The 69,881-nt window shown below is 51.5% G+C and overlaps 2 protein-coding genes across 6 annotated transcripts; one reads left to right on the top strand and one right to left on the bottom strand.

Moving 5' to 3' along the window:
* Nucleotides 1–13,330: 13,330 nt before the first annotated feature.
* On the bottom strand, nt 13,331–32,114 carry TMLHE (trimethyllysine hydroxylase, epsilon). 4 transcript variants are annotated; one of them, XM_074915276.1, is made up of 9 exons: nt 31,981–32,114; nt 31,447–31,700; nt 25,518–25,699; nt 23,917–24,093; nt 22,875–23,154; nt 21,646–21,765; nt 18,289–18,525; nt 17,404–17,542; nt 13,331–16,233 (listed from the first exon to the last, which is right to left on the bottom strand). In XM_074915276.1, the coding sequence occupies exons 3-9, from the start codon at nt 25,696–25,698 to the stop codon at nt 16,102–16,104; spliced, it is 1,266 nt and encodes a 421-aa protein (XP_074771377.1). In that variant the 5' UTR covers nt 25,699; nt 31,447–31,700; nt 31,981–32,114; the 3' UTR covers nt 13,331–16,101. The 4 variants fall into 4 exon arrangements, with proteins under 4 accessions (XP_074771377.1, XP_074771378.1, XP_074771379.1 ...); XM_074915277.1 differs by lacking the exons at nt 31,447–31,700; nt 31,981–32,114 and adding an exon at nt 25,316–25,390 and having other exon boundaries at nt 25,518–25,626; XM_074915278.1 differs by lacking the exons at nt 31,447–31,700; nt 31,981–32,114 and adding an exon at nt 25,331–25,390 and having other exon boundaries at nt 25,518–25,626.
* Nucleotides 32,115–49,752: 17,638 nt separating this feature from the next.
* On the top strand, nt 49,753–61,186 carry SPRY3 (sprouty RTK signaling antagonist 3). Of its 2 annotated transcripts, none has more exons than XM_074915006.1 (2): nt 49,753–49,828; nt 53,946–61,186. In XM_074915006.1, exon 2 carries the CDS (start codon nt 53,993–53,995, stop codon nt 54,911–54,913), a length of 921 nt encoding a protein of 306 aa, XP_074771107.1. In that variant the 5' UTR covers nt 49,753–49,828; nt 53,946–53,992; the 3' UTR covers nt 54,914–61,186. The 2 variants fall into 2 exon arrangements, with proteins under 2 accessions (XP_074771107.1, XP_074771108.1); XM_074915007.1 differs by lacking the exon at nt 49,753–49,828 and adding an exon at nt 49,873–50,225.
* Nucleotides 61,187–69,881: the final 8,695 nt, after the last annotated feature.

Below are 69,881 nucleotides of genomic sequence, written 5' to 3'. Positions count from 1 at the left end.
TTAAGCTGCATTATGAACTTGAAATGCATTCAGCTACTCTTATAACTGGAAGGACGTGGCACATTTGAGAGGTGATCGTACAAAAGGAGTAATTGTCGTGTAAAGAGCAGAACCCAGGCAACTTCTGAGCCCTCCACTACCTTTAACACCCAAGAATATGCCTGGTTGAGCTGGAGGATGCAATCTGGAGGGATAAAAAACAGGAGCAGATCCACTCACCCTGATGCAGAATGCGGCAGAAGAGCAGGAGTAGCAGAAGGAGGAAGACTGAAGAACAAATTCCAATTGCAAAGTGATGGATGTAGTCTTGCTCCGTGGTGTCTGATGTTTGAAAGAAAACAGGTGGTGCAAATGTTTTCTAAACAAGTAATTGCAGTGGTTTCACCACATTTTCTAAAGCATTCCTGCTGATTACAGCACTCTCCTTGGGATTGGAGAACAGCACTACAAACCCACAGGTCAAAGAAAATACTGCATTGCAAAAAGCCTAGACACATTTGCAGCTCAGGTATTACCGAGTTTCTTTCCATGCCCCGACTGCCTGCACATCTGCCTGCGCTGTGTGCACCCCATGGGCTGCACGCACGGTGCCACCGGGGTGGCTATGACCCTGACACCAAAGCCCTTGGGGATGCTGGACCTGGGACCTGAGGGTGCACAGCGGGGAGCCAAGCAGGACTATAACAGGTCCCTGGGGTTTGTGATGGGCATCTTCCCCCAAAGCCATGTGGAAGTGCAGAGGCTGTGCAGGAGGGTTCCCTCTCTGCACTGCTGGGAAGACAGCTGACAGCATCACCCCATGCCAGCCAGAGGCAGGAATTTTATGTCAGCCCAGAAAATATTCTCAGGATATTTCTACCTAGAAGAGAGTATGAGTCATGTGCATGTCTCACGGCACAGCTGAAGGGGATAGAGAACTTGCTCCTAGCACAGAAGGCACAGATGTTCAGGTGCTACACACAACTATTTGTACTGAGCCATGCCAGATACTACCATGGAGATTATTTCATGTACTTTGTACATAGCTGGCAGCAGAGTTGTGGAAGAGTCATTTGTACAAAAACACTGTGCTCTGTTTCATGCCTTGAGTGACGGCAGAGATCCAGCAGAGGAGGCAAAACACAGGGAGGGAATTGGGAATTTACTGAATCCAAAATTAGGTCTTCAAACCCCCTGTGTTGACTGCAGATAGTGATAAACCAGGCTAGGGAACAAGAGACAAACACAGGAAGACCGATGGGCATGAGGCACATCGTCAGGACTGCGTGGCAGGGTGAATAAACATGCCACTCAGGCAGGTTAAAGAAGGATCCTGTCCAGCCAAAGGGACTGAGGCTGCCACCTTAGCTTACTGCCATATGATATATGCAATTTGCACAGACATGAATAGCATTCGTTTGGTTTATTTTTCTTAGCCCATGTGGCCACAGATTTATCCCTGAGCACTCTATTCTCCCCAGTGAATACTGGATTTAGTCCAGTACAGGATCTAAACGCAGTGCTTAGGTTTCTCGGTCCATCTCTCTCATCTGTTGCCATTTACACTGCGTAAACACAAGGCTGGCAAAAGAGCATTTCTCATGTAGAGACAACCAGCTGCACAGGAAGCCCTTATACTGCGATGAAGCTGGCAGTGCAGGACAGGATGGGTTTCCTGTCATAAGGAGAAAAAACCTAGAGCACCATGTAAGACATCCCTGGATAATCCTCTCTTCACTGCAAATGCTCATCCCTTCAAGAGTAGGTACAAACACTCTGCCAGCACCTGCTTCTTCCTGCACGCATGGCCAGGGCAAGGCAGGAGATGTCTGTGCTCAGCACACTCACACTCACCTGGATGCTCAGGGGTGAAACGCTGCTCGTGCACAGTCAGGGTGACACGCCAGGTTTGGTAAGGTGGGCCGAATCTGACCCTGTAAACCCCGCTGTCATTGAGCCGCAGGTGCTGCAGCAGCAGGGACCCATTGTCGGGGAAGACCTCAGCACGTCTCTGGTACGTGGGATGGGGGAAATGCTTTGCAATGCAGCTGCTGGGTGCCCCCCCGGCACCCAGGGAGCAGTTCAGCACCGTGCAGGTGATGAGTACGTCCCTGATGTTGCTGAACATCCAGCCAATTGACACGGGGAAGTGAGGGGTACTGTTAAATCTGTAGGAGATGGGCAGGAGCACGGACTGACCCACGGTGCCGTTGATTGAATCCTGATGGATTTCAACAAGGACAGCCAGGTTTCTCCCTGGAGGAAAAGGGAAGGGACAGATCAGTGGAGAGAGAGCAGGGGCTGGGCCCGTGGCCCCTTTCCTCTCTTCAAGCACAGCCTGTTTGCAGCACGCCTCATCCCACCACCCCGTCTGCTGCAGCTCCACGCACAGGAGTCAGTTCTCAGCAACATGCAGCTGCTGCAATCATATTTTTTTTGGGGGGGGGGTGTGATTTTATGGGGTACCCGAGGTCTGGCAATGAAGGGCTCTGCCTCTCCAGGGCTTGCAGGGAGCTATGTGGGCTGAGTCTGCCTGTAAGCCAAGGCAGCAGCCCTGGAGATGGGCTCCAAACATCCAACACTCTCAGCGTTATTTGTCCCTTGGCACTTCAGCACACCGTACCTTTCCTCGTGTCCCGAGAGGAAAGCGGGACACAAAGGCTCAGCTCTCTCCTGCTCTACATCTACGGGTGGATGGAGCAGCCCCTGACACCATGACCCTGCCGGGGACTAACACCAGCGCAGGTCCCCATGGCACATGTTGTGGGGACGACAGTCCTGGGGCCACAGGCGAGCTGTCACAGCCACCCACCCAAGGACCCAACACCGGCATCACCCGCCATGGCACCCCTCTGCCGGGCTGATCCTGGCAGCACACCCCGTCCCCAACCCCGGGACCCCAGCTGAGCCCAGACTCACCGAGGAGCAGCAGGAGGGAGCCGAGACTCCAGCGGTGCCGGCCAGAGGACATCTCTTCTGGGTGCCAGGGGCCAGCCCCGACCCAGGAGCTGAAGGGGGAGCTCTGGCCGGCCAGTCACCTCGTATCAGGCACAAGGTTGTACCCCCCAGGCCTCGCACCGAGGGTGCCGGCGAGCGTTTCCGAGCTGTCACCACAGCAGGGGAGGAAGTCGGCGACTCTTCCTCAGTCCCCTGCGCACTGCAGGGTTTATTTGCGAGCATGTGAGCCCAGGCTTTCTTCCTGTGCTTGGCAATCGCAGCCTGGGGGCTGCTACAAGTGCTGGTGGTGGGCTGTAGGGAAGAGGGGGAGTCCTGGCCAGAGACCAGCCCAGCTGGGCCCGTGGAGCCCCAGGGAACAGCCGGCTCTGCTCCTGCTCCTGCTGGCCATCACCCAGGCAAAAGGGTTTGCAAAGCTCCCAGCCAGGGGTGAAAATCCACAGGCAGGCAGGTTGAGAGCAGGACCTAGCAGAGGTGCCGAAGCCCTCCCTGGGCAGGCAGGCAGGCAGGGCCCAGCCGGCGGAGGTGAGAGGAAGCTGCAGGCCTGCACAGAGGGAATTGCTGCTTGAGCGGGGCCTGGGGAAGCCCAGACGTGGCTGTGCTTGTGCCAGGGAGCTGCTTCTGCGGACGAGGGGACCTGAGCCTGAGAAGGAGGAGTGTGAGCTTCCAATGTGGGAGCATGGGGACAGCTCTGACCCTGGGAGCCACCAGCCCCCTCTGCTCCTGAGCCAGCTCCTCAGGGCTGCACTTCCCTGCAGGCCCTGCTCCCCAAGTGAATGAACGCCAGCACCCCGTTAGCGAGAGCAGGAGCCATGCAGAGGGTCTGGAGCCTCTCATACTCAGCCACCCCCTCCAAGAGGCAGGCAGAGCAGAAGCAGATCCCTATCTGTCTATTTTATCTTCAATCGTGGTTGCTGCTGTTCAGAGCTGACCGCAGCGTTGTGGCCACAGCAGTGGGAGGTGGGTTGGTGGGGGGTGAGCACGGCTGCAGGGGAACGGGGCTACAAACCTCCCCAGCCCTCTCAGCTGCAGCAAAACTGCAAGACACGCGTGGGGTCACCTCCTCTTCCCTGGACACGCTCTGTGGAAATTCCAGCATGCTTTACAGTGCACCGACAATGCCGAGGGGTCTCTGCTCTTTAATCCTCAGGGGATGATCAGCAAATATTCTGCAACGCAACCGCTGGTTGCTGGCAGCCCCATGCTGAGGGGCCTTGACCACTTTGGGCTCACCAGAAGCTTTGGAAAATTCTCTTCCCTCTTGCTTGGCTGCAGGAATAGCCCAAAGTGATGCTGCAGATGCAGCCTCAGCCTTTGTGGGGAACAGGCTGTTGGAGGAAGGGGTGTTTGTTTAACTAGAGGGTGGGTGCTGACTGGGGAAAAGGGTGGCTGCTGCTGCCTGGGGCTTTCAGCAGGGCAGCCCCTGGGGCTGGGTATGGGGTGAAGCACATGCCCCCTCCCTGGAAGAAAGATGTGCTGGTCGTGCGAGGCCACTGGAAGATCATTTCATACTGGGGAAACCCTGGGTCTCTGCCCCATTAGCAGGCATAACCCGGGCACATTTGCTTGTGCAAAGTGAGGGGGAGGTACCACAGTGCAAAGCACTTCACTTTGCAGCAGGACAGCCGCTGTGTTTACTGGTTCCTGGGACTACTCCACCACCAAGAGAAAAACCAGCGTGGGTGACAGAAGGAAAACAAACCACCAGAAATAGCTCAGTGTATTTAATGTGCACAGGCTTTGCTGTAAGGCTGCTGCCCGGCGCTGCAGCACTTCCTTAGGAGAACACCTCTGATTGCTCTTGCACATTCGCCCGCTCCTCTTGAGTGGCCCCCCAAAAGCTTCAAGAAGCAGCATCACTGTAGCTGCAGAGCTGCTCTGGGCTACAGCTGACTCTGCCCACTCTCGGCCCCTTGGACGGAGCGGGACACTGTGTTTGATGCCTCCCAGGAGTTTGGCTGTGGGCACAAAGCAGAAGTTACCCCAGACTGTCAGGTTGCTGCTGTGAAAGAAGACACCAAGGCTGACCACATCCCGGGTGCTGTGGACCACCTATGTCTCTCTGGCGCTGCTTGCCCATGGGTCATGGCCCTGGTGATGAGTCCACTCCTGGGAGCAGCATCACCAAAGGGAAATCCCCCCCATGGGGTGGAGCTCAGCTGCCCCCAGCCCCTGTGGAGGAGCTGGCTCCATCTCCAGCATTTCTGGCCTTCTCAATGGGACCAGAGAGCCCAAGGCACCTCACCTGGAGAGGTGTGCACTCACCCTGTGCCATCGGAGGTAGAAAATCAGCTGCAGGAACAGCAAGATGAAGAAGTAGCAGCCTCCCAAGATGTAGCAAGGGACACAAGTGGCAGTCCTTCCTCCTCCCCCTAGCCCAGCACCTGAGGTAGAGATGGCAAGCTCTTGGGCATGGTTGGCTGCTAAGCCTTCTTCATGTCCGATGCCTGAGGCTGGCATGGGCAGCCTGACACAGGCAGCTGCCTGCACTGCTGCTGGATGAGGAGATGAATCCTACTCCAAGACCCAAATGCACGCCCCTTGTTCCTGTCTGCTACGTATCTCCTGGGGTTCTCACCTTCCTCGGGTGCCTATGGGACATCTCTGTAGGGGTACAGTGCCATCCCCAAGCTTCCTCCTGTCCTGTGCAGAGTAGCTGAGGGCCCTCCGTGTCTCTCAGACCAAGTGTGCAGTCCCGTGTCCCTTCCCGAGCACAGCACAAAACACACACCCTGTCCCAGGAGGTGTCCTGAGGTAAAGGTCCCTCTGCCTGCCTTTGCAGGGTCCTCCTCCTCCTCCTGTTGCTGGTGAGATCGAGCTCTGCTGCTTGCCCTGCACATCCAATAATGCCGATGCTGTATAATGCTTCCCATCACCTCTGATTTTTCAGGGAAACAGCAAAGAGGACCCTGATCTGGTCCAACCCATAAAACAAAGTTCCTGATTTTACCCTGGTAACTGCACTAATTGTAGCCCTAGGCATCAAAGATTACTTTTTATGAGATGTGGTATGGGAATATGAACCTCTCATTGCCCGAGACACACCACCTCTAACCAGGGCCCTCCCGAAAGGTGTCGATAGTGGTGAGTGTGTGGAGATAGGGTTAGAGGACACAATGGAGGACAGGATGGCAAGTCTGATCCATAACCTTGGACTCCTCTCTCCAAGGCCTCTTTGTGGGATTCATTGGGCTCAGGTACAGGGTTTGACCTCAGATTTACACTCACCTGGATGCTCAGGGGTGAAACACTGCTCGTGCACAGTCAGGGTGACACGCCAGGTTTGGTAAGGTGGGCCGAATCTGACCCTGTAAACCCCGCTGTCATTGAGCCGCAGGTGCTGCAGCAGCAGGGACCCATTGTCGGGGAAGACCTCAGCACGTCTCTGGTACGTGGGATGGGGGAAATGCTTTGCAATGCAGCTGCTGGGTGCCCCCCCGGCACCCAGGGAGCAGTTCAGCACTATGCAGGTGATGAGTACGTCCCTGATGTTGCTGAACATCCAGCCAATTGACACGGGGAAGTGAGGGGTACTGTTAAATCTGTAGGAGATGGGCAGGAGCACGGACTGACCCACGGTGCCGTTGATTGAATCCTGATGGATTTCAACAAGGACAGCCAGGTTTCTCCCTGGAGGAAAGGGGAAGGGGCAGATCAGTGGAGAGAGAGCAGGGGCTGGGCCCGTGGCCCCTTCCTCTCTTCAAGCACAGCCTGTTTGCAGCACACCTCATCCCACCACCCCGTCTGCTGCAGCTCCACGCACAGGAGTCAGTTCTCAGAAACACGCAGCTGCTGCATCCATATCTTTTTGGGGGAGGATTTTATGGGGTACCCAAAGTCTGTCAGCAAAGCGCTCAGCCTCTTCAGGGCTTGCAGGGAGCTGCGTGGGCTGAGAAACACAAGTTAATCAGCCCATGATATAATTTTTCTTTCCTTCCAGGAATGAGTACAGCCAGGGGTTGGGCCAGGTGTTGTGAACGTCTTGTCAGGCTTAAATTTTTGATTTATAACCCACATCTAAAAGCAGAGAAAGCCTCTTTATATATATATTATACCATCACATAGATGAAAGCAGAAGATATTTTCTGAAGGTACAGCCATCCTGCCGTTATCACCCTTCATGGGCTGTCCAGAGATTATCAGTGGTACAGCGATACAGCACTGATACATCAGTGAACAGGAGCACAGTGAATGGCTGCGCTGGGTTCAGCTGGACCACTGCCCTCTCAGCAGGTGGCTTTGGGAGATGCTTGGCAGTGAATATGAGCCATGTTGTGATGCTTCCCCACCCCCCACCCCCCCGATACCTAGCTTTCTGTGGTTCAGAACACCAGCTACTTCCCCCTAGCACATCAGCTCAGCATTATCCTGGGCCCAGCTTTTACATCCCCCAAGTCACTTTCTGCCTGCCCCATCCCAGACTTACCAATAAGCATCAGGATGAAGCAGAGGGTGCAGTATTCCTGCAGAGAGCTCATACCTTGCTTGTCTCAGAGATGCAGCAAAAGCACAATCGTGAGAAGCTGGCCATCTGTGCTGGCCTCAAAATTTACATGAAGTCATGTCCCAGGTAGGAGGTCAGTGGTCAGCAGCTCTGAGCCATTGACTTTTAGCCACTTGAGACAGCCCTGGTGAAGTCTGGCCACACATCAGTGCCTTCACAGTCTCTTTTCAGCTCAAAAGGATGATACCTGCTATCATGACACACAGGTCTGCTATGGGACCATGTACAAGCACAGACTAGAGAACACACTCATATGAAAATAGGTGGGAACTGTCCCTTTTGTCCCCCTTCCTCTTTACTTTGCTGTGCTTATTTTTTCCCTTGAGTCCTCCCAAATAAACAACCCACCCTTAATTGCTTTTCACCCCACTGCTCCCAGTTCTGCTACATCCACACTCAAATTCAGTATTTCCAATACCATAATGTAGGCAATCTGCTAATCCCAATAAGGCATCAAGCCCTGCAGACTCTGCAAGGTTCATTGGCATCCCTCTTCAGTTGTCTGAGAAGTTTCTTACATTACAGTAACATAATATCTGGGAGGGAAATGATTATATAGTTCAGAATTTTAACTCTGATTTTAAAATCAGTCATGATTTTAAAGAGGATTTGTCCTCTAAGGTCTAGCAAAGTGACTGTCACCTTCACAGATTTGCACCCAGTTAGGATCACTACTAAACCAGGGATTTATTAGCTTGAATGTTCGCAGAGAATAAACCCAGGAGTGATGCAGGCATAAACCACCTGGCATTGTATATCCCCATTAGATCAAGGTTTGAGCTAAAACTTGCTTTACATGTAAACACTCAAAAATATATTCTCAGCAGTGAAGTCAGGCTTATTCCAGTGGTCAGTAAGGTATTACACAGACATCTCTGAGTCAGAGTGATTTCTTGTTATTACAGCACATTCATGGTCCTGATCCTCTTTCATAAGCTGTAGTTCTGAAAGTTGTAAGTTTTCAGTTGTTTGTATATTAAAAAATCTATTAGTATTTGATGGTTACAGGAAGTCCTCCAAGCAGATAATCCCCCTCTCTCAGCACCAGAGGAGAGGAGTTAGGCAGCATTTCTGAAGCCTGTGAAAACTTCAGAACTTGCCTTTAATTGAGGTTGATTTTGTCTCAAAGTTTTATTGGAGATCTCCTTAGCTGCAGAAATATGAAATGTTGTGACCATAAGGGCTTCAGTTTGCCAACAAATCTAGTCCAAGGAGCTTCGAAGGATGAAGTGAGGGTCAGGTGAAAGCTTTGCAGGGGTTCCTCCTGCCCTCCCTCCATGAACTGAAGTGTCCCCTCACTTTTCAAAGGCCCCCCAACCTCACGAGGTGCATCACAAAATTTGGGTTTGCTTTGCAAAAGCCTTGTGACATCCCAGTCCTGAGTACATCACTCAGCATCCATTACCTCCAGCCTGCTTTGGACTGATGGATGTAACAGTCATGTCGCAGAAGTCCTCACACACTTCAAAAAGCCCTTCTATGCTCAAGTGGTTCTGCTTTGCCATGGGACGGCACTTCTGTGAGTCAGCTTTGGGGAGAACAGCCAGGATTTAGGGACAGATCTCAGCCTTTTGCAGCTGGCCATAACCACTGACATTCACCTAGAAAGTCTTTCAGAAAATGAGTTTGCAACTGCAGCTGATGAGCTCATCCTCACCATCACCTACAGCAGGCTCCCAAGAGGCAGAAGGTCCCTTCCTTTGTACTTCTCTTAACATTGACATAGAAACATTCTGCCCACCCTTCACAGCCCTATAGTTATTTCTAAAAACAAAGTTATAATGGTATAGGTGTTTTCTTTAGAGGCTTCTGTTCCTTCCTTTTGCTTCCTGTGCACGCTCAGGAATTGATGTAGCCCAATGCCACTCAGCACCCACTACAGAAATACCTGAGCATCCATTTCCACATGACCTGCCTGCACATCCTGGCAGCTGTGGGACCTTTGCTTTGGTCTAGGGGCTCCTATGCCACATGCACACTGTCGTGCAAAGGCCATTTTAGAGCCGTGAGTAACACCAGGGCAGGAGTTAAGAATACCAGGGCTGCAAAATGGGCTCAGCATTGCAAAAACCGCATTACCTGTCTGAAGCATGGGAAGACTCCACCTTACACTAAGATGGGAACCTTGCAGAGCATCAGCAGCAAAAGCAGAACAAGGCTAAATAGCAAGTGAAAAGACTGCCCTTTTATTACCTAATTGCCTTCAAATCCTCTTCACCTGGAGCTACATTAAAGGAAAAGTGTTTGTTTACAATATCCAGAAGGATACACACAATGGCTGCAAATATGTGGAAAGGACATAGAAATAAAATAAAAATCTTATGAAAATCAAGATTAAACCTGGAGGAAGAAGCTCAAGACATCCTTTATCTAGGTGATTTGCTGCAAACTTGCCGATGCAAAGCCTTGTCAGGGGCTGTCCCAGTGCCTGGGGTGGCTTCAGGCTGTGTTTTGAGAGTTCATCCCCGTGGAGCACGTGAGCTTCTCCAGATGAGCTAAATTAAAGTCCTCAAGGGCTTGGATATATATCATCTTGTCATGCAAAACATACTAATTTCTTCTTTCCCTAAACTTATGCAGGGAATAGTTTTGTCCCTTTTTGCATGTCACTGAGCATAAAGCGTCACCATCTATGACTCCCGTATTTTACATTAATACAAACATCAGCAAAATGCAAACCTCTAAATGGAATAAATGGTTGCAGACGGAGAGCAGGAGGTAATCAGCAGTGTGTGTGACATCCCCCCCTCTGTCTGCTTTCTGGAGGTATCAGAACAGATGTGCTGCTTGACAGATGCTTTCCCCTGAAAAATCAGTTTTCTCCATAACCGATGTTTTACCAGAAGGATTTTGAGGCAGGAGAAAAGGTTAATGCTCTTTTTCCTGAGTTCAGCCAGATTACTTGTGCTCTGTGTCTTCTTTTTCCTCTTTTTTGACACTGAAGTCTGACTCAGCAAATGTTGATAGTGAAACTTCTGCTTACATTTCACCAGGCCTTAAGTCTGCATATTTCAAAGTATCTTAACTGGTGCTGCACAGGGATTGTTTCTTTAAACATGCAATACTTTCTCAGAGTGTAATTCTGACTTCTGGGAATCTTTATTCTCTCTTTATTTCACATTTTCTCTTCTGCTTAGTAGCAGCCTTTCACCTCTTGCTGCCTCTTATAGCTTCTGCTTTCCTCCTTTCCAGAGTTTTCAAACTCAAATTAATAAAAAACTTTTTAGTTACAGTTCCCTGCTGGTATTTCCATGGGGATGGTTTGCTCTGCCCCAAGGGGGACCAAACAGGAGTTTCGGAACCACAAAGCCATTTTTGCCTTCAGGTTTTTTCAGCAAAATGATAAAATTCCCTGCCTCTAAAACATTTTCAGGTTTGGCTGTTCTGAGAAATTGCTTTTGAGCAACAGGTTTTATGGTGAACCCTAGCGGCTGTTTTTACATTAAACCCCTCCTTTTTGTCCCTTTTTTGCCTCTTTGGGCTGGAGGGCAGAGGCGCTGGAGCTGTGTGGAGCAGAGTGCTCTGCCAGCCCTGTCTCCCCAAGCCCCTTCAAGCCCCACTGCTGCTGTGACCAGCCCTAAACCCTTTAGAGATGCTGCAAAGGATTAATTAAGCCCAAGTCAATTGTACATATCTGGTAGATGGGCTGGTGTGAAGTAACAGCAGAACAATGAATTATTTGGAAAATCTTGGTCTGGGGCTATAATCACCAGACTCATAGGAGTTTGTTAAGGTTTTCCCTTTATTTCATTAAATCTGTTGAAGTTATTAAAGGGAGGCTAGCTGATGATTTGCTTTCCTCTCTCATCTGATGTATTTATTCCCATTACATTCCTGAGGCTACGACAATACAGCTAATGAACAGTAATGAACTGGAAATGGGTACTTCCTATAAGCAGGGTAGCAACATCTGTCAGTATGTCATTTGTCTGGCTAAGGAGGTCTTTGAAGTTCAAACAGAAAAAGGTGAGAAGAGACACTGTGTAAGATTAGCAGATACCAACTGGTACATGGAAGAGGAAGTACTCACATGTCCCGGCTCAAAACTGTTAACTTAAAACAGAGATGTCTGCGTTGCTGCGGATTATTTAAGAATTTAAGAAGACCAGGAGGTGTAAGGAAGCATTTCCAGGAGAGTTTGTTACTGTGAGGTTTGCTGTGTGATCTGCACATTACATTTAATATGTCACAGCAGTCCACCCTTCCTGTACATCTCTGAGGTTAATCACAAGGAAATTCACTTGCACCACCTTTCCTCAAAATTGTGATACTTGCCATGTATTAATTTGCTTCCACCTTGTTTCTCTGTAAATAAAATATTGTTCCATTTCCAAAGCAAAGCTGTTTGTGTCTTTCTGATCCTGACAGTTCAGGTTTGAACTAAGGTTTTAAATTAATTATTAACTTAAGGTAACATGGTTTTAGTTAACTTAGCCAAGGACCCTATTAAAATAGCTTCTATGTTTTCCTGTAACCAAAAAGTAAAGTGAGGAGTAAAGCTAAAAATGTAAATACTTTCCAGCTTGGCTAAGAATAATTTCAGTATAGCAAGCACAGAATTTAAACATTTTTTTAATATAAGAAAAGGCTTTTAATCACTACGTGTAAATTATAATTGAGGGAAGCATGGATCAGACATATGCAGGAACGATACATATGTTCTGTTTCCTTTTTTGGTAGCCTCTCTTTTTATCAAGCTATTCTTTGCTGTGTTGAAAGCAGCTTATTTCTCTTTTTTTTTATGTAAGCCCTGTGAGGAGTGAAAGGATCCTGGCAGCAGAGGGCTAACAGAGGTGACCAAAAGGTAAAGCGGGGGATGAACCAGAAGATGAAATGGAGCAATCCCAAGACCTAGGGGTGAGCAGTGGGCTCTGAAGCACAGTGGGTAGAAAACAGAAAGATGTGGGACATGCTGGAGGAAAAATGGGGGTTCCTGATGCAACCAGCAGGTAAATGGGGGGGCTCTGGTTTCACTGAAGGACTCTGGGGATCACCAAAAGCCAAATGATGGGCTGTACTGCACACCCATGAGAAAGGGGAGTGGTCCCAAGGGAATGAAAGGAGATGCTGGAGAAAGACACCAAATAGAGGTGGGGGGCACTGGAAGGCAAATGGGCAGTCTGGCGTGGACCAGAAGGCAAGTGGAGGCAACTGAAAGTGCACATGGGGTGGAGGAATTTATTCAGGGTGCACAAGGTTAGGGAGAGATGGCTCCCAGTAGCAAAAGGGCCCCAACTGGGGACCCCAGGACATACACAGATGGGAGCCAAGAGCCCCAGGGCACACATTGCTCCTTTCCTCTCCAGGTGCCATCAGATTAGCTGTTTGCCCTCAGCTTGTGTTTAGCTCCCTTCCTGCCTCACATGCCTCCAGTCACCTCCATTTTTCTCCCTGCACCCTCAGATTACCTTCACTGCACTCCCAGAGTCCCTCCCTGTGTCCCCTCACCCCATCTCCACTCCCCTCTCCACCCTTCTTTGGCATGATGGACACCACATCCTGCAGCTCTTCAAAACCAGCCATAGTCACAGAAGCTTTTCAACAGCAATTCCTGGAGTTTTGAAAAAGAAAGGGATCTAGCACAGCAGAAGAAACAGAACCAGCACCACAGCAAGCCAGAAAGCTAGGTAGGGATGGGACTTGTCATTGACTTTTTAGTATTTATTTCTTGCATCTTCTGCCATCGTGTGGCTAGCAAAAGAAAGTCCATGAAGATACAGGTTTACTGCTCCTCACATTTACTCCACCTTGCATGTGTAACAGACTTATTTTCAAGTTCATGATTGCTTGAAATACGTATTTTGTTAAGCTGCCCACTTTATAAATCATTTATTTGAAGACTTGATTTCTTAAACACATACATTGGATCATCAGTGAAGTGGGAAGGAGAAGGAAGCAGTTCATCATTTATTGGCTGAAAGAATTGAAAAAGCTTGATTACAAAAACTGATCTGGCATCATTACAGCAAATAGAACCTGTTCTGTAACACTGCACAACAAACACCCATATCAGACAGGTGGCAACTGCCAAAAAGTCCTGTTACTTCAAATAAAGGGCTGATGCTCACAAGCTGCTTAGGAAGAATTTAGCCCTCTTGGGAAGTGGGGAGAGGTAAAGCAGAAGATTTAAACAAAGCTCTCTCCACTCCACCATTTTATTCCTCGAGTAGCTACATTAATTTGAATAATACCTATGAGGAAATGTGTTTCTTCTATATTCACTGTGAAAAGTTTCCCTCAATGAGACAACACAATCACCTTGAGGAAAATGTTGGCTTGGAGTTGGCTCATAAGAGGAGGATGGCATCTGAAGACCACAGCCCTTGGCAGCAGCAGCTGCAGTGGGAGGCAGAGCTACAGTCACCATGTTTCTTGTCAGAAAGGCACCTACGTCCCGAGGACCTGTCATCAATGCACTTTGGTCGGTTCTCCCTTGTGCTAGCCATAGTCCTGCACGCTCCAGCTCAGGGTAGTGGTCTATTTTCAGCTTGCAGTTGATAAAGATGGAGGTCCCTGAGCAGGGGAAGGTAAAGCTACCCTTACTGACTAAGGAAAGGTTTCCACATTAGCCAAGCGCTTTCCCTTGTATCGTGGGGGCACAGGGAGGCAAAAATAGCTCAGGAACCCCTGATGCCCTCAAATAATTTGAAAGAGGGCTCCACTGCCCAAGGGTTTCAAATACTGATCAGGGTCCTTTGTTCCCTCCTTTGTCAACTACCAGAGATGGTTTTTTGACACGACCTCTTCCCCCATGCTCCAGGCCGTGGCTTCATACAGAAGCACAAGATGAAACCAGCCCCAGAGCATCTGAGCTGGGCTGTGTGAGGAACAGCTTATGTAACCGCTGTGGTCTGCTACTTCAACACGATTAATGAGGATTTGTAAAACTTCACATCTAAGTTGTGCTGGCACAACTGGCACCTAAGGAGAACCTATAAACAAAATGCCTGATAAGGAAAGTAACAGAATATATGCTGCAGGCTGCTGAAGGAATTCACTGGCTCAGTCTAGAGGAAAATTCAAGTTCCTGCCTGTATCTGAGGCTGCTGCTCACAGGCCCTGGAGGACGTACCTGACAGAAGCCAGCTCACTTCAAGCTTGTATTTACCTGCCACCATTGCTCATGTTTCACTTCCTCACATATCCTCTGATCAACAGCTTCCTGCCAAGCCTCCACTCAGAACCTCTTTCAACTCCTGATGACTGCATTGGTGGCTCACTGCAGACAGGAAATACTGCCAAAGACAGCATCAGGTAGCTCAGTCCACACGAAGAGAAGCTTTCAAGACTGTCTCTTAACACTAGGATCTATATATTCAGTATTTAGATTAAACGAGGGCCGCAAGTTTAGCACGTACACACCTGTGCTGCACTTGTACCTTGGAAACAAGAGCATCTTGCTTGCACAGGGAAGTCAGGAGTTAAAAGGACCAGCTGTTTTAAGGTCTAGTCAGAGCAGAGTGAACATCCCCAGAGATACGGAATCGTGAAAGATAAACAAATCCTAGAATCCCCTTTTGGTTCTGAAATTCCAACGTTTCTAGTAACGATAGGATTTGCTTTTGTTCCTTACACTGTGGCCCTTCAATGTGTCAGACTCCAATTTATCCTCCCAGCTACCAGGAGCTGAAAGGCACCCTCTGTATTTATTACTTCCACAATGCAGGAGAATCTGGTAAAAAAAAAAACAAAAAAAACCCACAACAAAAAACCCCCAAAAAAGGTCAGTTTCATCTAGCAGCCAGTGCAATGATGACCTAACACAAACTCATTCTTCAGAAAAGATGAAAGAGAGGCACAGTGGGAAATTTGTCAGCAAATACTGCAGCTGCTGAGCCTTCGCCCTTGATACAAGCACAGTGCAACAGGCAGAAATAATACAAGCATTACATTACCAGAAGTCAAGGAAATGGGAGAAATACATCCCTCATCTAACAGTCATCTCTTCTTCCCAACACACAGATCTTGCTACTTCCCCCTTTCCTTCTAATCTAAACCTTTTCAGAAACACCCTAACTGTACAAGGTTCTCTTTCCAGGCCATCCCTCAAGCATCACGGCTTGTACCAGTGACTGTTGTAGGGGTACATAGTATATTTAAGAAAGAAGTCACTAAAATATGCCAACAACCCTCAGTTTGAGTAGTGGCATTTTGATCAAATAGGGACCACAGATTTTCATTTTCCTCTAGAAGAGGTAAAATCCAGCCTGAGGCGAGATAAGACCCCAAAGATTTCCATTCTGCTCTGTTAAAAAAAAAATCCCCTAGAACTGCCAGCTGACAAAAAGGCTGAATAACAAGTTAAAATGCAGATTTCAAGTCCCAAAGGCACTTGACTGGAGGAGCACTTCACATCAATAGGCGCTTCGAGCACTTCCCGTGGTGCAATTAACCCTCACTCAGCAGAGCTGAGACAGAGAGACTGTCTAGAAAGACCAGGCTGGGTGCACAGACAGCAAGAGCTGACCATGCTCAAAGGCAGAATATGGTCCCGTAAGGCTCCCATGACCTTTGGCTTCCACCTGCTCCCTCTTCCTGAGGGGGCACCGAGAACTGCCTAGAGAGAGTGGAGGTGTCTGAGGTATGTGCAACATTTTCAGCATGGTGATGCAACAGCACAGTGGTGCTGGAGGTCTGACTGTCTCTCCGGAGGGTGGTCTGGGCTAAGCTTGGAGTCCCAGTAAGCGTGCGGTGTTCAGCACATCATCTCTCGTCAGGTAACAGCCGCAGAGCTGGCGGTACCCTGTGAATGCTTCCCGTCCGTGCAGGACGCGCCAGTTATCTACAAACAGTGCCTGCAGGTGAAGAGAAAAGGTTAGCAGAAGAAGGGCAAGCACCACAGCCTGGGTCAGGACAGGTCCTAGCGCTGGAGATCACTAGAGACTGGAAGAGCAAGTAAAGGTAAGCCACGGTGAGCATGACCCTTCCTGTTCAACACTAGAGACGGCACATCAGACTATAGCCAGATGTTTCATGTGATCTAGCACAGCTGTTCTACCTGAAGCCAGCAGTTCTGCTCTGCCGCTAGCCACAGGTTGAAACACGACAGCTAGCAAAGCACAAAAACACATGTTGGGCTGTTTCTCTGCTTTTCTACTGGAGAAGTCGCGCAGTAGTTCACCAGCAACAGAAACTGGCCATCTTCTGCCTCTACAGTGTCACTTCTCCCCCAGGGCAGCCTTGGGAACAGAGAGGTGTAGGGGCTCTGATATGTTCATCACCCCTGCTGGACCCTTTCATTTTTAGTGCCCTGAGCTCAGACTGAATCTAGACCCTGTAGGAATAAAACCCCTTCAAGCAAGCACAGTTGGAGGAAGCAGCCATACACCAGCAATACCTTCAAATCTACAACTGTGGCTCTAGTTCTTCAAGCTCCTCCAAAGCTGCACCCAGCATCAGCCTTTCAAATGCAGGGCAGAACTTTTTCCTTTCAGTACCAAGCTGTGGGAAGGCACCTTAGCCATTGCTGGGACAGTGAAGATAGTGCCCAGGTGTCCCATGAGTTGTTGGCAACGTAAGGATTCAAAAATAACCTCAGAAGTAAATTCAGCTTCCCAGACCTTTATATTTACATCAAAATAGAATTTTCTTCTAGAAGAACTTAAGAGGCTGAACGTTAAGTGTTCCCAGCCTCTCAGCTTCCGAGGGCCCTCATTTCAGTGACTGAAAAGATTTTTCCTCCTCTCCCCCAGGCAGGGCTGACTTTCCTCTGAGGCAGAGTTTGAATGAAACATTTCTGCCTTATCTGAAAGCTCATATTCTTTTAGGACAGTAGGAACACACACACACCAGATGCCAGTACTGTAGTACCAGACAGGTTAAAACAGCTGTAGAGAGGAAAACTACAGCATACAGAGCTCGCCTGAAGCATTTACCTTAGCGGCAGCAAGCCTGCACATCCAAAGGAGCACCGTGCCACCCTCCCTGTACCAAACACACACGAGCCTCCCAACTCCGAGTCCTACCTTGCCTGGCTTCAGTTTGACCCACAGTTCATTTTCGGGTCTCCTGAGCTCTGCGGTGAGTGTGCGGTGAGCAGTGTACCAGCGATGCACAACATCATAAGGCACGGTGTTGATGACAGCACGATCATAGTTATTGTATCTAGAAGTAGAGAAAAGAGAGTGCCCACATGACTCCACGAGCACAGCCAGGTATTTCTAAAGGGAACCTCAGGTGTTTGTAGGATTAGTCAGTATTTAAGGGAGGCTATAGAGAGGACTAGGGAGGTTAGGCTGCAAGTGCAGGACTTCCAGGAGAATACACAACACTGGGAGCAAGGATGAGTTTACTGTCAAGTGTAAAACTGTTCTTGCTGGTCTTCCATGGAAGGATATGCCACAGCAATGGGCAAGACTGAGGGCTGTTCAGAATAAATGCACAAAGCAGTACTGGACAGCCTCCTGTGCTAAGCCAAGCTGGAGTTTCAGAAAGCAGCCCAAATTTCCTCTGGAAGGGGACCAGTTTGCACTAGCCCCTGTTCTCTGTACACCAGGCTAGTTTCTAGCAGCTTTTTCAGAGAAGGGCTGAATTCTACTGCCTCTCAAATGAAGTGAGATGAGGGCATGGAGCTGAAGAGAGGATGACAGAAGTGGAAAAAATTAAAAAAAAAAAAAGTAAAAAAAAAAAAAAATCAAAGCTCAGCACTGACATCCATCTTTGTATCGGTGGTTCTGACACTTCCTCTAAAGCAGCAATACACAGCCCAAGAGGAAACACAAGGTGTTTCTGTGGTTTCACTCTTGCCCCTCAAACATACACTGGTTTTTAGTTTATGATATCTTCTGGAAAGCCACCACTATCTGCTACAATCCCCTCCTCATAAGAAAGAGGCTTCATGTTGATGTTACCTGATCAGATAAAGCTCGTTGTTCCAGGGATAGACATTGAGAACGGGGCCAACTCCGATCATATGGTTGTGACAGTCTCCCACGTTTTCAACATACTCGTGCTTCAATGGCACCTTGCTGAGCAGCTCGAATTGATCAGGGGCTTGCCGGAGAACCTGCTCTGCTGCATAGAAACCATCCACCAGCAACGTCCGCCCGCCCGTGCCCTCATGCTTCAGGCAGTGAAACACTTGGATGCTGCATGGGTGAGAGAATACAGAGCACAAGAGAAAAGACCTTGGCTGCCTGTCCCATGGACAGAAGGTGCTCCCCACAGACCCAGTCTGATGTAGATGGGTGCACCACCCTTCTAATTTCAAAGACCTGCCAGGAAATGGAGACAGACCAGCAAGAAATGGCAGTACCTGCCATTTCTTCAGGCCCAAATCTCACACATTTTGCTTTCTGAGAAGGCCACTAACTGCCTACACTGCCTCCCAAATCAAGTGACATGAGTCTGGGAGACTTCAGGTGGTGGATTAGGCCTGTGGCACCCAAAGTGTGTCCAGGCAGGAGGACACAGAAGTTCAAAAGCATAAAATGAACTTCCCTAGAACATTTCAGAACAAGAGGACAGTTACAGAAATGCTTATTGTACCATTTAGATCTCCAGAACTACATTGGGAGTTCAGGGTGACTCATTCAAAGGCAGGTACATCATGGTCTCCCACAAGCTGTCAGGAGAAGTCCCTCAAGCTTGGCACCACATTAACAATCCTTTGAAAAGCCTGGAGCAGAGGAGTCCCCAGTGAGCAGCTTACCTACAGGGACATCCCCTCCCTAGTGGGGAGTCATCCAACTCAGCTTTTGTCCTTCTATTACTTCTCTGAAGCTTCTTTTTTTCCTTCATTCAAGCAAGGCAGGCATTGTACTGTTAGGAACAAATACCCAGGAGCTGCCTTGAGCCACCTACTTCCAGTTTTCACAGTGTACCAACTTCACTTGTTAGCAAATTAATTGTGACCTTCTGGGAAAGCCTTTACCTTCTCATCTCCCTTCAGGGCCTCTAAAACCAATCCCATGACAAGTGACGTGGCAAGACCTCCCAGCTCCACCAGCACATTTTCACCCCAGTGCTCTAACCACCCTCCCAGCCTCAACAGTTTCAGGATAACTTTACAAAGTCAGTCCACAAGAGCTGGAGCAAAGGATGTTTTGCCTCAAAGGTAACCACCTCCTCCTGCAGCTCAGGGCACTGAAAAAGCATCTTCTGAGGGCAGGAGGCTCTTTGGTACCTGATGAGAAAGATAATGTTGCAGTCTTTCCCATAGCTTGGGGAGTTTCTATCATCTACCCTTTGCAATAGTTTTAACTTGAGACTCATCAGATTTGGCTGGTTTCAGCCAAAGCAGTGGAGGAAAGAAACATTCAAATGAACACATCTTTCTTGAAAAACACCTCATTTAATTTAGAAGCAGGTCAAAGACTGTTTCAAGTGTTTTGGAAGCAAGTCTGAAACAGCCTGGGAAGAAGGGATTTCTGGCAGAGATGGGGGCTCAGGAAAGCCAGAAATTCACGTTCTTCCTGCGCAACTATGGCTCTGCAGAATTGCAAGCATTAATGGTTAGCCCTACTAATTTAGCCCATGCTGTCATTGCTTAATATACTTCAGTTGGCTGCAGATGAGAATACACCTACCTAAAGGGAATGCTTCTAAGTGGAAAAGAAAGGTAGATATGAAAAGAGCTAATGAGCTCTATAGTTCTGGCACTGAGCAGTTTAAAAATCAAAGCTCTTTTGTAGGGTTAAATTTTTATTACTAATTACTTTATTTCATTTTGGAGAAGATTTTGTGAGCTTCTAAAACAAGTCAGCACGAAAACACATGGGTTCTGCAGTCAGCTCTTCACTGAAAACAGGGAAGCCAACTAGATCTGGCTTGAAGAGTGTAGCAGGACCTGTGCTTTATGCATAAACTTCTAGCTGCACAGAGCACAATAAAATCCACTTACTCTGCTCCCAACACCAAGCTGTTTCAGAATGAATGCTAACACTCAAAAGCTTCCTGCCTGGTTGGGCACAGAGAACAGTGCTCAGGGTGCCACCTAGGTAACTCTACCTTTTCTGGTCTGTAGGGCTGCTCAGAAATCCAAATGCAGCCAACAGATCTCTCCCCTTTGTCCTCCTCTGCTTTTTACAGATCTGCACCACAGACCTTTCCCATTAAGATGTTTAGCAAGTTAACAGCCTGACTTGGGAAGAGCTAATCCTGCCCTAGGGCAGAAGGTGTGGACTGGATGACTTCTCTGTGCAGCCCTAGTTCCATAACAGATCACAGTACTTCCATCTGTTCTCTGCTTGATTGAGATAAAAGCAGACCCCAAAAAATTAAGCAAGAAAATAAGACCAAGACTCCTGCACTTCACTGTGAACCATGATCAGGGCTGCAGCCTGCCTTTCCCCAGCTGTGTACAGAACTCACAGGCCAGAGGCTCTACCAGAGAAGCAGTCTGTGAAGTAGCATTTGGGCAACAATGCTGTAGCTACAAACTGCTTTTAAAAGCAGAGAGGTGTGAACTTCAGAGGGCTGGGGATGCCCAGTTTCTGACTACATAAGGGCTGCACCACTGCAAAAATGCAAACCCCAACCTGTTTGGACTGAAGCAGAGCAACTGCCCAGAGCATACGTGAGCACAGCACATCACAGCTTGGGAGGGCAGAGACAGTTGCTGCAGGCTGGGCCAAGGAGACCCGTTCTCCCTCCTTTGCCAGAAGCTACTGCTAACAGAGCTCAGCCAGCAAGAGAGACAGTGCTGATGTGGGTGAGGAGGGCTCACCCAGGTCAGCAGGATTAAGTCAAAGCAAACTTTTGCAGCAACTTTGTACAACAGCTGATAAGAGGCACTTGCTGCAGGAAGGAGCCTTGCCTCGCCAGATGTACCTGAAAGACAAATCAAATCAACTGCTCATTTCTGCAAGGTTGAATGTTGGGTGTCACTTCGGAGACCCAGGAGGGTGATTTCAGAAGAGATTGCTGGATAAGCCTCAGGGTAGCACAGAAATGACTACAGCACTGAGCTTTCTTTGTGGCTACAAAGACTACTTGAACCAGAGCCATACCAAGCAGCAGCCAACTATCTAATAGCCAAGTCCTTCACTGCGGGCATTCTGGAAGACCTAGAAGTTTCAAGCAAAAAGTGATCTACAGACTACCCCAACTCCACAGGGATCAGACAGGACCCAGAATTGCTGCGTGACTGGAAGTACATCCCATCATCAGCACTGGAGACAATGAAGCCTGTGTTGCTAGAAATGGCACCACTGTGAATTGCCCCTGCCTTATGCACTGTGGGTCTGTGAACCAGCAAAAGCACTTACCCACAGGGCTCCTGGAAGTAGGTTGTGTCAGTGTGACGATCCAGAGCCAGCTTGGTGTAAGCGGTGTCTCCTCGAGAGAAGTCGGAGGTAAAGTACCACATTCTACCATAAATGGTCTCCCTGCAAAAGAGGTGAGCAGTTATCACAAAGCACTGCAGGGACCAGTGTGGTGCTAAAGCAAATCCTCTCTTGCATTTGAGGTTACTCCCCTTCATCCTATGTACAGAATAAATTAAAGCAGAAGAACTTGACAATGTGAATTTTGTTAAGAGATGATGCTTCTAGCACCTCCTCTAGTTTTCAATTTCTCTTCTCACCCAAAAAGACTGTTGGGAATGAGTCTTGCTTCCACTCCACAATTACAGCTGTTCTTTCTACACCAAACATCAGCCCCAGTCAAATCAAGGAAGCCACTGAGTGACATGAAGAGTTGACAGAGTGCAGCCAGACCTTGTTTGTACCCACCACAGGGTTACCCAATAATCCCATTTCTTGTCCTTAGGATCCTGTGTTTTCCTCCTCTACAACATGCATGGAAGGGAACAGACAGAAGGCAAGGACAAACAGGGGCTACAGGGTAATACCTGGACAAAAAAAATTGGCTGGATATTCCTTGGAGCCCCTCATTTCTGTCTGGATTGACTATTCATTAAAAGAAATCCCTCCTCTACCAGTTGCCCAAGGCAAGTTAAACTGTTTCTGCAGCTTGGGTAAAATGTGAAACTCAAACCCCAGCTTGCCATGCTGTTGGTGTGTTTTAAACACAGAAAAAACATTTCTCAATATTTTTCTTTAGTGAGAGCTACAAATTGTTTTTGATCTCCCTGGCTCCCAGGGCCAGGGCTGCCCTCCTAACCTTTCAAGTCATAACAGGAAATGTCTCTCCTTGCAAAGCTCTAGTCTTCCCAGACAGACTACTTCCTTCAGTCATTCCTCTCTGTGCACAGTCCCACTATCATAAAAGTCATTGCATGCTCCTGAGGCAGCTCCATAACCTAGTGACTCCAGGCTCTCCCCTAAAAAGAGGTCAGATCCCACAGTGCAATATTCCATCTCTGTTCACCAGAGTGGCCAGAGGCTGCAGAAGATGCTGTTTGCAAGGCAGGCCACACTGCACAATCTATTGGATAAGGCAGCAGCACCTTTCCAAACAAAAATAAAATAAGAGTCTACCTTCCACAGCTCCTCTACAAAGCTGTCATTGGCCTTCCCAGTGCAGCCCCAGTTACCTGATTAAGCTGATTCTTTCTGCTAAGATTTCTGTGTCCTCTTTGGTGGGAGTGACATTCTCTACAAAAGCAATCCCATATAACAAGAAGTTTTGCAGGAACTCCTTCAGCCCCTCGTCTGTCTCCAGGAAACTCCGGCAGTCAACGGATGGGACCTGGGCTTGGCGGTAGATTTCTGCATTCCAGAGAATCCGCGGGTGCATGACCTGCTGCTTCTGCCCCTCGTAGCTGTTCTTCACCAGCCACTCGAGCCCATACCGTGTCACATGACCATCCGGCCCTTTGACAAAGGAGAAGAGTCACAGTCAGGGCAATTGCACTGAACGGCCCAAGACTGGGGTCAGTGCAACCATCAGTCTAGGACAGTCCTCACCCTTTTAATTTTGTCTGGTGACAGACTCTTTGCACCCTGGTCCCACCCAAAATACTATTTGGTTGAAGCCTTAAGTCCTAAAAGCATGCCATTGCTGCAACAGCTCCAAATTCAGAACTAAGCGTTTCAACTTCAGTGGCTTTGCTTTCTATTGACAGGACTCCAAGGAGAAGTAAAACACTGAAGACAATGCCATAAATAAAGGTAAGTTACAACAAAAGGAAGAAAGCAGCTGAGAAGCTGAGGAGAAAGGACATAAAATGTGAATTCTGCTCAGGGATACCAGTTCAAATAGGACAGGGTAAGGAAAAGAAAACCAACCATTTCTTGACCAATCTGTTCACTACTTGCATTGCTGCTGTCTTCAAACAAACCAATAAAATACCCAGACACTGAAGATACACACATCTCTACCCAGAAAGGGCTGGGGGAGATGGAGAGGAAAAACAGACACAAATTTAAGACTGAGGCATGTTTACAGTAAAAGTTGCTCAGAAGAGCAGTGTTTAAAATCTGCTTACAGCTAAATCTCTTTCAAAGCAGCTACTGACTTAGAGATAAGGCTGCCCTCTCCCAGCAAACCTAAGAGTGGGATCCATCAACAAGGTTCCCTCCAAGCAGAGCTGGTGGTCTGTAAAACATGAAGGGCACGGGCACTTCGCTACTTACATGTGAGGAAGAGTGTGGTCTCATCTACCCGGACAGCCTTGGGTTTGATTCCCAGGTCCACACTAGCCGTGTCCAAGCTGCGCTGGTTCGTCTTGGTGTTGTAGCAGGAAGCTGAGCGGCAGTGGTCCCGCAGCCAGACAAAATCAAAGCGCATCAGCGTGTTCGCATACCTGAGCTCTGCAAAGAGGGACAGGCTCAAAAGATGCACTGGTGTGAACAGCGGTAAAAACAAAGCCAAGAACTGAAGCCAAGGGCCCACAGGTTGTGATCCCACTTATAGGGGATGCAGAGGCTGTTAGACTTAACACCTCTTTACATAAATTAAGCTAGCTCGTCACGGGATGAAGACCAGGCAGAATATCTTCATAGAAGGCCTGGCTATCGGTGATCTTTCTTAGTCTCCTTTCTTAGCAAGTCTACAGGCAACCTCATCCTGCAACAAGGAGTCTGGCTAGCAAACATGCTGGTCACATACTTACCTCTATCATCCCTCTTCAACAAGCAGTAAGTTCAGAGCTGTACAGCAGCTGCTGTACATAACATAGCTGTAGAGCCCAGCACAGGAATACAGATAAGAGTCAACCAAATAATCACACCAACACCCAAACTATACAAACATTACAGACAACATCCAGACCTTGAAGCAAAGCTTTGATATCTATTTAGCATTACAATAAAGCCTCTCCTCTTTGTTCCATCCTGGGACAGCTTAGGAAAACTCAAAGCCCTTCAGAAGAGAGTCAGAGCCAGAAGATGCAACAGGAGAGCCCTTCCTGCTCTAGTCCTATTCAGCTTTGAAATCCAAGTATCCAAGGTCACTGTGCAGTGGGAAAACAACACCACCCTTCCCCAAGGCCCCTGTGTTGGATAAAGTATCAAGCAACTCCCTTTGTTTATAAGTGACTCAGAATACCAATGTCTAACTAGCCTCAGCAGACATCACCCAAGCAGACAGACACTGGACCAAACCAAACAGGCCATAGGGAAACATACGTCTCCGTTAACCAAGCCACCTCAAAAACATAACGGACAGAAATCAGCATTAGACAGTGAGGTATGATTTGCATCAAAAAAGGCTCTTATGCCCCCCTGCATCCTGCTGCTCATGCCATCCAGCCACACAGACAGGCTGCTTGCAAACCTGCTCTAACAACTGTGGTTCACCCAGCAGTGTTTTAAGGAAATCTGCACAAGCAGGGATAAGAGAGCAGGGCACACACCAAACCAGCCATCCCAGAATCATCTAGGTTGGAAAAGATCCCGCCTGCCAGTCAGAGCCCTGAGCATTACACAGAAAACAAGTGACTGACAGGGCAAGGCTCAGATGCAGTTATTGTTTGGAAATCCCTTTGATTTGATTTCCAATTTAGCATTGCCTTGTTTATCATAAAGGACTTACCACCAGCAAACAAACCTGCTCCATCCTGTCTTTGGGAATTCCCAAAGGGAGCATGAGCCTCCAGCGTTCATCCCTCTAACGCAGGCCATTTCAGAAGAAACAACAAACAAAAAAATCACTCCCGGGGAACAAGGTCAGGAAAGTCTCACTCCTCTCCCCAAACAGACTCCAAAGCAGGTAGCCATGCACCCAACACACCTACCTAGATGGTCACCGTGTAACTGCCAGGCACACTTGAGGGACTCTGGGGCTGTGTGATACCGGCGAGCCACAGCAGCGAGGATGCTCCTTCTGTCACGGGGCAGCCACGGCGAGCGATGTCTAGTGCTTCCACGCAGCCGGCACGGGACCTTGAACAGACACGCCAGCCTCCTGCACCACATCCTGCGCAGCCAGGGGGGAGAGAGGGGGAAAACAAGGTGACTCGGCTGTGCTGCTGCATCGCATCCCAGTCTCGATCTCTGCACTGTTATGCCAGGCACCAAAAGCACTTCTGGGAAAGCTGGTATCCTCCTCCACAATTGTCATTTACTGTCAAAAGAGGTGAGTGAGAACTAGTGCATTGAGAAGGAAGAAAAGCAGGAGGCATGGTGACTGGCAGCCTGGACAGAGGAAAGAGTCACCTACCTCCCGGGCACTCTTTGGACACGAAAAAATAACTAAACAGAGTCTGGAGAATCTTGTATTAAACGCCTTCACTGCCAAGTCTGAGTACCAGTGTCACTTCTGCACCCTCCCAGTGACAATGCAATCAGGCATGCTGCCAAGCTTTTTCCAGTGCTTACAATCCACACTTACTGTTAACAACACACAGACTACACAGCAACCTCAATGAAATTGGGTGCTTTACTCTTGTTTAGAACAGTTGCAGTAGATACTTTTGCAGATATAACCAACACCCTGGAGGAAGACCATGATGTTGCATGTGAAAACCGGCTGCCCTCAAAAACTGCATGTAATGGAAGCAATGGGGAATTAACCATTAGGGGGTCAATGAATTTAAGCAAACAAGCTAATCCAATCTGCACAGAGCAGCTGGAAACAGAAGGAGAAGACACAAGGGTATCTTGCTTATTTTGTGATCACCATAAACCACAGCAGAAAATAGTCCTGAGTAGAAACAAATGAGATCCTAGGATTTATCAGACAAAGCAACTCCAGAAGAGACAGCTATTGTGTCCAAGGCTCTTGTACAAAATACTGGCAAACCCTCATCTGCTACAGGTCTTACCCCCTCTCCAGCCTTCCTGGTTTGAATTCATCATTTCTGTCAGAACTACAGGGATCAGGGAAGTTAAGTGACCTTGGTTAGAGAAACAAGAACTAGAGGAATCTAGTAGTTAGGTCAGTTCTAGGAAAAGTATGCAAAACAATGAGGAGGAAGATCTCTGCTTCTGCTGAAGGACAGCTAGCAGAGAAACCAACTGTGGTTAATTTTAGGCTAGAGATTATTAGAAGGTGATTTCTCAGAGGGAGATTTGTAACAACTCTTCAATACAAAGAGCAAGGACAAAAACTGTACAAGTTTTAAGATATGAAGCCATAGTCTATACACCCTGTCATGTTTATTAATTTCTGGAGGTCAGGTCTAAACCCAGCAGGATTTTAACAGTGCTTTGGTCTGAAGCACGTAGAAACATGTTATCACTGGATAAGACACAAACTTGGAAAGCATTTCTTATCCTAGACTTTTGATTTTCCTTCATTTTCTTATCTGAAGTCTGCAGGCACTGGTGCTTTGGCTGTCCAGCCTGCTTCGCTGCTTCATAGTTGACTCAGTGCAGAGATCTCAGGACTTGGTGATAACAATGAAAACAACACAGGTGTCATCTTCCCTGACAACAACTTGTTAAGCAGGGAAAAAATAAAACACAGCCAGCTCTAGGGAAGAAGAATATAAAAATGTTTCCACTTTTTTTTTAAGAACATGGTTTGAGATCAAGATGCACATTTCAGCCATCAAGTTTTACAAGTTCTTGGCCACAGCCTGTGCACAAGTCACTGACAGCTTTAGCACTGCAGAAAGATTTTAACTCAGAAGTTTCTGATTTCTGCACCAGCTAAAATGCAATACTCACTCCTCAGCAGGTTGCAAGGAATCAGGCTGTCCTGCAAGTCATAGAAACATTTAAGTTGGAAAAGATCTTTAAGATCATTGAGTCCAACCGTTAACCTAACATTGCCAAGTTCTCCACTAAACCATGTCCCCAAGCACCATGTCTACATGTCTTTTAAATACCTCCAGGGATGGTGACTCAACCACTTCACTGGGCAGCCTGTTCCAGTGCTTGAGAACCCTTCTGGTGAAAAAAGTTTTCCTAATATCCAATCTAAACCTCCCCTGGCACAATGTGAAGCCGTTTCCTCTTGCCCTATCACTTATGAAAACACCCCCAGTTCCTTCAGCTGCTCCTCACAGGACTTGTGCTCCAGACCCTTCACCAGCTTTGCTGCCCCTCTGGACATGCTCCAGCCCCTCAAGGTCTTTCTTGTAGTGAGGGGCCCAAAACTGAACCCCATACTCGAGGTGTGGCCTCACTAGCACGAGTACAGGGGAAAGATCCCTGTCCCTGCTGGCCACACTATTTCTGACACAAGTCAGGATGCCATTGGCCTTCTCGGCCACCTGGGCACACTGCTGGCTCATACTCAGAGGGGTCTCGATCACCACCCCCAGGTCCTTTTCCCACAGGCAGCTCTCCAGCCTCTCCTCCCCAAGCCTGCAGCATTGCATGGGGTTGTTGTGACCCAAGTGCAGGACCCAGCACTGAGCCTTGCTGAGCCTTATACAATTGCCTCAGCCCATCAATCCAGCCTGTTCAGATCCCTCTGCAGAGCCTTTCTACCCTTGAGCAGATCAACACTCCAACCTGATGTCCTCTGCAAACTTAACTGAGGGTGCACTTGATCCCCTCATCCAGATCATTGATAAAGGTTTTAAACAGAAACAGATCAGAAGCTGATGTTTCATTTCACTCTGCATAGCAGGAGGGGAGGCACTGGAAGCTCCTTGCTTGCTGCCTGACACCTGCAGTAACCAAGATCTCTGCAAACACGACTGACCTTGCAACTTCAAACACTGCTGCAAAGCCTGTGAAACTTTTTATATACACAGACTGAGCTGAAACATCCTGAAAAATTCTAGCATTCTCACTACAGTCAGAGAAACTGGGGCACCAGAGAGCTCACGTAGCCTGAGCCAGTTACCAGGCATCTGAAGATGCACAAGAATACTTACTTTTCCGTTTGGTGGTCTCCAGCCAGCCAGAATATCAGTTTTCACAGAAATGCCAATGCTAGCTTCTAGGAGAATGCTTCCCCTCCCTGCCAGCTTTTCAAGTTTAGTATAGGAAAAAGAATTAGTCAAATTTGATATGCAAACTTAATAGCTAAGTGAAGAAAATCTGCTCCTATAGAAAAACAGAAGCTGACTCATGTTTATTGCCTTTACAAAGCTTAAAGAAATGATTCAACTCCCTGAACTAAGCATTATGACTCACAAAGCTTAAGACTATTCTTTGAGAAAGACACACAGGAGGGAAGACTGTCCAGTTTGGCTTTCAGATATCAAGGATACCTACTAACCCAACAGAGGGGGGAAAAAAAAGAAGCAAGCTTGTTTGCACAAGCCCAATATCTCCTCACACAGGACCCAAAACTGATAGGAAAAGCTCATCTCCAAATCCATTTAGAAAGTGGCCTCTGCCTGGGGCAGCTCCAGCTGTAGTTATCTCTTTCTACACACGTTCCTTTTATCTCATCCTCTTCCAATATCAAAACTTACCAGAGAATAAACACAGGTAACGGTAAGTGACCCAGATATTTAATCTAATCAGTAAGACCTCTTGCTTCTCTGCTCTTCTTGCTGGAAGCAGACACCACAAACAGCTCACAGAGAAGGCTTAAATTAAATCTTTGCAAGAGATACTAAAACTACAGAGGAGTTGAAAACAAAAAAGAAATCTATACAAGTAGAGGGCATTTACATTGTGCCTCTGTGTTTATTTAATAAGAGCTAACAGCTCTCTCCTGCTGGAGTTATGTGAACAGCTAACTCTTTCCCCCAGCCCCGCTGTTTACCTCACCTTCATGCTTCTCATCTTTACCTTGTCTAGACCACATGCAGCTCACCTGGGCAGCAGTGAAATACAGCAGCTGAGAGATTTCAAGACAAAATTTCCCTTGAAATTCAAAAAGAAAGGGCAGGAGGAAGAAGACATTAAACTACCCTGCGTGTAAATGCAAGTGGACTTTGAGAAGGTCAGTTACCAAATCGGTCCCTCTGCCAAAGCAAGACAAAATCCCAAGCAGACATTATATATGACTATCTTCTGTGTGGCTCATCCTATCCAAGAGTCCACCATGCAGTGGGTGAAAAACAGGAGTATGCACAGGATCCACATGTGGTATTGTGAACAGGAGGAACAGAGCTGCGGGTGCTGGAGGGAAACGCAGAAAACTCAAATATATGGTGATTTGAGGAATTACCATAAGTCTCTTGAGAGAAAGACAAGAGACATGCTGTGGAAGGAGGAGGAAGGAAGAGTGGGCCTCATGAGGGGCTTGTCTGTCCATGAGACTTCCCGCCTGGCCCTTCAGCAGTTTCTCACTGCTGTCACAAGAAGCATTTGAAGTAACCAATACTGGTTTTTAAGCTCTTTGATAAAAAGCCACAATTCCCATTTTGAGCAAAGTGAAATACTGAGCTGGAAAAATTAGTAACCAAATATTTTCAGCAATGAAAACATATATGGAAGGAGAAACCACATGTATCTGTGGTCTTTAGCCAGCTTTTAACAAAAACCTTGCAGGAACACAGTGACACCAGGCTGCTGGCGTTAGGGAAGCTGCTCTGATGCCCTAACTGCTGGGGCTGTGAACAGATCTGTTTCATCACTCAGTGACAGCACGTCCAGCCTGTTTTTCAAGCTCATTTGGCATCTGAAAAAAAAATACGCATTTCCAAACATTCAGTTGCTTACATTCACACATCCTTTTTCACTGCTAGAAGCATCTGGCTAAAACAAAGGTTTCTGATCCACAAGAAATGGAAAATTTTGATAGTACAACAGGCCTTACACTTCAGAAAAAGAGATAAAGTAAATTGGCTTTTGAGGCAGCCTGAGAAATACTCAGTGCTGCAAATCTCAGACAGGGCACACATCCTGCTGGCCTCTTAGCTACATATATTTAATCTGACATTTCTATCAGCTTTGGCAGATGTACCCAAACACCACACAGTGACACTGCTTGAGCGAAGGTAACCTTTATGAAGGGAACACGGATTTAAAATAAAAAAAAAAAAGTGCTGCAAAGGCTGATACAGAGCTGCTGCCTTGAGAGGACCATGCCAGAACCAGGTGAGCAAGATACACGAATCCAGGTGACAAAGCCCAGTGGCAGACCAGGCATCTCTTAGACACAGACACTCAATTGCCAGCACTGTTAAAGGTCTAACAGCCCGAGCTGACCTAGCTTACCTATTAATTACAAAAGAGACAAAGGGCAGATTGGCTGTCCCCTGTTGAGAAAGGCTTCTGCCCCCCACCCCCCAGACAGCACTGCTGCAGCAGACAACTATATTAGATCTCCACTGTCAGGAATCAGATTCCCCTTCCAGCCCTTCTCCACAAGGGATTTCAATTAAATTAAGGAGCTAATAAAGACATCCCAGACACTGCCAGCTTCACAGCTACTTCATTTTCCTAGAAGTAATTATCTGCTCACCCCACGTTTAACAGCAACCACCTGGCTCCAGACGCCCCTTCTCATAACCTTATTGCAGTTTCTTCATCTCTCTCAAGCAAAACCTTTCCAGGCTGCACAGCTTAACAGAAACAAGCTCTAATTCTTTTTTCCAGAAAAGCAGCCAGCCCTCGTGGTATATCCCCCACAGGGATAATAATTGCAGTAAACTCATATTATTAAATCACTTCATTCACCCGCTCTGGGTCCTGCCCTGGCAGAGACAGGCCAAACAGCTCTCCCGGGCAGGGAGGGGTTGCCTTTTATCAGGGAAGGAGAGAAAACAGCTCTGCCCACGGGATGCCTTTGGCTGCAAGCTTTCATTCACAGACTAATGGGATCCGACGTCTTAATCCCTGTCTGAACTACGGGTCAGTTAATGTTACCTGGGACCGCGCAAGCACGGGGCTGAGGTGGAGGAAGAGATGGAGTGAGGCTTCAGACGGGCTTGGGATGTTGAACAAATTACCGAGGGTCTCCACTGGTGGTCACGGCTCTTCCCTGCTTCCTTCTCCTGGTCCCTGCATCAACCAGGCCAAAAACGCTGCTTGAAAGCTTTTACACATTTACTGCTGTACGTCCTTCGGGAAGCCGATGCCACCCGAGGAACCAAAGGCTCTTAAACCAGGGTTTCGCTGACCTTTTAGAGAAAAAAAAAAAAAAAAAAAATTAAACCCACGTTTCAATCTGTATTTTGAGCTCCTGGGTCCCCCAGCTGAGGCAGCCCAAGAGCAGCCCTCACACCGCCAGCTCCCTCCCCGGCAGCGGCACAGCAGGCTCCGCGAGGGGAGGACGAGACCCGGTGAGTGCCAGGCCCAAGCGCAGCAGCCGGCCCCGGTACGAGAGCCGGGCGCTGCAACCGCCCCGGGGAGCTGAGGGGAGCTCGGACACCTCGACCCCCGCCTCGGGCCCCGACCCACCTCGGCAGCTCCCCCGGAGCTCGGACCCGCCCCAGCTCAGCCCCGGCTTCTCCTGAGCGGCTTTACCGGGCCCCAAACCGGCGGGTCCGGGCCGGGCAGCTGGGCCGGGGCCGCCTCAGGCGGCGTCAAGCGGCGCCGCGGGCCGCCCCGGGGCGGGGCTGCACCACCGAGCGCGGGCGGGCTCGGCTAGAGCGCCGCCCGCCATAGAGACCGACGCGCCGGGTAGAGCGCCCGCACCTATAGAGACGCTATGGGATGAAGAGCGCCCGGGGGCGACACGGGCCGGGCCGGCACCGCGGGAGAGGGGCACGCACGGCCCGCACCGGGCGGCAACGGAAGACGCGACCAAGCGCCCTCCCGGCGGCTCAAATGAGCTGAGAGGCCGACGCGTAGAGCGTTGCATACACCATAGAGACCTGGGAGGGCGGATAGAGCGCTGCGCACACCATAGAGACATGGCTGTCCTGAGAGCGTGGAGACGGCGGGAGCGGCGAAAAGTCTCTGCGGGTAGAGACGGTCCCTGGAGAGGCTCCCGCCACAGCGCAGGAGGAGCGTGCCATGAGCGCCGCTACCGGCAGCGCGAGGGGGTGTTTTACTTGAACCGTAGAGCGCCCCGCGGGGGGAAGACCATAGAGAGGCGCGCCGCAGCGTAGAACGTCGCGGGGTGGCAACGCATGCGCACTGCGCGGGGGCACGGGCCGGCGGTGGGGGCCGCCATGTTGCCGGTGGCTGTGGGGTCGGGCCAGGAGCGGGGAGAAGGGCCGGGCCCGGCTCGGGGGTGCGGGCCCTGTTCCCGGTCCAGTCGTGGGCCGCCGCTTCCCTCGGCTTGGCTGCGGCCTGCGCCCGGGGAGGGACGAGGCGTGCCCGGGAGTAGGACCGGGCTCAGCCTTCGGAGCTGCCGGCACCGGCCGGGGGCAGACCCAACTTATTTTGGCTATAAAATAATGATTTTCATCGAAATGTACCTGAGCGCCAGCTTGTGTGCGTGTGTAAGGCTGAGGGGAGGCGCAGGGCCGGGCGGCGGAGCGGGGCAGGTAGTGGGGCTGCCCGCTGGAGGGCTGCCTTGTCCCGGCGGTGGCGGCTGCCGCCTCCTCCCGCCCCCCCCCCCCCCGCGGCCTTTCGCCCTCCCGCCGCCTCGCTGGGGCCAGGTTCCCAGCCCTGAAAGTGGCTTCTCCCAGCTAGACCTGCTGGTCACCCTCTCCTGAGCAGCGGGGGCACCGCGGGGTGCCTTGGGGCAGTAGCTCTGATACCAAGTACTTACGGCTTTTTCTCTGGCATGAAGCATCTTCAGGGCAGGATAGTTGTACTGGTTGCCTTTGGGCACAGATCCAGAGGGAGTCAGAGCCGAAAGTGGGAACATACAGGTGACACTGGGGACATGGAGCTGGCAGCATGGGGTGAGAATACATGACAAGTGGCACTGGAGCTCTGAGGTTCAGTTATGTATGGATAGCTTTAACCCATCAGTCATATGCTTAAATGTGATGTTTCTGTAGAGGAGTGGATACCCCCTGCACCCCTCCTTATCCCATCAGCAGTTGTTCATGCCCCAAAGTGACACCCTGCCACCACCCAGGACACATCCTGAGCGGTGCTGAGCCCTGGTGTTACTCGGAGGTGACTGGGTCACTCTGGGGTGGCAGGTGCCCTGTCTCATACGCTGGTGATAGGGCAGGATCAGGTCTCAGTTGTACCTCCCTGGCACATGTGTAGACAAACTGCCCCAGAGAAGCACCCAGTGCTTCTCCCCAGTGTGGTATCTCAGCTGTGCCATAATTTCCATGCTTGGTTTTCCAAAATTCAGACTTTTTCCAGTTTCTCTGCCATTACACTCCTGCCTCTTGCCAGACCAGCGTACACAGAACAGCCACTTGCTGTGATTGCCTTTGCAGCAAGGGGATGTGGTGGTGTGTCACTGCAACTTTCTGTTTTCTGAGGGTGTTTTTCAGGAAAGGGGTGGGGGCGGCGCCTGGAACAGGCAGAGGAGCTGACGGGGATCTGCTGCTTCCCAAAAACTTGGTGCAGCTCCCAGGGGAGATAAACAAGTTAGTCACTCAGTGAGCTCACAGCAGAGGCATCTCAGCCTCCATGAGAATTTGTTGCAGGCCCTTCCCAGGGTGTGAGTGTGCCCCAGTGCCGGCTCCCCAGAGGAGCCAGCGGCTGCGTGGCTGTGGGCAATGGCTGGGCCCGTGCTCCTGGTGCTTGGGCAGTGCCTGTCACCTGTCCTTTGGTCCCTTCTCACGTGCACTGTGGTACTGGCAGGAAGTCCCGGCCCCTCGCGCCGTGCCCTGGCACTCACAGCACCTCTGATATAGCCCCTGAGCTGAGCAGGGACTCACCGGGTGTCTGCAGGATCCACATGTGTTCCTGACAAGAGCCATGGAAGTGAGCAAATACAGATAAATGGTGAATCAGCTATAGGGCTGCTCTCCAGGATCTGGGGCAGACGGGGGCTCTGGAAAGGGATGGTCCCCCCTCCTGTGGTGTCTTCATTGGCTGCGTTTGATACAGGCAGTGCAGCTGCATCAGGACATCCCGTGGTTTGTGGCTCACAGGGTCATTTAGACGAGCCACCCTTTGGGGTGTGGAGTGTGGTCTCTAGAGCTCACCAGGGTTTGTGGTCCCTCTTGTGCCCCATAGAGCTGAGCCTCTACTGCTGGCACGTGCCCGCTGGGACCTGTGAGGCAGGGGCAGGCAGTTGCCGCAAGCCTTGGCCCCCCTCGGAGGTGGGGGGGCTGGCTGCTGTCTCCCCAGGTACACAGTGTTTCAGACATGCACCTGCTGCTTCGCCCCAGCACGTAGGATCTGGGAAAGAAAGCGCCTGGGAGCTTTCTGGGGATTTCCCAGGGAGAGTTGAGATCTGGGAATTTTCTGTCCCTCTCCCTCTTCTCCCCTCCTTCCTCCAGCAGTGGCTCTCACTCGCATGCTAGTCCCGGGGTCACAAACGGTTTTTAAAAAAAGCAACAACCCACACAATGCTCTTCCCTTCTCTAACGGGTGCTGGTGACGAGATATCGCATCCGGCCTGGAGGATGCAGAATTAGTCCTTTGCCTGGGAAAGGCCCTGCCAAGCCCTGCCGGCAGCTCCAGCGCCGCGGGGCTCCAAGGTCAGCAGTGCATCACTGCGTGCAGAGGAAAGTGACTCTGCATCCTACAGATGCATCCTCCATTGGGCTCTCTTGTTTCCCTCTGACAGCTCATTCAAGAAATCAGTCCCTCTTCCCTGCTCGTGGGATTTCTTGGGGGTCGTGTTGTCAGTGGTGATGTCAAGCAGTGCTTTTGGTGACGTGCAGAGCACACGCAGGTTTCTCTCTACACGTTGCTTCTGTGCTGGCTAAAATTGGGGATATTTCTGCAGGTCAGGTCAGGGAAGTCACATTTTACAGGAAATGTGATTTCCACAAGAGCAGCAACAACAAAGGGCAGCCAAGCAGGTAGGAGATATTCCTGGAAATGGTTAGTAAGACAAAAATTCTGAAAAATGTCAATGTGGGTGTAGGAACTGTTGCATTTTGATGCATATCCAGCCCAACCTGAATGTCACTATCCAGCCCAACTCAACCCAATACAGCCCAAACAGCACAACTCAATACAACCCAGCCTGAATGACCCAACCCAACCCAACCCAACATGAATGACCCAACACAACACAACTCAATGAGAATGACACAACCCAGCCCAACACAACCCAACAAAACCCATCATGGATGACACAGCACAGCAAGATCAGAGAAAATCCAGAGGACCTTTTAGAAACATCAAGGAGAGGAGGGTCCGTGGATTTGAGCTCCACTTGCTGGCTGGTCCTAACCTACCACTGCTGCAAGTCTGTTTTAATGAAATAGAAAGAGCAAAACAACCTGTATCCACCAGAACTTCCCCTTTAAATAGGCTATGAACTGATGAAACGTGGCAGTGTGTTAGGGACCTAGGAGTCCAGGGGGATTTTCTGGTGTATAATAAGGGGTTGAGCCTCTCTGCCCCTCCTAACTCTCTCCTTTCATGACACTTATTAGGACAAAAGTTGCCTCTAAACATCTGTCTGTTACAGTGATGTTGGTCAGTGATTTCAAGAGGATTGAGGGAACAGAGCCCAGCAGGAAAACCTGGAGCACACAACTGTGTTAAGTGAGCTAAATCGTGAAGCAAAGCCCCCAGAGCAGCTGTGATTCTGACTGTGGTGTGCGGCTGCCTGCACAGCGCTTGATCCAAGGACTATCAGAGCTGAGGACATGAGCTGGGTCCTTCTGGGTGCACTGGTGGGCTGCCCATGGGGCCCCTTATGGTATCACAGGCTTCGCTGCTCTGGCGTCAGTTTTCCCTGAGGCCAAGCTCCCACTCCCAAGAATGCATCACGTCCCCATGGAAACACAAATGCTTATTTATTTGACTTGTTTCAGTATTTTTTTTTAAATTTAATTTAATTCTCCCTCTCTCTCTCCTTTTTTTTTTTTTTTTTTCGTTATTCGAAGGAAGGAAGGAAGCCCAAACTCGGATGTTTGTTTGTTCTGTCCTGGCCGATGTTCCCTTGGTCGCGCTCCAGTGGCTGATAAACTGGCAGGGAACCGGAGTGTGGAGCACGGCAGAGCCTGGGAAAGGCCGGGACCCCGCTTCCCCCAGCCTTACGTCATGGTTTCTCTCTGATTAGCTTGGCCTGGGGGCCATGTGCTGCCAGCTGCCTTCGCTCCCTGCACTCCCTCTTGGACAGGCAGTGCCTTTGTCACAAGCTCACGGGACCGTTCTTGGTGGGACGCCTGCAAGGAGAGCATCTCCCCTCAATCCAGGTTCCCCTCATCCTATGCTGGTGTCATCTGAGCCCCTGAGCCACAGTGCAGCTGGGAGCCATGGTTCACTACTGGCTGTGTGTCCATGGAGGAGAAGAAACCGCAAGGGATCTGGGCTGGGGTGGAGATCTTCACCCTCTTCATCCAAGCAGGTCCCACTCAAGGGTGGGCATCCAGTGATGTCTGAGGCCATTACAGACTCCAGACAGAGGAGGAGGGGGTGCCTCCAGGTCTGAGCAGCTCCTGACCTGAGCCATTAGGTTGGAAAGTCTTCCCTTCCTCCAGGTTGGAATATGTGCTCAACGTGGCCCATAAGAGGCAACTATTTATGGGGTATTGACTATGTGCCACGGGTGAGTGATAGGTGGGGAAGCTGGAGGCTTTGCGGTCCTCTTGCTCCTTGCTCCCTATTGAGGGCAGGAATGCGGTTCAAGGGAAAGGGGAATGTGCAATGGGGCTTGATCAGCTCAGGAAACTTCTGAAACTCTCTTGGGCAGAGCATCTGCCCAGGGATGTTGGGGTGCCTCTGGGGGAGGTGAGACCCTGCCCTTGTTCCTCAGGATCCTTGGCATTGGAGGCACATTTAGGTGGACTCAGAGGAGGCGAATCCCAGGACCCTCGCAGGGTTAATGTTAATGTTAGAGGTACTGAAGGGAGGGGCATGGTGGAAAACACTGAAGAAGACAACGGGGGTGTCTGTCTTAGAAATGGAGCATTTGCTCTCAGTGGTCATTTCTTTGCAGCAGCGGAGGGGTCCTGAAGACACTCTTTGGGTGTCCCCTCCTTAGGGGAGGAAATTGTCCCTCCCACCACCCAGCTTCTGCTGATGTCCTCATGCAGGAGACCTGAACGTCTCCCAGCCAAGGCAATGCAGGCTGCTCCCAATGCCTTTGGGCCCTACATCCTAGCAGCTCTTCTGCCTCTTGCTAGTCTGCCATGGAGCAATTTTTCCCAGGGCCTGCAGCAAATTTCCTCATCTGTTCCAGCATCTCAGTGCCTTGGAAAGTTGGACAGGATCACTTAAACAATGCAGAGCACCACCATGGGTCCAGTAAGGAGAGCACGAGAGGCTGAGGTGGAAAGAATCTCGCGCTCTGCCCATCTTTCCGCAGAATGTCATCTGCGCCTTCCATGGTCCCAGCAGCCACTTGGCCGGCTCCCAGGCTCTGGCTCCCTTCTCCCAACCCAGTGTGTTTGCCAAAGCGGCCACCCTGAGCCATGCAGCCTCTCCCCGTGGAGGAGGGTGGTGGCACTGGGGAGCGAGTGGGGAAGTTCTGGGGGGTCCCTGGGCTGTGTGAGAGGCCAGGTCACCCCCAGCACCATGCGGCACAGCAGCCACTGTGCTGGCTTGCTGCCTGCTGGCTCGGGCACTCATTCCAGAGGATAATATATAACTTTGATGCTGCTAATTGGAGCTCTTTCCCTACACTTCCTCCTTTCAATCTTCCTCCACCCTCGGCTCTGCAGGGTCAATAAGTGATTCGCATTAAAGCACAGTCTGTGTTGGTTCCCGTGTGTCTACAGCAGCCGGGTCTCTGCCACGGGGGCTGTATCAGCAGGGTGAATCCTCCAGACCCTCTGGGGATGGGAGACAAATCCTTGCAGGTTTCCTCCATCCAAACCTTCTCCTGCCACATAGCTCTGCGGCCTTTCCCCGAGCCCCTGGGGCCCCTCTGCTCCTTCTGTCTCCCCACCTCACCTCAGCCCCTGCTTCTCATCCGTCTGATCCCCCCGCCCTGGTCGTGCCATCAGCAGACAGCCGCTATCGATTTGCCTGGTTCAGCAAAACCCAGCGGTGAGGGGAGTGTGAGCCGGGGCCGGGCAGCAGTGACACGTGCGATGGCAGCGCTGTTGTGTCCACAAGCCAGGAATGAGGATGATGGGGGAGACGGGGGAGAGCTATCATGGTCGCCCAGGTCCCTGCCAGCACTGTGTCTAGTTTTCTGGGAGACCTGGGTGGCTTTTCCACCCCTGTGCCCTGAGCAGCCCTGGTTCATGAGATCCAGTGGTGGGGAAATGCAGCTCCTCCACAGGACCCTTCTGGAAACCCTGCAGTGGGGAAGCAGTAAACCCTCAGCCCTCCCTGCTTTGGAGATGAACAGTCCTTTGGTCTCTTCAGACAGACCCAGGTGGATCCAGATGTGCTTTCCCCAGGGAGTCCACGATTTTCTCAGACCCATTCCCAGCTAAATTCCCACATGTGCCCCTAAGCTACCTGGGAACACGGGCAATGGGGGAGAAGCTACGTCCAACACTGAGGCTGGATCATTGCCCTCCTTCCAGCCTGGTCTGTGGTGATCCCCAGTGAAGAAGCTTTGGATCATGGCATCTTGAAGAGTAGCAGCCAACTTCTTTCTCTGGCAGTGCCCTGGGGGTCTTCCACATCTCCCATAGCATGGGAGTGGGAAGGATCCTTCCTAAATTACTGCAGACCAAGAATAAGCCATTGCACCTATCAGAAGTGGTAAACTGAGTCAGGAACAATGATCTGACTTAATTTCCTGATTTCCATGAATGTGTGCTTGGTGATGTCCTCCAGAAAGGGAGAATTTGGCCAGTGTGGGCAAAGACATGTCCTTCCTTTGAATTTTATTGCCTGTGTATTTGTTGTGGAACAACATATCCTCTCCTAAGCTGCTCTCACAACCCCCACTCGTGGAAAATAATAAAACCTTCAGCTTCATATTGCCCCTGTAAGAAAACCTTCAGCCTCACATTGCCTGCCCTGGGAAAATGGGATGTTCCTGTGAGGATAGACACCCAGGATACTGGTGCAGGGATGAGGCAGCATCTGCACCTTCTCATGCCTCCCCATGGAGAGAGGGGTAAAATGTGAGTTTTTATACAGCCAGAATTCCCTCTCCTGGGCTGGGGTGGATGCTCTTCCTGCTGCAGAGCAGGTATTAGGGGAGGGAGGGAATTGATCAGCTGCCCCTAGGGGTGAGCAGGAGAAGGTGGGATGAGTCAGCTGGAAGCCACACAGAGACAGAGCCTGTTAAATCCAGGAGCTCAGTGACTCTGTGTCTCCATGCTGAGGGCAGTCCCCCCACCAGGAGCCATGTCCCATGTCTTTGGGTTTAGCCCATGGCTCCTGCATGGGCTTCCCAGCATCATCCCTGTGCCTGATCCCTTGTGCCAGGGGGTCAGGCCATGATTCCTCTCCCACCCTGCTGGAACTCGGGAGCAACATGGCCATTGGGAGGGGACGCAGCCCTGTAGTGGGACTCCCCACCTCAAAACTGCCCAACAAAACACTGTTTTCTCTCCTTGCAAGGTGGCCAGCTCTGCTGGATGTGGTCCCCAAGCAAGTGACATCTTGATGTCACCTATGTCTGAGGCAGGGGACGAGGGGTGGTGTGTGCAGGTCTCCCTTTTTGCCAGTCAGTGTACTTTGAAGCAAGAGCAGCCCTGCCTGCATTGAAGGCAGCATGACCGTGGAGGGCTGCCTGCTAACTCCCCGCCCCTGCTCCGTCCCCCTCAGGACATCCTTGGGCACACCCTCTCTGCTCACCCCCCACTCTCCACCCCAGGGATACCCTTCACCCCAGGGTCACCGCTTTGGCTGCTGCACTGCCCTTTTCCCCATGCTCCCCAACTTTCCCACTGCTTGAGGCCGAGTCTGGCCTTGCCCCAGCCTTTTCATGGCCCCTTGGGTCTGGCTTGGAGCGGAGGAATGCAGCTCTCAAGCCCAGGGTCTCTTTATCTTAATAAGCGGCTCTGGGGGGGGGGCTTTGGGTTCAGGGCACTTGGCACAAAGGCAGACAGTGGGGTTGTCCCCATGCAGACAAGCCCCTGTGCTCAGCCCACCCTGGTAAGGCAGCAAGGATCAGCAGCAGCCCTGGGGACATCCCTGGACATACCTGGCCACTCTGAGAAGCCCTGGAAGCAGCTGGGGAGAGTCCAGCTCCATACAGGGAGCTTTAACCTCCTCCTCACCTTTCCCACCCCATTAAGGGGCTTTAAGCATCTCTGCTGCTCTTTGTCACCAGCTCTGTGGGTGTCAAGGAGTGGGGCCATGGGGCTGGAGTTCACCTTGCATTGGTGCTGGTGTGCGAGAAGCCCCCCACTTGTTGCATGCTTAGCCTCCCGTTCCTCCCGCTTGTGGATCCCACCACACTAAGTGCTCCAGCCACTGCTGGGTTTGGCAGGGAGGTGCAGGCAGCTGGGGGACACTGTCATCATCCCTCTCTCTCCAGTAAAGACCTGAAGCCTGTCTTGGAAGATGCTTTTCCTGGGAACCGCAATAAGGGATGGATGAGCTGGGTTTGTGAGACTCTGGAGCAGAGCATCATCTTACCACCCTCCCCACCTCACTGGCTCCAGCCAGGCTTAGTCTGGAAATCTTCTGGTTTTTCCCATGCTAGAGGTGGGAGCAGACAACCCCTCTGGCCTGACTTGGAGACCCTCAACCTCTGTGGCAATACCTGCACCTCAGGGGCTTGCTTACAGGCTTTGAGCATCTTCTGCTGTGCCAGGTGCAATGGGTGGATGTGCTCAGGGGATTTTGGGGGCTCACACCAGGGCAAGTGCCCACAGGGAGGTAGGAGATGGGCTGTGTTGGTGGGCAGCAAGGGATGGGTGTCAGAGGGTCTTGGCTGTGGGGCAGAGCCTCTGTGTCTCAGCAGAGGAAAGCAAGGAGGTGAGAGAAGGTCAGAAAAGTTTTTACCTGACCCAAAAGCGCTTAGGCAGGAGGGTCCAAGCCTCCAGATAACCACTGTTATTTAATTTATTTTTTTCTAAATAAAAAAAAGGAAGGAAGTTAATAAATAATGTAAAATGGAGAATGCATTAATGAAAGAGAGAGCAAGAGAGAGAGAGAGAAAGAGAGGAAGGGACAGGGCAGAGTGAGAGCGCGGGTGGGGGGGAGAAAGATATTCCTGCCTGTATTGATTGGATATGATTACATTAGACCTATCAAATATTCATACTACATTCCACAAGAGGTCATTGTGTGTGTTTTTCCAATTTAGCTCTGCCTTGGCGCAGGGAGCAGGCTCCAAGTGGGAAAAGGGCTGCGCAAATGGCTCCAGCTCCACAGCCCCGGGGCTGCCGGCTGCCCCTCGCCACAGGGATGTCACTTGCTGGATACCCTGGGGTGGTGACAGGGTCCGGGTGGGATGTTGGGTCTGGGGGTGAGTGGGGAGGGCGATGGTGAAGAACTTGTTGGGGGGATGCTGAGCTCTCTGCTGACCCTGTGGGTCCTTTGCAAAGCCCTTGAGGGCTGTGAATCCTGTGTGGACACAGCAACCGCTGCTGAAATAGAGCCACAGGGACATGTATGTCTCAGCTCAAGTACCTTTCTCCTCCTTAGCAAGTATTTCTGCTCCCTCCCTGGGCAAACTCAGGGGCCCATGATCACTATTTACTGCTTCCTATAGGCTGTTCCTTGCCCAAGAGCACCTTAATGGGTGATTTTAACTAGGACATCCGTTTGCCAGCCAGGAAGGGGTCAGCCCAGGCCATGAAGACACACAGGTGGATGAAATGCCATCCGGAAGGCAAGCAGGAATGTGTGGCAGGTCTCCCACCATGGTGCCCATCTGCCAGGGCATGCTGCCTCCTCTCACCTTGCCTCCATCCCCTCCGCGCAGCCTTTCCTCGCTAGGATCCTTGTGGAGGTGGGTGCCCTTGGGAGAGGACCACAAGGGAGAAGGACCTGCAGCATCAAAAACCCACCCATGGCAATCCTTTGCCCTGGGGAGGCAGCTGAGGGACTGCTGTCCAATTTTACTTCCATGCCAGACACTTCCCTTGCCCATGCCTCAGTTTCCCTGTCCTGTGATGCTGTTGGTGGGAGATGCAGCCCTGTACCTGCATCCTCCTGCAGTATCACCAGGGCACCGCTGTCAACCCTGTGGCCCCCCAGCCCCGGCTGCTCTGCTGAGGATCCTGCCGCCCTCCTCCCTGCTGCAGCCCTGGGCGGCGCGAGCCAGCGCTGCGTTCTCTCCTTACATTAATAAAAATTTTACAGCACGGTGGCAGGAAATGCATTTTCAGTTCATCTGCTGCAGCTATTAGATTACCAGGAAATGGCTGGCTGGACGGCGGCCAGGGCCTCCAAAGGGCCGGCGCACACCCGGCGCGGGGCAGAGGGAGAAGGCGAGTGGAGCCCATCGTGCTGGCGGGCACTGGGCTGAGACTATGAGACTGGACTCGATCATCCTAAATATCCCCATGGTGTGCCAGGCTGTTCCCCACCAGCTCTGCCCGTGTGCCTCACGTGCCAGGTGCAAGGCTGCCTGGGGATGCCAGGGATGTTCCGAGCTGGTGGGGAACGACCCATTCCTGCTGTTTTGGGCAGCTGGGGTGAGCCAAGAAGGCATCTATTGATGAACCTCTACTGCATCCTAAGAGCAGCAGAGCCCAGACCAGCTGCAGCCTCTGCTGACGCTTGGCTGTGCTGGGACCTAGATAAGTGGAAGATCTGGGGCTGGGACAGGAAGGGTGCATGCACCGAGTGGGGAAGGTCTCTGCAGACGTTAGTTATTTCAAGCCATGGGATTTCAGGCTGCCAGGTTGGGCTGGAGTCAAGAGGAGCATGGGAAGGAGTTAAATTTGTGTTGTCTTTAAAAAAGCCAGGAGGAGGGGGTAGGTGCTGTCTATAAATACCTCCAAGGTGGCCGTGCTAATGAAGGGAGGGAATTGTGAGCAGCCCCTCAACGAGGAGGAGGGCCAGCAGCATCGGTGGCTCCAAGGGCCCAGGAGAGGGAAGACGTTTTTAGGCTAGGTGGTGTTTTTAGGAGAGCCCTCTTAGAGGTGACTGCAGCCGAACGCTGGAGCTGGCTGCTACAGGTGGGACAGCTTTGTGCTGTGACCCCTCTGAGTCCAGCTCGGCCACGGTTCCCCACATGAGCATTGGGCACCAAACCAAAGCATCTTCCTTTGGTGGGATGATGCCCTGGGGCTGCAGCTGGGATAGCTCTGCCCCTGCTCCAGCTGCGATTTTTTTACCTTCCTGGAGTGCAGTGAGTGCTCCCTCCTTTTGGGGCACCCCAACAAGCATCTGCTAGTGGAGCTGGTCTCTGGAGGGGTGCTTGAGTCTCCCTGCCTCTGCCTGGCAGCAGCTTGAGGGTCTCAAGTCCTCGCTGCCTGCTTGGCCTGCCAGAGCCCCTGGATCCATGTGCAGGATGGTGGTTTTGGGTAGGAGGTGACCCCAGCCCTCTGCTCCCCCAACCCTGCCGTGGTGACATCTCCACTCTGGTCCCTGCAAGCTGAGACCAGATGGGAGAGAATACCTGGGCAGTGGGAAATGAGACATGGCAAAGGGGGAAAGGGAGGGATGGTGGAAGGTAATGGACCAAGCAAGGGAGCAAAGTGTGGGGAGAAAGCAAGGTCTGAGCCTTGCTGAGGTTTATTAAAGTTTAACAGAAAAGAAACCCTGGTTTGCGTGGAGGGGACCAGCTATTTTTAGCCGTGGGTAGGATGTCAGCTCTGAAAATAGCCTGCTACCAGATCCTAATGAAATCCTCTCTCTTTGGCTCTCACCCGGAGTGAGTTTGGAGGGGGAGGATCGCTGTCACACCCGCAGCCGAGGAGCTCCTGACATTCACAATGACTCGCCTTATTTTTTTTTCTAAATTTTTTTTCCTTCCCCCTCCGGTTTCTCCTATTCTTCGCCAGCTCTGCCTTACGCCAAGCAGAGGAGTCACCAGCCAAAAAAGTGAATGCGGGGGTGGTGCTGCTTAGCTACGGCCAAATCCCAGGCAACATGTGACCAGATTGGCAATTTAATACCAAGCCTTTCTCCCCTGCACACGCGCGCGTTCAAGTTAAAGTGACATTGAAACGGGAACTCAAAGTACTGAAGGCAAAGAAACTGGGGGGGAGTTGCTCCCCCCCACCCCCCCACCCCCCGCCTCCAAGGGGAATGAGTTTTGCTTAGTGGGGCATGAGAGGGCTTGGTCTGGAGTGGGAAGGGTGGTACCCAGGTGAGGGAGGATGCTCGGGTCAGGTACCTGGGCTTGGAGGGGAACAAGAGGTGGAAGAGGGGAACAAGAAGGGAACAAGAGGGGCACAAGAGGTGGAAGTAGCAACTGGACCAGCTGGTCTGCAGAGAACTGGGTACACCTGGGCATCTGCAGGAGGAATACCAGGTACATGTGGTGAAGCTGTCTGGGACTTCTGGAAAGCCTGATGAAGACCTGAAACAGAGGGTGGTAACTGCTCCTAGAAAAGATCAGGGTGGTAGAGAAGCATCACAAGGGGCGTATGACATAGAAGCTGGGGAAAGAAATAGTCCTGATGGCTTGGGGACAAAAGAGACAGTTGTGAGAGTGTCACATCCCAATCAAGACAGGGGTTGAAGGTGCCATACAGACACAGGTTGGATGGAGAGCATGTGTCCTGTGGATGCAGGGTCAGGCTGACAAGAGGGACTGGTGTTCCATGGGCTTTCTGGGGACATTCCGGGTCCGGAGGGTGCAAACCCTTTGGTACTTGATTCCCCAGTGGGTGTAGCAATGTGTTTTGCGTGGGGAAATATACATCACCCACACCTGGCACCCCATATAGACCTCAGGTTTTAGCTCACCAAAGACAGTCAGGAAGGGTGCTGAAGGAAGGACGCCACGCAGCCGCCTGGCTCAGGCAGTGTGAGGGATCCAGCTCCAGAACTGGCTGCCTCTACCTCAGTCAGAATATGTGCCCAGGCATCTGCCAGTCCTTCCAGGGAGATGGAAGATGAACTTAATTTCCCAGCGAGACAACGCTTGTATTGACATGCCCCCCACTATCTCTACAACCAGTGCACCCTCCAACTTTACCCATCCTGCTCAGCTTCCCGAGGAGCTGAGGGCTGGGGTCTCTGTGTCACACATTTAGAGCCACACTTGCTGCTTGAGTCACATCTTTGCTCTGGTTTCTCTGCTGGAAGGGTGGTGTGGATTTGGGTGGGGGACCTCGTGGCGACAAACATCTTTTCTGTAGAAGAAGAGCTGCCATGGAAGCACAGGGAGCCTGTCAATGCACCAGGACACCCTGAGCTTTGACCAACTGCTCTATGCAGCGACACACGGAGAAAACAAAACAAAACAAAAAACATCTGCTTTTAAGTTCCCCCTCCAGCTGAGTTCACACACTGGGGTACCAGCACAGCCCAGGCGCTGTCTCGCCCAGCCCCTGCACTGGATGCTCTCCCCCGAGACAGCACCTCCTGCCTCGCCGCCGTCGGCGTGGGGACAGAGCCATCTGCATCAATGAGTCAGCAGGACCCACTTAACACTTCTCCAGCAGGATCTACTCCTCCTGACAGAATGGGCAGCTTCTGGCAAGCTCCGTCAGCGTGTTACAATCTCAGCTCATTAAAGGGACGCATCCTGAGCTCTTTATTGATGTTTTATGCTGCCTGGCTCCATCTTCAGAGAAAAACTCACATTGCAGTCAATGACTACACCTCCGCGGTGCTGCAGGCTGAGTAAGGAGCTCAGAATCTGGCTTGCATGGTGGGTCGGGCTCAGCTCTCCTTGCTACGAAGCTGCATCGTTGCAAACAGTGAGGTTTTACACCAAGTGACCAAGAGACATCTCAGGGCCAGGATCCCTGTAGGGCATTTTCTTTCCAGGGACTAGGGAAGGTTCAAAAGGAAACTGCAAGGAAGGGGGTTGCTTTTTTTTTTTTTTTTTTTTTTTCTTCTTGCTTGCTTATCCCTCTTTGCTGGGTAGAGGAACTGCATGATATGGAAGGGAAATGATGTTTTCTTCCCCCCAGTGCCGCCGTCTGTTCAGCTTGAGCCCGGTGGGGTGGATGTACCTGGCCTCCTCCCTACCAAAGCCTGTGTTGGGAACCACATGTCCTTCCACCTTAGGAGAATCACAGTCTTTTAATAAGTTCCACAGCACTTGCTGTTGCTTCTAAAAAGCTAGTGGCACTGTCTGGCTTCAAGTGGCTTTTACATAATACAGACTGTCAGGCTAGATGAACATCATGGTCCCTTCTGGTCCTAAAATCTGTGAATCTAAAAATTAGAGGGCACCAGCACCTCATTGTTTCTGGCTGATTTAATCAGGGGAATTGCATGTTCTCTTTAGCCTCTCCTTTCCCCCACTCCGCATCATCTTTAACTGAAGATGAATTTGCCCTCCCCCCATGCCCAAGCTTGGCTAATAGCATCAGAAGAGATCAGACATCTTCAGCTTTGCTCTGGGATATTCTCCTCTCTGCTGCCCGCTTCCGGACTGATCCACAGCAGTTAATTGTTCAGCTGTCTGCACAGGCAGGACCAGAGGTGGTCAGGCTTGGAGGCAGCTGGATAACGTGTCTAGAAAACAGTGCTGAGTTCTCCTGGTTCTTTTAAAATTGCAGCTGAGCTCTTCTGGCTCCACATTTAGCTCTTCTGGTTTTGTGAACATGCGTTGTGTATCTAGAGAAGCTCTTTTTGAGGAGGGAAAGGAAGGCAAATACTTCCCCAGCTTTTTTTGTGGTGTTGGGGATGTGCAGGGGGAGTGGAAAGAACAAAGCAAGGAGGAATTGCTGGTGATCTGTGGGGATTGCCAGGGATGAGGGTTCCCCCAAGGCAGAGATCTGCAACAGGTGCTGAGAACTTGCTGCGCAGGGCTTGCCTGGAGTTGGGAACATGGGGATGCGCTGCTGCCATCTCAATGCCCATATCTGTGTGCCATCAGCTGTCCCAGGCGGGAGATGTGCTGGCAGCCTCTAAAATAAGGGCAGAGAATGGGGCTCCTGGGAGCTGCTTCTCTCCCTGTCCTTTTGAACAGGACCCCAAAGGGCATTCCAGGAGTTAAAAGGTGGTGTATTCAGACTTGGAGGAGCAGTGAAACCAATTCAAAAGACCAGTTGAGAGGAGCTGGGATCGGTTGCAGGTAGCAGCTGAGAAGGAGCAGAGGCAGCAGCGCGTGGGGCACAGCCTCAGCTGTCACGGCGCTGCGGGAGGGATGTTAAATCCCCCGTTCAGGGGCGGCCACAGACCCCGCACACAGAGAGATTATCAGAAATCTAACGGAGTCTCACAGCTTCCTCTGGCAGGGATCATAACATGTCTATGCACTGTCAGGGGACCACATCCCTCTCCCAACAGCCAAAATCACTCCAAAAACCTGCTGGAGGCTCTATCCCAGACCCTTCCTTTGGGAGCAGCTCCAAAGTTTTCTGCTCTGCAAATGCATTCGGGTTCCCAGCCCTCCTCTTCAGAGATGCTGCGGTCAATAACTCACCAGGAGGCTGCTATTCTCCCTCCACTTCCCACCCTCCCACTTGTCTCGGTATCTCTGCATTCATGCCTTTTTGGCCCTCCCTCGGCAGCGGGTGAGGAATAAAGCAGCGCTGGCTGAGCACGATGCAGGCTGCGCTAGGGATGCTGTGAGCCAGCGAGGGAAGCCTGAATCACCGGCACCTCAAGGTGGGAGTGATAGATTTGGGCTGGGAGAAAGGGAGGACATCACACGTGCTTTTAGGAGTCAGGTGCTCACAGCCAGCTGGCAGTTGCTGGGAATTGGGCAACTCGGTTCCTTTCTGTGTCTTTAAAGACAGAGCTCAGAGCGATGGGGAGAAGAGGAGGGGCTCGTGGGAGCGGAGGGAGATGCAGCATTAAGGCTCTGAGCTGTAGCCAAGGCTGAGGGATGCTGTCAGGGACTTGGTCCTCTTGGAGAAACTCCTCCTGAAGGAGCATCTCTGGTGGGATCCTATGGAGATGGAGAAACGCTTAGCCTAGAAATGCCGAAAAATGAGCCTGGAAAGGTTCAGCTGGGTACCATGTTGGGAGAATAGAGTCACTGGCCCCTGCTGGGGGGGACCTCAGTGCTTCTGCTGGCATCAGCTGGGAGGGAGCCACTGAGGTCAGTGGGATCATCCTGGTTTTTACCCATCTGTTAGAGCAACAAGCAGCATATCTGGTTTTGTCACCCTTATTCAGGATCCTTTTTTTCCTGTTTCCCTCCCAGCCTGCTCTCACACCCCCAGACCTGTCGCTGCCCATCAGCAGCAAACACGGACAACACGTGGCTGAGTCTTGGGCAGCTGCCTGCCCCAGGGGAGCGGGTCCCCATGCTGCTAGGGACCTGGCTGGGATGGCTGAGGGCTTGATGGCTTCAGCTTCACTTTTTGGAGACAGGTTCTCAGCCCTCCCTGAGCCAGTAATGTTGCTTTTCTCATCTGGTGAACGCTGCCAGAAATGATGGGTGACCAACCTGTAAGGGATGAGAGGAATAAAGGGAGGGTGGGAGCTCTGGTGGGATCCATAGCCAATGTCCCAGTGTCATCAAGGGACTTGTCTTTGGGACTGTCAAACCAGGTGCAATTTATAGCTAAATGAGGCTGAGGGGTATCACAAGGACCCTTGGTGCTCCAGAGCAGAGGTTGCTGCTGTAGAGAAAGCAGCCCAAGGAGGGAGCACACTGCGACTCAGGGACACGTCTGGGACAGAAGGTTCAGGTCCTGTTTGCACCTTGAGTCCAAGGGTTTTGTTTCTGAGAGAATGGGATGTGTGTGGACTGGTTCCGTGTATCTCGGTACGGAAAAGCCCCTTTCCAGCCCCTCTGCCCCAAGCTTCCCCTACAGGAGCTAATTCAGGTATTAGTTCAGACTTTTTGGTAGTATCGGGGGTGGATGACACCTGTGCTCTCATGGATGCCTCCTGAGATGCCCACGAAGAGGCACGTGAGAGGGGAGAAGGTGACTGCGCCCGTCTCCCAGTGATTTACAGATCAAGCGATTCCCCCGAGGTGACAGACCCCGATCATCGCTCCCGGCCCCTTGCAGCCAGACACAACCTGCCCGCGGTGTCGGGGTCGGTGTCGGGCTGAACCCAACCCCATGGGATGACACCCGTGAGGCAGAGGCAGCGTGGACCTTGCGGCTGGGGCCAAGCAGCGTGGCCACCACGGGTGTCCCCGGGGGGGGGGAACCACGGGCTCGGGGGGCGACGGGGCCCCAGGGTGGGCTGTCCTGGTGGGCGCAGGGGGGGGAGCGGAGCGTGAGGCCGACGGAAATGTTTAAATAGCGCGTGCTGCATCCCGGCTCCGTTGCAGTCATTATCTGGGGAGCGGATGCCCAGGGCTCTGTGGGGACCGGCTAATGGGCCGATTCAATTTCAGCGGGATGACGCCACTTAGGTAAGCGTTAAGAGCTCCAGCTCCGGGAAGGCAGCGGCAGAGAGAGGGAGAGCGAGCGATGGTAACGGGCAGCCATAAATCCCTCCCTCCCTCCCATCCTCCACGCTGCCCCCATTCACAAGGAGCTCCGGGGACGAGCCTGCATTCACACCCCGGAGCCGGGCAGCCCTCCCGGGCTCTCCCTCGCCGTCCCCACGGGCGGCCCGGTGGGGCGTGGAGCAGCGTGACCCGGTTGCGGGGCCGGGTGGGCGGGCGGTGCCCCGTGTCCATGCCCACCGCCGGTCGCCCCTAGGTAGCCCCCGGTGCCCCGGGGCTGGCCCCGGCCGGGCTGGGCGCTCCGCGGGCGGATGGACCGGCGGGAGGCGGCGGCGGAGGCGGCGGCGGAGGCGGCGGCGGGGTGAGTCCGCCCGGTGCAGTTGCGGGACGGGGAGGGGGACGCGCGTGGGGTCTGCGCGGAGGGGCTGCGGGACGGGTGGGCTGCGCGGACAGCGGGGCGGCGGCGGGGAGGGGGCGTGCGTAGACACACGCGTGGGCAGTTTTGAGGGGGGCGGGGGGCCTGGGCACGCGTGGGCTGTTTGCCGAGGGGACGGGGGTCCCTGGACGTGCGCGCGTTGTGAGTGCGCAGCCGAGCTGGGGGTCCTGGGCACGGGCGCGCAGTGGGGATGGGGGTCCTGGGCACGCGTGGGGTGGGGGCGAGGTGTGGGGCTGGGTCACGCGTGGGGTGTGTGCACGGCGGGGCTGGGGCGTCCTGAGCGCGAACGGGCTGCGCGCACGGCGGGGCTGGGGGCCGCGGGCCGGATCCGGATCCGAGCCACGCGTGGGCTGTGTTGCACGGAGGGCCGGGGGAGCCAGCACACGGCGGGGCTGTGCACGGGGGCTGCAGCCCGGATCCGGGCCACGCGTGGGCTGAGCACAGAGCGGGGCCGGGCGATCAGCCCCCCGCCACCGCCCCGCTCCACCCCGCGGCACCCGGGACAGGGCGAGGGGCTCCCTCCGGAGCGAAAAAGCCCTTTTCTCCCACCTGGCCGCCCTGTGCAGCTCGTCCCCGGCTTGCGGCCACCTCCAGCCTGTAAATCATTTGCTTTTACGATCCTTCCTCTGGCCCATTATCACACGAACTTTATATGTTTGGGGCTGCTGGCGGCCATAGAGCTCGCCCGGTTTCCGGGGCTGGCATGCCTGCCTCGCAGGCAGGGTGTGAGGAGGAGGAGGAGGCTGGGGACACGCTGCCCCGGTCCCCCCCAGACGGCAGGTAGGCGGGGAGGGGTGCAGCAGTGTCTCGGAGATGGTCGGACCAGTGGGAGCTGGGATATGGACTGGTTGCAGCCCCAGCATCAGGCGGGAGCAGGGGGGGCTGTGAGCAAGTGGGGGGCACTGGGGTCCACCAGGGTGGGGTGGGCAGAAGCGGAGTCCTGGCTTCAGTCATTCAGTCCCTCTTCCCCCCACTCTGCTGGACTGGGGGACCCACAGGTCTTCTGGCTCACATCCCCTTGGGTCCCAGAGGGACCTTTGCCTCCCCTCAGCCGTCGTCTGGGTTCATGTCTAATCCCTGTGCCTGGGGATCATAGGTTGAAGAGTGGGCTCCAGTTCAGTGCTGGGGGTCCTCCCAGGGCCTGTCCTACCCAGGATGCTGTGTCCAAGCCCTGGACCCAGAGCACAAGTGTCCGAGTTGCGATACACTGCACGGCCCCATTGCCAGCTCCTCTCTGCCTGCTGTCCCCGAGGCTCTGTTCCTCCTCGTAGTGTCCCCTGTGCATGTCCTCCTGCCTAGGCATGGCTCATGGGTCTCCTTCTGTCACCTGAGCTCCAGGTCTTGCATAGAGGATTGGGTGAAGCCGTACTGGGTCTGCCCTTTGGCTGCTCTTTATCTCCCAGTTCCACTGCCTCCATCGCAGTGGGAGCCTCTGCTGCCTCGGTCTCTCCCTTTGGGTCACACCTTGGTTCAAGCCCCAGAGGAGAACCCCACGGGATTCTTGCTGCCCCAGTACTGCCAAATCCCAGCGCACAGGTTGGAGGGGATGGACACCCAGCTCCTCCTCAGCTGTAAATCAGCATTGTCCCTTGAATGATCCCACCCCAAGATGGGATCTGGGTCGCAAGGGACATGGGATCCCACTGAGGATGTTCTCTGAATGGTCCTAGCTGCAGGCTGAGATGTGTCATATCTTCAGAGGTCCAGGGGGCTTCAGGTCTGCACTTCAGTGAGACCCTTCCAGGTGAGGAGCTCAGTGGCAGCAGGTAACAGTTCACAAGAGGGTGTTTTGCTTCTGTGGCCCATTCTCATCCTGGCAGTGTGCTCACAAAACCTTCCCTGGGTCAGCCATTGCCCTCCTAATTCACCTTGATATTTCTGTTAAAAAAAATTGGTGTCCAAATCTGTTGTGGGTGTCCTGGGAGAGCAACTCATTCACTGTCGGTGTCTCCCTTGGACGGGGTGAGCATCTCACTTGAGATCGCATGGAGGGGGAGGCAGGTGGACTCCAGGCACAGGAAAAACCCAAATCTAAGCAGATCAGTTGCCTTTTCTTTCCAGGGAGGGGGATGGGAGAGACCAGATCTTGCTTGAACAGTCAAAGTAAGTTGCCTTTGCTTTTCCCTGCTCTTCAAGGTCAGCCTAGCTAATGAAAATCAATCTTCCCTCTGCCTCTCTCTGCTGCATGAGCAGATTATACCTGTGGCCCCTCACCTACTTGAAAGCCTCCACCGCCGCCGGCCGCCTGGCCTGCTGACCATGTGCAACGCCAGTGGGGAGCTTCCTATTGAAACAGAGTCTTCCTGTGGGCCTGGGCACCGTGACAATATCTGTGTCACTGAGGGATCACTCATTTGATCTGCCAGAGGAGAATGGCTTTGTCCGGGGAAGTTGGCTGTGCACGGAAAGCACATATCTGATATTGAAATCTGGGCTGGAAGTGCTGGGGGAAAGCTTTTCGCTGGGGTCTGGCGTGCCATGAATGGCTTCCATCCTCTGTGCGCTCCTGGGCAGCTCCCTTTTGCAGGCAGCAGAAGCGGGAAGCTTCTTTCTCTCTCCCTCTTGAGGGCCAAGACCAGGCTCTGTTGCAGACCCACTCCTGCCTGGCCCCTCTCCTCACCCAGCCCCAGCCCCCCAGAAGTTTCACCCAGACACCAGCGACAAGGTCTGTCAGCCCGAGGTTTTGGCAGTGGTGTTGGTGCCATGAGGTCAAACCTGCTGGGGGGGTAGCTGTGGGACACAGGGGGTCCTCCCTACCCCAGCTCACAGCCCTCCAATGGTCATGACCTTCCCTCTGGATAAAGCAGGCGCCGCTGCCAGTGCTGCAGGCTCGGGAAGTGCCATTTCCTGAAAACAACAGCAAACAGCATGGCAGCCTCGTGTGAGGAGCAAGACGGGGCTTGCCTGCTGCAAAGTCTGCTTTCCCTGCTTCACTGTGTGTTTGTGCAGGGGTTAGGGAGAAACCTGCCCTTCTCAGTGGCCATGATGGGGATATATTGGTTCTTGGGCTGTCACTGGGTTGTGTGTGGGAAGACGAGATCCTGCAGTGGGAACTGCCAGGACTTGGGGAGTCTGTGGGCTTGGCTTGTCCCTGGCCAAGTGTGTTAGTTGCAATTTATTGCTGATGCTGCCAGAAATTGAACATGTTCAGATCCCCTCCATCCTCATGCCACTGGTGTGTACAGGGTATGGCACTGGGAGGCTGCTCGAGGTGTGCTGGGAAGCCCCAAATCTGAGTCTCCTGCTCTGGAGGAGATGCCATTCCCGGTTCTGTCACTGGCTCTGGATAAATCACAGCTTCACATTTTCCCTCCTCTAGAGAGGGCCAGCACTTTCCCCTGAGGAAGGACAGATGGGGTCTCTCAGTGCTGGCAATGGGTGGGAAATCCTCTGGAAGGACACAAAAAGCTCAGAAGCATGGGCAGATGCTGTGCCCACCTGTTTGAAGGGACAGTTCTTACATCCCATGCCTTTTGGATGTGTCCTGCCTAAATCTCCCCAGGCACAGAAGTACTTTGAGTCTGTTTATTGGAAATAACTTCATTAGGAGTCCTCCAGCCAACCTTTGCTTCCTGGTTTGTTTGGACGGATCAATTTTAAAATATAACACAAATGTTTTCTCTGTCTTCCTGCCCTATCCTTTAGGAGTTTTAGATGTGCCCTGATGCTGCAGGGTCTCCTCACTCCTGGAAATGCAGCTCTCTTCCAGTGTGGCTGAACTCAGTTGTGACGAGACGATGGACCCACCCGCTGAGGACTTCCAGCAGGTCCTGTCCATTGACCAAATCCGCTCCATCCGTGCCAGCAACAACTACGTGGAGAGACCGGCTGTCTGCTTCCAACAAGCCCGCTCCAACCCATCCCTGTCCCAGCCACCACACAAGCAAGAGTGGTCCCAGGACCGTCTGGTGTCTTCCACCTTCCAGGACCTGCACCGCAGCCACAGCCAACAGCACCAGATGCCACCTCTGCAGCAACACATGAGCCATTCCAGCACAGCCAGCTCCGTCTCCCAAAGCACCACTGCCTCCGACCAGCGCCTCCTGAGCAGCCTCACGCCCTCCCACTCTGGGCACTCCCTCATCCGGACGCAGCCCCGGGCTGTCGAGCTGAAACCAGAGGAGTCCCCGTTGAAGGGGGTGGCGGAGAAGCCCACCCTCCACACTGGCCACCTCTTCATCTGTGAGGAGTGCGGGCGATGCAAGTGTGCCCGCTGCACGGCGGCCCGCAGCCTGCCCTCCTGCTGGCTCTGCAACCAGCGCTGCCTCTGCTCCCCTGAGAGCCTCCTCGACTACGGGACTTGCCTCTGCTGTGTCAAGGGGCTCTTCTACCACTGCTCCACCGATGATGAGGACACCTGCGCTGACGACCCCTGCTCCTGTGGGCCGGGGTCCTGCTGTGCCCGCTGGGCTGCCATGAGCTTCCTCTCTCTTCTCATGCCCTGCCTCTGCTGCTACTTTCCTACCCTGGGGTGCCTCAAACTTTGCCAGCGGGGTTATGATGGCTTGAAACGACCTGGCTGCCGCTGCCAGAGCCACACCAATACAGTCTGCAGAAAGATCTCCTCCTCCAGTGGCACGCCTTTCCCCAAGACGCTAGATAAGCCGGTATGACCCTCCCGGGGAGGAGAAGCAGGCTTTACTCCTCTTCTTCCTCCTCCTCCTCCTCCTTCTTCTCCTCCTCCTCATCTTCCTCCTCCTCCTCCTCCTCCTCCTCCTCCTCCTCCTCCTCCTCCTTGTCCTCGTCGTTGTTGTCCTCCTCCTCCACACCTCCTCCTCCTCTTCCTCCTCCTCTCCCCCCTCCCCCTTCTCCTCAGCCTCCTACTCCTCCTTCTCTCCCCTCGCCTTCATCTCCCTCTTCCTTCGACTCCCTCTGCTCTGCAGTGCTCCCCCCTACTCACCATCACCTTCCAGGAATGAGATGGGTGAAAGGGGGGTCCCCAGCCTCTGGGAGCACAAAGGCGACTGGGTGGTCAGGGGAGCTGGCACCAAGCTGGTGGGAAACGGTGGTTTTACACACGTGGGTGAGGGACCAGGAGGGGCAGAGAGCTGTGGGTGCTTTCCCTGGTCGTGCCCTGTGAGGAAGGGCAACCCAGGGGGCTCCTCAGGACTCTGGTCTCAGTGGGTTTTAGGAGCTGTCGCTGCCCCATGGTGTGGTCCTTCCTGATGGAGGGGAAGAGGCAGGGCGACGGCATCCCCTGTGCAAGAGTCCTCCAGGAGCCAGACCTCCTTCTGTCTCTTTTTATCTTTCTCTAGCACTTTTGGGGGGTGGCCTCTCTTCTCTCACATGGCCGTAGGTTCACTGTCCCTAGGGGGCTGGGGTGCTGCAGTGTCCCACCAGTGTCAGTGGCTTCCCTCTGAGCTTGGAAGCTGCTGGGAGAAGCAAACAAGCTTCAGAATGAGGTGGCATCGTATTTTTCTGTCTCAAAGAGGAAGGGAAGGTGTGGGAAGCTTTAGAAACCTTCTGGCAGGGGAAGGAGCTATCGGAGGCAGCCCAGCCCACTCGCTTCTGCCCAACTGCAGCGAGGGAAAGGTCCCCTCTGGGATTTGGCTGAGAACAAGAAGTTGGTTTGAAATTGCCATTCATTTCTCAATACCTTGAAGGGCTGCCTCCAGAGCACAAACCCTGGTGGGATGGGAGCTGCCACCCAGCTCCATCCCACCACCAAGCAGATGCCACAGGCACTGGCTCTGTGCTCGAGCCCTGAGAGCCCCAATCTGGTACCTTCCACCAGCACTGAATTCACTTTAAAAAAAAAATACCCCAAACCAAACTGTCAACAGCTGCCACTTGCACTGCTCTCCCTGTCTCCCCAGCACAATCCTGGGGGACTTCTCAGCGGGGAATTCTTCAACTCCTGCTTTGGGCTGGAGGGAAACAGAGAGCAGAAGCAGGTGTGGAAAGACAGGAGCCCGACCTTTCCTCCCTGCAGAAGTTGCCTTTGAGTCCTCACCTTGCTTTCCTTGGCCCACTGGCGTGTCCCACCAACACCAGTGTCACACCAGCAGCCAAACCCTGCTGGCACTGCTGAGGGTATTCTGCAATGGTGGCTGCCCATGGAAAACTGGAGATGGGTCTGAACCAAGCCCTGGGGCTGGACCATCTGCAGACCAGAAGGAAACCTGAATCGGGGTCAGTGCTTCGTGATTTACTTGCTGTGATGATAATAAACCCAACCCATCGCTGCAGCTGGGGGGAGCTCCTCCTGGTCTTGGACTCAGCCCCATCTCCGCTTACAAACGCGTGGTGGCAGCTCTGTTGTGACCCTGCTGACATCGTCCAGTCAGTCAGGGGAGTTTGGAGCTGGGATGAAGTCCCAGTGCTCAGCTCTGCCTGCCTGTTCCTCCTCCGAGGTGTGTGAGTGCAGAGGGAAGTGAATGGTTCCCCTGGAGAAATATATGCAACGTGTCCCTTGGCTTCTTCCAGGACCCTGCCATCCAGGACTTACCCATCGCCTTCTCTCAGCCACCTCTTTACGTAGAGTTCTGTGGATCTATTTTTGTATATATAAATATAACATTAGGATGGCTAGGTCTATTACTAATAATATTCATGATATTGCTGTGAATGGTGCCAGATGCAAGGTTTGGCTTCCTGGTACACTTGCACATGCTGGAAGATGATTTCCCAGTCTGTTTATTGCTAATCCTAGACCTTTAGTTCCTAAGTAGTCGGGAGAGGGGGAAAGGGAGGTTTACAGATTGTCCTGGGTGGGGCCTGCTTTGCAGAGAGAGGGTAGGATTTAGTGCTGGCTGTGGGGTGAGGCAGAAGGTAGACTCTCATGATGGGATTCCTCTTTCCGTACATTTGCTATCTAAAAATCGCATCTGATCCAAGCTCCCTCTGTTGCAGAGAAAAGTGGTTCCAGAGAGTGATTCATCCTGCTTGAAAACATTATTCATTAAATTATGCTCTGGCGGTGCCTGTCTCCCTTGACTCAAATGGGACCCAAATATTAAACTCGTGGTTCCCTGTGTTAAAAGGGGAGATGAATCCCATCCCTGGTGTGAAGTTCGTGCCCGGGGCATGTTACGGACATGACCGAAATCCTCACCCTGATTTCACCTAGACCCTGAGGGGGCATGTTGAAAGATGCTTCCTCTGGCCAAAGATGGAGAGCCCACTTCAATCAGCTGTGGGGAATTCAGGACGATGCTCTGGGTTAACAGTGAAGACCTCCTGGCATTAAGAAGGGGCAGGGCCACATCTGTGCAGTTTGCACATCCTCTGAGACCAGCCTTGGACTCTGAAATCATTTGGGTTTTAAGGCAATGACCTTCCTGGAGGATGCCCTGTAGGTGTACCCCCATAAGATCAGTCCATGTCTCTCTGGCAGCCATTACAAAATATATTGCAAACTTATTTATCCATATGCCAGTAATTGCTTGGCTCCCTACTTCCAAGAGATGTTTGGAGAAGAGACTTCCACCAAGAGGCACCCTTCCTTTTGAATGCTACGTTCACTTTTCTATTGGTGCTGATTAAACTCCTTCTTCCTAAAAAATGTAAAACGTTTTTAGGGAAAAAAGGTCCCTTTTTCACTGAGGATTTGAGGAACTGTCTCACTTGAATAAGAATGTGAAATAGTTCATTGAAACTTTTTAAAGAAAACTAATGAACAGAATTTTCCAACTTGCTCTACTTTGATTTTTTTTCCTCCTCCTTTTAAAATGGATCCTACTTGTAAATTTAGTTACCACCTCTGTATCTTTGCAATTCATTGCTTCCTCTCCTGATGGTGGAATGACTCAACATGTGAAGCTTCATCATTTTCACGGCCTCCAAAGTCATGCAAGCATGGGGTGACCTCCCCCAGGTGCTGGAGCTGTAGGATGAGAAGATGGCTGTCCACATATCAGCTCCCCTGAGCCAGTTTTGCTTGGCACAAGCATGGCGAGGCGGAGCCCTGCACTACTATTGCAGCATATTTACCTTCAGTAAATGGTAGGAGGCCAGGACGCCTGCCAGGTGCCTTCTACCTAATGGGCTTTTTCTGGGTCAGTACAGAAGTCCCATTTCTACCAGGGAATCATGCCATAGCCTGGGTGCAGGGATGAGGAGTCTGGCCAGTTCTTTTGAATGTCTCATCTCCACAAAATGACAAACCTGTGAGAGATATTTTATGAAATACAGGACACATAGAAGGGAACTGGAGAGGAGGGAGAGCCCCAGATGAGCACTGAGGGCTGTCAGACCAGCATAGGGCTTTGGCTTGACTGTGTTGCGGGCAAAATGCAAAGCCACATCCAGGCCTTGCAGTTGCATGGGCTAGAGAAGCTTAGAGCCATTGGCCCCTATCCCACTCATAGGGGCAAATGGCTTCATGTGGAGTTACTGCTTCCCAGTCCCTCTTGGGGGGCCTTAGAGAGCTCCCGTTCCTTGCTCTCAGCAGAAAGGACAGGTTGGGATTTGCCAAGATCTCTCCAAGGAGGCCAGCTCTGGTTCACTGAGCTCATCTGGCATCAGGAAGGCTGTGGGTAGCCTCTGAGAATGTTTTTTTCCTGAGCTTTTCCTAACATCTTCAGACCAGATCCATCCTGCTCCCTCCCCATCTTGGCTGCCAGATAGTTTGGTTTCCCTGCAGAGAGGACTCCAATTTTGGTTGGGGTTGTGAGCCCCTTTCCTGCCCCGCCCTGTAATGAGTCAGATAACATCTGCTCCAGATGTTTGTTTGCAGCTGCTTGTCCTGGCAGTTTGGGTTTCTCTCTGTCCTGACGTGTCTTTTTTGGTTTTCTTTTGGGAGAGTCACATGTTGAGTCCTCTGTTTTCCCTGTGCCCCTGTGATTTGACAAGGATGGATCTGCTTTGCAAGGGAACATTTATCTGCGTTGTGTGTCTCTACCAGTCGTTGACTCCTTTGCCAGGAAACATACAGGTCTGTAGGGCAGATTTAGACAGGGAAAGAGATTCAGGTGCCAAAGGAGCAGGAGGCAGGAGCTACTGAGCAGGAGCTGAGCTCCCCTTGCTCTGCTCCCCATTCAGGAACCTCCTCTTCCCACCCAGACTTCCAAAGCTCCATCCATGCAAGAGCTCCTGCTGGTGCCTGCTTTCTCCAAGGCTTCTCTTGGACTTACTCCCCTCCTTCCTTACTGCCAAACATGTGATCAGTCCCAGCACTGGTGAGGAGGGATCACTGGGCACCAAGATGGAGTCTCGCTCCCATCCCAGCTCCCCAGGCCTTCTGGTGGAAGGAAAGAAGTGGTCCTTGGGCTGCTGTCCACCTATCCCTGAGAAACATCAATGCCAGCCAAGTACCTCAAAGTACAGGGGGGAAGCTCTTTGGGACTCTACTCTCAGATTGCCATAAAATCCCATATGAGTTTTCTCCTCCCCATCCCCACGTGTGAACCCAAAGACTGGCGGGCAAGTGTCATCGACCAAAAGAGGCCAAAGCACAGAATAACAGTTTATGAATGGCTGCTTTAGTGCAATAAAGGGGGATGAGTGGAGGGTGAGAGGAGCTGCTTACAAGGTTTGCATGACTGGATTGCACGGGGACGGAGCACACCATGCTTCAAACTGGCTGTTTCCAGCACCTGCTTTGTCAGTTTGCTCTCTGACACTGGTCCTTGGGTGTTTTGAGGCTGGAGAAAGTTGGGAGGTCTTCAGGCATTGGAAGGTTTTGTGATCAACATGTGAGGAAAGTAGATAAGGGATGTATCCCCACCCCAAAGCCCATTCTTGGTCTTTAACTGGATCCTAATCCAGTTCAGGCTTGTCTCCTTCAAGGAGTCCATGGAGCCCAGACCTGTGGGAAGCTTGCAGCAGCTGGAGGCTGCTGGTTGACTTCTGTTCCGTGCAGGCCAAACCAGAGCTGTAATGTCTCTGGGCTCAGTCTGCCTTGGAGTATTTCTCAGTGAGCATCGGGATCTCTTGCAAACTCTTTCTCCCAGAGTGCAGGTTGGGAGCTTGCACAGGTGAGATCTGTTGTCTGGGGTGATGTTGCAGAAGAATCCCTGGAGGGTGTAAACCAGGGAAGCTGAACTGTCACCTTGCAGGGGGACTGCAGGCAGGAGGGATGTTGGATGGATGGGAAGAGATCACACCCCTCCCTGGGGCAGAGTGAATGTACAAGTGCAGGGTGGGGGGAAGCAGCACGAGTTCTCTCGCTGGGTGTCTGTCCTGCTGCACCTTCCTGCAGCACCCCAAAGGGCTTCATCATGAGCAGGACTGAACCCACCCTGGTGATCTGCCTGGGCATGGGGAAAGGAGGTTTCTCATACTCTCTGTCCCAATGGCAGCATCATCTGAGAGGCGTGCGGTCACCCTGGAGGTGGCACGGCTGATCCCTGCCTGGCCCATGCTGCCACTCTGCCCCAGCAAAGCCCCTTTCCCCCATCCCTTCCCCTTTGTCCATCCTCACCCAGCGGTTCCCTCAGGCCTTGGCGATGCTCTGCCGACAGGCAGAGCTGCTCAGCCTCCTGCCTCCCCAGGTGTCCTCAGCACAAGGTTCTCCTTAGAAGATGGATCACCCTTGGCTTCAAAGGAGAGTCTCGTACCATGAACCGAAGCCTCTAATTCTCTGTTTAATTGGTACAAAGGTATTCTGTACAGTGTATAAAGAGATCCCTCCCCCAGCTGTCTTTATTTGGATTCCTTTCTATAAGGTATAATATATGTTTATAACCTGATGGCTGTTTTTTGACAATACTCTTGTACCTTTTAAGGGAAAAAAATAAAAAAAACCAAAGTATTTATTTGAAAAGTTTATTTTAAAGATAAGAAAAAAAATAACCTATTTATTTTAATGCACCCTCTTCTGTTTGGTTTTCTTCTCTTGCAAAGCTAGTAACTGTTACTGAACCACTGCTGAGATGAAAGAAGTAATTCTATGGGTGGCTTCACAAGCCCACTTAGAGCAACTATTCAATAAAAATATATATTAATTTTGAACGTAGTCTCATTCTTGTCTTTGTGATGGCTGGGGCATGACTCAGACTCTTGCTTCAGCAGGGCGGTTAATGGCTGTGGGATGCTGGGTGGCTAGGCTTGCGCTGGCAGGGACTGGGTGTTGAAGGGATCATTTTTAACTCCATGAGATGTCTCCTGGTATCCCTTACCTAATGCTTAAAGAAAACCTCAAAAATCTCAGTGTGTGCTTCCCTGCTGCATCTGTCCCAGGTCCTTGAGGAAGGGTAGGCTCCTGTAGCAAAGGGTGGGAGCAAATAGGGAGGGACTGAGGTAAGAAATCACTGAGATTTGGGGGTTTTCATTCACTCCACAGAGATTCCTGCATGGGGAGAATCCAGACATTTGGCATTCTCAAAGCCTCTTCTACTGTCAGAAGAGACAGGTGATGCCACAGGGCAATGGACATCTACGGGAGAAGCTGCAGTTTGGACATGGCTGTCTCTTCCCACCAGCTGCAGAAGACACCTTGGTGATGTGTTTAGCCCCAAAGGAAGGAATCTGGGCCATAGCACCAACAGTTGCTGGACCGTACTGGTGCCTCTGATCTCCCTGTTCATATTACAGGCCAGTGCACACTGACATGTCTAGAGCCCATAGCTTCTTGGCTGAAGGGTATCTTCTTGTCACCTAAAGCTCTTCTCTCACAAAGACGGCTGATCTTTATTCAAGCACTCCCAGAGCATGAAGTCCTTTCAGAGAGATTTGGTGACTAATGAGACCCATGGTTAGTGATACCTACCTTATTCCCATTTGAATTTGTTGCCTTCAGCTTCTAGCTGGCTGAACTTGTTTCCTCTAGCTGCAAGAGTCCTTTCATAGGATGGTTTTGCTTGGCTAGACTTGTGCTCAAGAGCCCTCTGAGCCTTTGTTCTTAATTAAAAACATGCATTCTCTGTGTGTCTTAACATAAAGCCTTTTCTCAGGCTGTTTGATTGACTTTGGAGTCCTGTTTGTACCGTTGCTGGTATCAGAGCATGCTTTCCAAATTATGTTCCAGTGCCTCAGCCACAATGTTCAGAATCTGCCTCAGGGTTGTGGAGTACAGATGTGAGTCCAACCCCTGCTGTGACTCACTCTTCCTCTGCTTTTAAAACAAAAGATGACTTTAGGCCATTTGTCACCCATTGGCCCTTTTCAATGCCAAAGTCCCTCTTTCTTGGACACAACCAACCAGTTTCATTCCTAGATGAACAGCCTTCTTTTAACTATGTTAGAATACTTTTGGTTTGTATAGTACCACCTTCCCAAGCCTTCCCTGTCCTTATCAGTTCATGCCACCAAATCTTACTTGCATCTATGGATCTTTTATCATCAGTAGTCCTGTAGAGGAAGGCTGAAGGAGAGCTCAGGAGCTGAACTGTAATGTGAGATTAGCAGAGAAGCACAGGTTGCCTACAGACCATGATGATTTGGAAAAGATGATAATTGCTTGCTTAGACATTTTCCTTCTCCTGTGTAAAGAAAGTCATTATGGTCCCAGGAATCACAAAAAGTGATAGTAATTGGACTTTGTCCTAAGATTAGGGTGAGTCTTTAAACTACAATCTTTTCTGTTTTGCATCTGTGTGAAGACCAGGTAGAGGCTCAAGCATACCATGACACACACTGTAAAGTACAGGGCCCCAGATGAACTGGTAGTAGCACCCGGTCACAGTCATGTAGCTGTACCACTTGGACGGTTGAGCCACTCTTGCTAGTTCAGCCTAGAATTATAAGCCACTTTTTCTTGACTAACACAGCCAGATGTGATTCAGACCTGAAATGGTCTGTACTATGCTGTCCTAGGACCAGCATGGCCCAAGCAAGCTCAGCTTTATGAAACCCTCCCTTAGAAGCAGAGAAGGTTTTCCAAAAGTGGATTTCCATGCTTTTGGTGTTGAAATCTTCCCTTGACTTCAGAGGGAGCAAAGTTAGGCCAAACTCAAATCCCTCTGAGGATGTCCAGGTGTGATCTAACCCTCTGCCTGTGATGGAAACCCACAAGAAGCCAGCATCCCTCAGTAGCCAGGGAAGGGTGCCTGGTGTGCTCCAGGAGAGCAAGGGTAGGTGTTTGCAGTCGAGAGGTTGGCTGTCTAGACAGTGGAAAGAAACAAGCCCTCTTAAGGACTCATTCATCTCTTCCTAAGATGGCTAAATAGGTCAGATGACTCATGCCCTGAAAGTGCCTATTTCTCTTCACTGACTACAAAGAGGGAAGAAGCTCTCAACAGCCCTCCACACTGAAGACATCTGAAGGTAACGGATCTGAACCTGGCTGCTTTGGTGGTTTCAGCTGGGCAGCAGGGGAAATCATCCTACCCTGAGCGCTGCTTTGTCAGTGCCTTCATCATGACAGTGATGAGGAGATGAAGGAATAATTAAATGCCAGCTGGTTTTTAATTCATGCTGAAGGTGATACACATGTAGGAATCTGGGCATACAGAGTTGGATAGGACCAGGTAGAAGGTCAGATCCAGTTCCCTGCTGTCACCATAGGTTGTAGGGACTACGGAACAGGAGTTTAGGCTGGAGGGATTTGCAGAATGGCTTCTTCACAACCATAAACACTTCATCACTTGGCCGTAGTCATCCTTCATGTAGGGTTGAGGGCAGCTTATCGCTCTGCAGACCTCTGACCACTGCTCTGACCTGAAGAAGCTAATGCTGCTCTGGTGTAGGCAGATACAAGAGCACAGTCTGACATTGCCACTGACTCTGCCTTGCCTACCACTGTTCAGAGCTGCTGAGTGATGTTTGGGAAATGGCATCTGGAGGGATCATGGATTTGGGGTTCACCCAGACCAGTGAGGGGGCAGGTGTGAAGGCAGCTAGGAGCCTTTTAAATAGCCCAAACAAGAAATGATACCTGAAAAAGGTTCACCCATGCTGTGACTGCAGCCCTGGGGATGCAGGGGGGCTTGTTCCCTATGGGCAAGAGGGTCTCCATGACCCCAGTGATGACAGCGTGCCATGGTCCTTTCGCAAAATGTACAGTTTGTTTATAAGCACCCAGAAATGCCTGCTTTGGCCCCGCAAAACATCATGAGATTGGCTTAAAAATCAAGATGCAGCTCACAGTAGATTCTTGTTTTTCATTGCTGCTTTTGGAGGCTGACTGAGTCATGCTCACAAGCCTCTTTTGCCAGACACCAGGGCTAGCAGCTTTCCTGAAATAATTAAATGAGCACGGAGATTCTCATGTGAGCTCAGGAGCCAGCGGTTCAACTGGTGCCCCAGACGTTGCAGCCTAGGGATCAGGAGTCAGACTGGACACCCCAGATACATGTCAGAGAGCACAGAAAACCTCAATGTGCAGAAAGGATCTTAAACTGGGGATGATGCACAAAAATCAGGAGGGACAGGGGGACCATTTTCCAATTTTAGTCCAGTCACTGATGTGGGCTTTCTTCTGGACAGCTCAGTCCTTCCCCAGGCTTTGTCCTTGGCAGCTACTGAGTGCTGCAGGTCTGATGGTCTTCCTGGGGTTACTACCATACCCCCTACAAACATGACCAGCAACGTCTCAGCCCCTGGGTCTGCAACCAACTGCATTTTAAAGTTCTCCACTGGTGCCTGAAGAAGCAACACTTTCCCCTGGGTGGAGAGCTCCTCACGTGGGCATCTTCCCTCTCCATATTTCTGGTGCTCGGGAAGTGGCTGAGGTTGAGGATGTTTCTTCCAGGCACGTTCAGAGCAAAATTGTTTTCCTGAAATGAAACTTAAAGTCCAAATTCTCCTTGGTAGCTTCTGAAGGATTTATTTCCTGCATCCACTTCCCCTGTGCCTTGCTGTTATTCATAAGGACATTTGCATGAAACAGTAGGATCTCAGCCTTTGATGTGCAATTATCATCTGCAGAAATGACTAATCAATTAAGGACAGTCACTACCAGGCTTTCTATTTATTTCTTTCTCATTGAAACCAGAGCAAATGTGCCCTTTTTCACAGGAAAATGCTGTTTTTTTCCAGCCATCATTGCTGAAAACTTCCCGATGAATCTGAAAATTACATCATGCCCTTCTTGGTCTCTGCTGTTGCCACCATCAGCACTGAGCTGGCTGTGCTGCTGACAGTGAGCAGGCAGACAAGCAAACCCATGTCACTAGCCCTACTAGCTCAGCAGTGCCAGCACAAGCAGGGAAATGCCAGGAATGTCTCAGATCACACTTGGAGAGCAACTCAGGCAGGTAAAAATGTGCCTAGAAGTGTAAGCATAAATCAAGGTGAATCATCCTAAAGGTGGTCCACCATGAGCGGGTTCAGCTAGAGGAGAGCCTAAACTTAAACTGCAGGCCTGGACATCCCCTAGGCATAAGGGAGTTTGGATTCAAAGGATTCAGCCCATCTTTAATCACAAAGCATTGTGTGGGCTTCTCTGGCAAGAGGCAGGAGGGCTGGATTGTCTCTCCCAGACTCATCTGGTGACACTGGTGTGTCCTCCTGTCAGGAGTGTTCCCATTCCTCTGCATGGTGCCATCTGTCTCAGTGGTTGTCCCCACTCTATTACAGGGAGTCGAGGTTGGGATGGGCATGGACGGATGGACATGGAGCCAGCAGACATCTCTGGCTGGGCTGCAGAGGGAGCAGGGGCGGAGCTGCTGGAGGGACACAGCATGGTGTTGGCATTGGTAGCAGTGGGAGAGAGAAAAAAGATAAAAGCAGAGTCCACAGAGACAATGAGACAAGTCCTGAGACTGCCAGCACAAGCACCTTACCCTGATGCTTGTCAGGACAGTGCCTGGCTCCTGTGCTCTCATGACTTTAGGGTGTTGCTGACCTAGACCTATGGGTCCACCTCCAAGGGGACAAGGCTGTCCCAGATGAAAGGACAACCATGGGTCTTGACTAGGAGAGGCAGGTTCTGCACTAGTGACTGAGGCGTCTCTGCATGTGTATGTGTGCGCATAGCCTAGGGAAACTGAAATGAGGGTCCAGGGGTCCTGCATTCCCACCCTCATCCTGACCACTCTGCCTGAGAGAGCTCCCTGCAAAAGGAAAGAAACGCCCCTCCTGGCCAGACAACCCCCCTGGTCCAGTTCACTGCACACACACACACACAGACACCCAAACTGGCCCAACATTCAGCAGATGAGGGGGCAAATGAGCTTCAGAACAATGAGACAAAGGACAGAGGAGGTTCAAGAGCCTTACACTTGCCACCTAGTAAATAACGATGGCAAGATGCGCTTGGGAAAGAGGTTTGCAGGAAACCTTTTCATCTGAGCGTGCTGGGCACTGCCACCACCCATGCTTATCTCTGTTGTGAGCATCCTGAGGAGCAGAGGGGAGGCTCCCACCCCAAAGACTGGGTTTTTCGCCTTTTCTTCTCTGCCTGCTCACACCATTGCTGCTCCCAGAAACTCTGTGTGACCCTGACAAGGGGCACAAAGTTGGGGGTGGCCTGGAAGATGAGAACAAGATGAAGCTGAAAGAGAAGCAGAGCTGTTTTGTAACAGCCTGCCCCTGGGGAGAGATCACACCACACTGGAGAAGTGCCTCCGGAGACGTGCAGCAGGCACGGAGGTGACCAAATGAATTGACACCAGGCAATTCTCACTGGAGCTAAAGAGACAAAGTAATTGAAAATAAATGAAGGAACATGACACCTGGCTGGCAGATCAGTTATCTATAGCGTACCTTTCCTGAAATAACTACTTCCTGAACATCATATGCTGAGGCAAAACCAAGGAGATGCACATGTAAAATAGGCCACTCCAGCAGGGACCTGAAGGCCCCTTTATTTTTAATCGAAGCTGTCAGAAGGGTTAATTAGATGGTGCACATATAATACCCTCTGTTTGGGCCACCAGCTCCCCTTGCCACCAACAGGTATTGCATGCTAAGTGTAAGATGCCCCATCATTCTTGTCCTTGGGCAAACACTTGGGTCGCAGACCAATGCAAGTGGAGGCTTTCCTGGCTCTCCAGCCTCAGAGAGAAAGCCAGACACCCTGGGGAGAGACGGGATGTGGTGCTCTCCCTCCACAGAGATTTGGGTAATTAGGGTAAGGGGGGAGTCATCAACTCATCTAAACTCAAAAATGCCCCCAAAAGTCCTCTAAGAGGGTCATATACAAGCTACTGACTCCAAACTGGTAGTCTGCAAGAATCATTCAAAAATGCTTTTATTCCTGAGATTTTGCAGAGCCTGGTACAGGCTGTCCCTCCCTCTGCAGAGAGGTGGAAGCAAAGGTGAGGAGAAAGGAAAGCCTGTGTGGGACTGGTTTGGGCAGTCGTGATAGCACTGGGAATTAAACTCTTCAACCAGCAGCCAAAACTGCACCAATCAAATCACCCCACTGGCCCTTTCCATGGTTTATCAAGGGTGTGGGTTGATCACACTTTCCCCTCTACAGACTCCTGGGAGGCAGGAGGTGCTCAGCACCTTGGGGATCCAGGAGGTTTAACAGGATTTGGCTGCTGAGTTCAGAGCCCAGTGGCCCAGGCACTAGTGGCTTGCACAGTGGTGGCTGATGGCATGGCCATATTCTGTTGTGCAGCCCCTGGAGGTCTGTTGCCAGTGCCAGGGGATGGATATGGCACTGGGCTTGATCTCTGCCCAAGGGAAGCAGCGTGGTGGTGTGTCACAAACGGGGTGATAGCACTGCCAGCCTGGCCCTGCCTTGCTCATCCAGGACTCAGCACCAAACACCATGGGGGTGGGGTCCACAGCAGCAAATGGAGAAGATCCTGCAGATACTTGGGTAGCTGGCCATTCCTGGGTGAACAGTTTTGGCTTAGACTTAACTGCTGGCTTTTCCTCCCTGATGAAGCGAAGCTGGGTTAAAACTCCTTCTGGAAGCAGTACCATCAAAGCCCTTCTGTCCCAAGGAGACACCACAAGCTTCTCCCTTTTCATCTGTTCTTCTCCTTGTTCTAAAAATGAAAGCAAAGGTGCAGAAAGCAGGTGCCTGTACCTTTTGTACAGAGAAAAGGAGAAAAATTAAAATGACCAGAAGGAAGGTCTGTGCCTGAAAAAAGAGTGGTTTTCAAATACAGTGGCCCTTGACTAGTGCATCCTGAGAAGGCACGGTTCACACCACCTCTCAGCAGGGTGGGCTGAGGGATCCCCAACACTGTGCCTGCGATGTGGGGTCCAAGGGAGGAAAGTGCACCCCAGATGTGGATCCACAGCACCTTCCTAGGAACTTCTTCCCCAGGGCAGAGGCTTGGCCCTGCTTTGCAAAGGTGCCCCCTTGCAAAAGAGCAACATTGCTGCCAGGGCTCTTCTGTGCAGACTGAGTGATTTTTACTGGGTCCCTTCATTACAAGGGAGACTGAGACTTTGCACCCCAAAGCACAAAGGCTGTCTGAAAGGGACAGGCATGAACAATCCCTTTCTTATACCAAGATGTGCTGCTGATCTTTCTATTTTACCTTCTCAGGCATCCCGCTTTTTAGTGGTTCTCTTGCTCACTTTCGTTAAATGAGGCAGAGGAGCCAACAGGCAGCCAGGAGTTCTGGTGTCCCAGCTGGACTAAATTTCATGAAAAGAAAGAAAGAAAGCAAGCAAAAAAGAAAAGCTCTCCCTCCCCCTCCAACAAATGCAGCTGAAATCTCGTAATGAAAACATGGCCAACACTCTGCTCTGCCCTCTGCCCTTTACGGTGCAGGTTGCAAGGTCACAGAGACGTGGTCCCCCGGTATTGATCAGGACTCTTTTGGGCTGGCATATGGCACCAGGTTTCAAAGGCCGAGCAGCTAAAAAAGAATTAAGTGGGGGCAAAGAGTGGAACGTACCAGATTGAACTCCTGACACGCAGGGGTCAAAGATCACTAGAGATAAAACGGGTGCTGGAATGGCCTGTGCAATGTCAAAAATAAATAAGTAAGCATTAAAAATCAAACATCCCCCAGTGCTTGGTCTAAAAGCCCACCGTATTTCAGAGGGAAAGAAATGGGCTGGTGAGTCTGACATGCTAGAGAATAACCAATGGGAAAAATGCCCTTGTTTGTACCTAGGGATGAGTGCAAGAGTGCCTTACCTGGAGAGTGCACCTATGGACTTTACCACCTGGTATTTTGTGGGGTTTTGCCTTTCTTTTGAATGTCCCTCAGCTTCTCAAGGACAGAAAGACCAACTTCAGAAAGAAAGGGAGAGAAAGCAAGCTAGAAAGTAAACAGAGCATCCAGCACCTCTGGGCTGTGCAAAAACATCACTTCTTAACTGGCAAGGTAACTGGGAATGAGAAGAAAGCAGCAGCTTCAGCAGTCTATGCTCCAGAGCAGAAAGAGATGGGAGAGGGAGAACAGTCCAAAGAGGACTGGAAATTCAGGATTATATCAGAGATTTTTTTCCTCTACTATGAGCCACTGTGTCCAAAGGGTCAAGCCAATGTATATGGCAAGGGGTATGTAAGGAGATGCTAAGGAAGGAGAACCAGCTTCTCCCTCCTTCTATCACTGGGTCCTTCTTGTGTTAGGGGGCACCAGGCATGAAATGTGGTGCAAAAGTGACCCTTGTGGTAAGCAAATCAACAGCTTCAGCTATAAAGCCCATGGGATGCTGTGGCGGGGTTACATCCTAGTGAAGGCTGTGGCTTTGGTACCACACTGAGGGTCTCCTCCTAGAATCAGCTGATTGGTTTTCTCCTCACCTTACAATGCATTTCAAATGTCAACTCCTGAGCTCCCCACTGAAGCAGAAAAATCCAGCTTGGCTCTTCTTTCAGGTCTCCACAGAGAAACAGAC

This window comes from Athene noctua, chromosome 11 (assembly GCF_965140245.1).
Source record: "Athene noctua chromosome 11, bAthNoc1.hap1.1, whole genome shotgun sequence".
NCBI classification, from domain to species: Eukaryota; Metazoa; Chordata; class Aves; order Strigiformes; family Strigidae; genus Athene; species Athene noctua.
This window is presented reverse-complemented; position numbering and strand designations above follow the sequence as displayed.

Excerpts from the sequence above, each read along its gene's own strand:
- TMLHE (XM_074915276.1), bottom strand. The coding sequence starts at position 25,698 with ATGTGGTGCAGGAGGCTGGCGTGTCTGTTCAAGGTCCCGTGCCGGCTG. Across the intron at positions 18,526-21,645 it reads TACTTCCAGGAGCCCTGTGG|CATCCAAGTGTTTCACTGCC; the intron begins GTAAGTGCTTTT and ends TCACCCATGCAG. Across the intron at positions 17,543-18,288 it reads AACGAGCTTTATCTGATCAG|ATACAATAACTATGATCGTG; the intron begins GTAACATCAACA and ends CTCTACTTCTAG.
- SPRY3 (XM_074915006.1), top strand. The coding sequence starts at position 53,993 with ATGCAGCTCTCTTCCAGTGTGGCTGAACTCAGTTGTGACGAGACGATG.